This window comes from Plecotus auritus (assembly GCF_963455305.1).
Source record: "Plecotus auritus genome assembly, chromosome: 10".
Classification (NCBI taxonomy): Eukaryota; Metazoa; Chordata; class Mammalia; order Chiroptera; family Vespertilionidae; genus Plecotus; species Plecotus auritus.
The window spans coordinates 48,089,075-48,151,000 of record NC_137785.1 but is presented as its reverse complement, the minus strand read 5'-3'; the positions used below and the strand labels follow the sequence as shown (position 1 = coordinate 48,151,000).

Here is a 61,926-nt window from a genome sequence, read left to right as displayed (position 1 = left end):
AAAAAAAGAGAGGAAAGGAGAGGGAAAGAGAAACATCAGTGTGAGAGTGAAACTTCTATCGGCTGCTTCCTGTACGCCCCCTCACCAGGGATTGAACCCACAACCTGGGCATGTGCCCTGATTGGGAATTGAACCTGCACCGGACAATGCTCCAACCAACTGAGCTGTAGTGCCCAGGGCTATCTCTATGCTTTAAAGTCTTGTTTCCAGGACTGATAAACTCAAACTTGATGTGGAATAAAAATCAATAGTCTCGGGGTGGGGGGAGGGTAATGGGGGGATAAAGGACACATATGTAATACCTTAATCAATAAAGAAGAAAAAAACAATTCTTAGTTACCACCAACTGTTATTTTCAGAAAATATGTTTTGTCCATTAAGAATGTTTGAGAAGGAATGATTATTTGTTCTTTTTTTTTAATGAATAAATGATTATCATTGCTTGTGCAATGATCTTACATTTTCACACACACACACACACAAAATCAATAGTCTCAGAAATACAAGATGACTTCTCAACTCTTATCTGGAATAGGAGAACTTAGGGTCAAACAGAGATGGTAACCCAGAAATCAAGGTGGAGAATAATCCCGTGTATGCCCACAGGGAGAGAAGGCCGCAAGAGTCACAGAGGCAGACTCTGGGTCCATCTGCCTCCCAGGCACCTCTCCTGAATGTCCCGTGGGTATCTAGATGCAACACATCCCTACGTGCCCTCTTTGTCCTCGCCACAAACCTGTTTTTCCCCTTGGGCCCTCCAAAGGGCACTACCATCTACCCAGTCTCCTCCTAGTTCTTGCCCATCTAACCCCAACAGTTCCCAGGACCAGGAAGTCCTCCCTCTGAAGCATGTTCTGTGTTCATTCTTTCCACTCCATTCCTGCCTAGACCACCAGCATCTTCCTTAACTGTCTCGGCAGCAGCCTCTGGTCTGGCCTCCCTAACATCAGCCTGTCTGCTTCCAGACTTATCATTCTTTCTCTTAATTTGTTAAAGTGGGTATAATCCCACTTTAACAAATTAAGTCCCCAAAATAGCAGCCCCCAAAGATGTCCACATCCTAATATCTGGAACCTATGAATATGTTTCTTTATATGGCAAAGGGGACTTTGCAGATATGATTAAGGAAGGATCTTGAGAAGCAAGATTATCCACATATATTCTGTGTGATGACAAGAGCCCTTATAAGAGGGAGAAGGTCAGAGAGGGAGATGTGACGCTGAAAGCAAAAGTCAGATAAATTTGCCCTAGCTGGTTTAGCTCAGTGGATAGAGTGTCGGCTCACGGACTGAAGGGTCTCAGGTTCAATTCTGGTAAAGGGCATGTATCTTGGTTACAGGCTGGATCCCCAGCGCCGGTCAGGGCATGTGCGTGAGGTAACCAGTCGATGTGTCTCTCTCATTGATGTTTCTCTCTCTGTCTCTCCCCCTCCCTTCCAACCTCTCTAAAAATCAATGGAAAAAATAGCCTTGGGTGAGGATTAACAACAACAACAAAAAAGTTAGATAAATTTGAATATACTACACTGCTGGCTTTGAAGATGGAGGAAGAAGCCATACGCCAAGGAATGTAGGGGCCTCAGAAGCCAGGAAAGGCAATAAAACATATACTCTCCTAGAGCCTCCAGAAGGAACCCATCTGCTGACATCTTGACTTTAGCCCAGGGAGACCCATTTCAAACTCCTGACCTCCAAAACTACAAGATAATAAATTTGTGTTGTTTTAAGCCACTGAATTGTGGCGATTTGTTATAGCAGCAACAGGAAACTAGTACAGTAGGTTTCAGATAGGGTTAAGTACACATACATTAACCAATGAAAGCTGTTTCATTTGAAACAAAAATCCAATGACAGCTCAGACTCCCTTGATGGGTGTCTGAGTGACTCCAGGTCAGGCTGTCTGAGGACTCCCTGACAGCTTTTTCATTTTAAATTTGCTTAAGGTATGGGGAGTGTGATGGTATTCTTCTGAGTCTGTCATCATCATGTGGTCTCCAATCCAGAACCTGGCACTGCCCAGGGCATCACTTACTGAGGAAGGCCACACATTGCCTGCTCCCCGGCAGGCAGAGGGTAGAAATCTTCCTAACCTGAACACATCACCTAATCAGTCTTCTGTTTAAGATAATGCAGAGTTTCCTTTGTCTTTGGACAAAGCCACGCTCAGCAAGCTCCTGTTCATCTCCTCATCCCTGTGCCCAGTGAGGCTTGTGCAACTCCTGGAACCTGCAGCATTCACTCCCACCCCCAGGCCTTTTCCCACAGGGTTCCCATTACTTGAAGGATTGTTACAGCTCCTCCCACCCGCTTTGTACAATTTCTTTGAAAACGTGACACATTTTTTCTGGAACAGAAGTCAGTCAGCCTCTTGAGCAGGACTTGTTCCTGCCCATGACCTATAAGGCAGGTCTGCCCAAGGTTCACAGGGAGAAAAGCTCAACTGTAATTGGGAATGCTTATGCACACACACGTGTGAGAAGACCCTAAGCCAGCTTACGTGGCTCCAAAAATGCCAGAGGACATTCCTGGGCTGGAACCTGTGGCCTATCCTTAGGGCCAACGCATACTCAGGCTTCCTTAGGGCTGGTCAGTGGTTATCTGTTTCGATCCCAGTTCTGCCAGTCACCAGATGGGCAAATTCCTTACCCCCCTAAATCTCAGTTTGCTCCTATGTGAAATGGGGGTAACAATAGCTACTGCATAGGGCTGAAGGTGTGGTGAGGCCTATACACACATGGAGTATTCAGTTGGTAGTAGAGACTGATTCACATAATCGAAACCTTCTTTGTCTTTCTACCAGGAATGATGCTATCCATTTCATCAACTAAGAGAATTAAATGTTCATGATCAGATTAACCTGCGTGGGACGTGGTCGGCCACAGCTCTTGCTTGCTGAGTCCACTTCATCTGGGTCACGGTACCCTTTCCAATGGGCCCCGGATGACTCAGCCCATCCACTTGGCGCGTCCCCATGACCACCAGCAGCTCTTGCCCCAGCAAGCACCGCGGCCTCTGACTGGTCTTTCTGCTTCCATTGTGGGCTCCCACACTGTCAGTCCATTCTCCTCACAGCTTGTGGCTGTCTTTTTTTTTTTTTTTTAAGTCAAGCCGATTCTTTTACTTCCTGCTTACAACACTCAGTGACTCTCCCTGCTCCCCCAGGGAGTGGTATTTCTATATGCCATAAAATTAGAATCAAAACCTCCCCCACACAACAGCCTCCAAGACCTCCTTTGCTCCGAGGCTCTGGCTGACCCCTGCAGCGTCTATGGCCTCCCTTTCCTCAAAGGACCAGGCTCCCTCTCTATAGGGCCTTTGCACATGGTGACCTCCCTACCTGGAACATCACTCTCTCAGGGAAAGCTGTCTCTGGCCCTCAGAACAGAGGAAGCATTGCTGCCATGGCACCACAGGACGCTGCTTTCTAGTTCCTTCCGTCCATGACTCCTTGAGTGTGTAGTGATCTGATTAGGGGCTGTCCCTCCAGCCAGACAAAGAGCCCACAAGGGGAGGAATGATGTTTTTTCTAGCTCACCATGGCTTCCCTAGCACAGAGCCTGGAACAGAGTAAGGAAGGAGGAAAGGAAAGAACAAAGGAAAGGAGTGTGCTATTTATAGGAATTCTTTTGTGAGGCCCTTTGTAAAGTAAATACTACTCCTTGAATTATTTTTGGTGTAAAATGACTTTCCTATATTACCATCCCTTGGTAGTAAATCTGTTTTTTCCATGTCCCTCGTAAAGTTGTTTTTTATTTGCTACATTCAAGACATTTTCCTCTCATTAATTTTTCCTTGTTAAGTGGTTTTTATGACCGCTCTGTGCTTTAAGAAAGAACTGCCGCTCAGTGTTTAGAATATTCTCTCTGCTTCCTTGGTGGGAAGGCTCTGGCAGCTTTCCCACTGTTGACTATAACCAGTGCCGTTTGAACACCATGTCACCCCTCCAGAACTCTGGGATCTAGATAAAACCTTTTCTGTATCTCCAGTTGGGAACAAGGTGTTTGGAAACAGCACCTTATGCAACAGAGCTGCCACAGGGCCGGCCCTTGGAGGCAAACGAAAAAAAATCATGGCGTGTGGAAAATGTGTCTGCAGAGTCCTAGGGACCAAAGACTTGAAAGCTTGGCGGCCAGTAATTCAGTTTTTTTATTTTATGTTTCTTAGACAACCGAAGGCTTGTATTTACCACATGTGTCACCTAAGATGCAGCAAGGGTGGAAAAAGGTATCCTGGGCAGGTGAGGTCAAAGCTGCCCTTTTTGCAAACGACCTCCACCTGGCCCTGCACATGCTCCTGCAGGAGGGGTGTTCCCACTCACCACCGCTTGCTCATTTCTAGGGGGAAGGGTACATGCATCCAAGTTGTTGGCTGTTTCTACTTTATCTCAAAAATGTACAGGGCTGAGACACCTGCATTTTTCCTCGAATACTTTAAAGCAAATTATATGCGGGAACTTCTCAGGCCTGCTCCCTGTGGAATTTCCTTTGTTCCTAGCTCGAAACCTTATGTAACCTGACACAATTATCTGAAAAGGCTCGGAATCCAAAAGAACAGTGCTCTGAGCTGGGAATGAAGGTCGGAGCTGGAATAGAAATGCTCTCCACTGTCTGGGGACTGGGTCAGACTTTCACTACGACAATGCCCAATTCACGTTCCAAAGAAAAAGGCGAGGCCCCTGGCGCTGTGACCAGTGGGCACACTTGCTTCATCTCTCTGAACAAGGAACCTCTTAACGAGGTGTTCGAGGGACCTTACAAAGCCCTCGGCCTGGCTGGCAGTTAAAAATATTTCGATAACCACCTTGAACAACTGGCCCATTTCAGGGGGGTGGGGGCAGTAACCCCTTCCACTGACTCAAAAATCAACCCATTCTGAGAGCTGGAGTCTCCTGCCGGCAGTTAGTGCTGCAAATGGCTGTATAGGTGGGGGGTCTGGAATCCACATTTTCACCAAGTGGTTGGTCCAGGTGATTCTGACTCAAGCCACAGCCCAGGACACAAATCAGGAGATGACCCCGTTCCCCGAGAGCCCCTGGGCCTAGAAGCTTCTTTCTCTCCTTTTGTTTTCACTTTAGAAATCCCAGCCCTGCTCACTATTCATCTCAGTATCAAGGGACCTCCAAGGAGAATAGGCACCACTCAGAGGTGGCTGGCTTTTCAAGGAATTTGCTGGAGAAAATTTTAGGCCAGGCTGTGAACAAAAACCGCCTTCCATCTGGTTTCAGTTTATTTAAAAAAACAACACACACAGGCCTCCCCACCAGCAATCAGAAAACAGCCACAGCTTCCCCGGGCCTGGTATTAGCCACCAGGGGTGGGGCTGAATTATGTATATGCAAATAAATTAAACCAGTCAGCCAACAGCAACTAATTGTTGTATCTTTTGCAGTTGTTCTGCCAAGAAAAGGCCTGGATTGGGGGTGATAGAAGCTGTAAGGAAGCAAGTTTTGGAATTAGTTTGAACCACTTGCCTTAATTCCACTGTTGGGAGACATGTTTCTAATCCAGAAGCAAATTTTAAAAGGTTGGTGGGCTTTTGCCTGGGTATTGCCCGCTGCACAATACCAACCTTTTAGGCTGAAGGCCAGGGGGTAGTGCTGCCTGTGGTTAGGAACGTAGTGTCTGGAGGGCTGTGTGACGCAGGGCGTGTCATTTAACCTCTCTGAGTTTGTTTTCTTCTTTATAGGAAGGGGATTTCCAGGTGCGCAGCCCAGATGGGGAGCCTTGGAAAATGTGGAGAGTGTTCAGTTCATGCCCAGGGCACGAGGAGGTGAGTCAGCTATCTCCCAGGCTCCCAGGCCATGTAAGTGATGTGCTAGTACCTGCTTCATAGTGATGATGTGAGAATAGCATAAGTAAATATGCGAGCTGGACACAAGGACTGGCATACAGCAAACACAGTAAATATAACAGAGGATTATGAATAGCTCAAAGTCACACGGCAAGATCCAAGAAGGCCGGTGAGTCACCCAAGCTCTCCCTGCAAATGTTCCCAGCTGAGGCTTGCCTTTCCCTGGGGCTGGTCCAGAAAACACTTTGGGACACTTTATCTTAGTTCTTCCCAACTTGAGGGCCCTAATATCCAAACACCTGCCTTCAATTCTGGAGGCAAAATAAACATTCAGAGGAGGGTACCAGACACTGTTTGAAAACACAAGTGATGCTCCTGCGTCTCACTCTCCCCTCTCCCAGGTAACCAAAGGGCCTGGTTTCCAGGTGCACAGCCTAGATGGGCTATCTCGGAAAACAGGGAGAGGGTTCAGTTCCTGCCCAGGGCACAAGGAGTCCCAGGCCATGTGAGTGATGTGCTAGGAACCACACACTTCCAGCTACTCTGGGCAGAACCCTTGCAGGTCTGCAAGCACCTCGGGCTCGGTTTTTTAAAATAGACCTTGCTTCTGTCCCCTCATCTGCATGCAGCAACAGGACTCCCAGCCTCCACTATTCCCCTGTCCCCAAATCCATTCCCTGGCCAACTGGAACAGGGATCTCATTTGCTCAAGATCATCACCAGTTCTTTCCCTCATCGTGAAGTCTAGGAGGCCCTGCAAACATGGCCCTGCACTAACACAGTTCTCAAGAGCCTGGACTTTGGACTCCGGAATACCTGAATTTGAATCTTGCCGCCGGTCCAAGATTCAAACTCAAGTGCACCTGAGCTTGAGACCTTGAGCCATTTTCTTAGCCTCAGGAAGCCTCAGATTCGTTGAAAGTAAAATTGTAATAATGCTACCTATTACAGAGGGCTAATATGAAGCCTTTGCACCCAAGCAAGGGCTGGGACAGAGCAAGAGGTTTGGAGGCCAGTGCCTGGAATGCAGAGTAAGGGTAATTGGGCGGCGGCGGCGGGGGGGGCGGGGGGGGCTGTCAGAACTAGGGAAGATGATGAGACCATCTTCGGGCATGCTGAGCGTAAGGGGCCTATGGGTATCCAAGGGAGGCCTCTAGGGGCAGCTGGACTTTGGGCCTGGAGTCAAGAGTGAGGAGGCCTTGCCTGGAAAGGAGTGTGGGAGTCACCAGCATGTGAGTGGGAAGATGAGCTCATACTGAGGGAGGGGTCCCCACAGCCAGAGGTTCACCCAAAGAAAGAGAAGCTCCAGAAGGGGAGTCAGAGGGGTAGGGGGGCACCCAAGGGAGAAAGCGGCTGGGCATGAGGACTGGCCACAGGGCAGAGGCTTCAAGGAAGCCAAGTTAACCGAAAGCAGAGATGTGTCGAGGGTATTTGGGGACTAAAATGGCGTTCACTGGTGACCTTTGGTGAGGTCAGGAGGGGAAGCTGACTCGGAGCTAGACTGGGGGAGGAAAGAATGGGGATGGTGATTGCAGGCAATTTTAGAGAAACGTGGCTGAGAATGGGGGAGGGGTGTGTGTGAGAACAATGCTTGAGGAAAGGGATAGAGGATTGGGGTGAAAGTAGTTCTTTTTTTTTTTAATTCTCGCCCGAGGATATTTTTCCATTGATTTTTATTATTTATTTATTTATTTATTTTTTAAAAACCAAAAAAACTTTATTTACAGTTGAAAAACATGGAAAATCCTGGGTTCTGAATTGTGATACTTCCAAGGTTTCTTGATCAAACAGGGCAACAGCAGGCCAGGAAGCAAACACAGGGGCCAATCCAGATTTTCCTACTCATGAGCATCACCCAGAGCAAGGGCAGGCCTACAATGGCAGATACATGGAGGTCTGATTCCGTCTTGCTCTGGATTACATCTCCCCACATTGTGAGATCACCACAGGCAACTTGGGCTTATTGTTGGGGCCTGTGGGAACAGTCTCAATCTTTCTCATCACTAGAAGTCCATCAATGATTTTTCCTGTAGGAAGAGTATAAAAATATGGAACGCTTCACGAATTTGCGTGTCATCCTTGCACAGGGGCCATGCTAATCTTCTCTGTATCATTCCAATTTTAGTATGTGTGCTGCCGAAGCGAGCACTCCATTGATTTTTAGAGAGTTCAGAAGGAAGGGGGGTGGGAGAGAGATAGAGAGAGAAACATCGATGGGAGAGAGACACATCGATTGTTGCCTCCCACATGCACCCAGACCTGGGCAAGGGATCTAGCCTACAACCTAGGTACATGCCCTTGACCAGGAATCGAACCTGTCTAACCACCGAGCCAAACTGGCCAGGATGAAAGAAATTCTTTATTGTAGTTGGTTACCAGTGGGAGAGGCCAGAGCCCTAGTGTGCATGCTGCTGGGAAGGGGCCAGTTGTTAGTGCTTATATCCATGGTGCCCAGCACAGGGCCTAACACACAGTAGGAACTCAATGAAAGAGTGCTGCCTTTGAGGATGAGATTCAGAACCAGGTGGAGAGACTGACCATTGGGGCCCCTCTGCTTTATGCCAGGAGGGAAGGGTGATGGGGTGCCAGGGGTGAGCAGAGTGCAGGGCAGGGCCTTCCCGGGGCTCTGCTGCCTCCTCCAAGCTGGCCACAGAGGGAGTGTTTAACTTCAGGAATCCTGCTGTGTAATCAGGGGACAGAGCCTGAGCTCTTGAAGACTGCCACCTGGCACCCCACACCCAGCACTTTGGTTCCCCATCCTCAAATCCAGCAGTCACCTTCACTTTATCCCCTTCAGAGCCACGCCCTCCCCCCAAGGCCAGCAGATGGTGCCAGCGAGCTGCTGGATTCAGCTGGAGCCAACTGGAGCCAGTCCCGACCGCCCCCGCCCCCGCCCCCCCTCCCCCCCATCTGTGGCCCTCCAGAGCCTGGGGCATGCTAAGCATTAGGCTCACCAGGTTTCTGACTGAGGGTGAGGTGGGGGGCAGGACTAAGAATGAAGGGAGGCTATGGGCTGAGGGCTGAGGGGTGGAGTGGCTCAGGGGCTCTTCTCCTTCTGGTTGCCCTTCATTCCTTTGCCCCTGCCTTATCTGCTGGGGCTCCTGCCCCCTTCCCTTCTCTTCCCTGGAGGCCCCTGCCAACCCAGACTCCTGGGTCTGGCAGAGGCTGGTTCTCCGCCCCTGGGCAGGCACAACCTGGCACCAGTCCTCAGACAGGGCGGGGCCAGCCACTCCCAGCCATGACTGCCCAAACCACCTTCATTCTACTTCTAGAGCATCTCCACCTCATGAGGGGTAAGGGGTCAGTTTACCCCCTGAGGAGGTCACAGGGGGCTTGAAGCATAAATCCTGGGAAGGAGGCATGGCCTCCTGGCCTAAGAAGTGGGAGAAAGTATGTCAAAGGGGCATATATATATATAACAAATGTGGCAGATCATCTAGTCCAGGCGTCCTCAAACTACGGCCCGCGGGCCACATGCGGCCCGCCGAGGACATTTATCCGGCCCGCCGGGTGCCGCTGCCTGTCCTGCATAACAGCCGACTCGTCCTGGGCCCGCAGTACACATAGGAATTTGTTCATAGTTTTTTTTTAAAACTATAGTCCGGCCCTCCAACGGTCTGAGGGACAGTGAACTGGCCCCCTGTTTAAAAAGTTTGAGGACCCCTGATAGTCCCACAAGACCCAAGCCACACAAGATTAATAGTTCTGTCTAAGGTGGCAGTGTCCCAGAAGCTGAGCCAGAAACACCCCCTCCCCGTCCTAGACCTAGCCAATTTCTACTTTACAGTGAAAGACAATTCCCCACACCCCCTCTCAGCAGGTCCTTTGCCCCATTCCAGGCTTCCCAGTGAGTCAGGATCTTTCTTGGTTCCTTCCCAGGACAGCGTAGGATCCTGTTTCTTAGAATCTGTTTCCCACTTCCACCTCCCTATCCATCAACTCCTGCTCTTGGCAAATGTTGGTACTACTTATTATGTGGCTTTGACCTTAAAGGTTGCCTGGGATCCACCTCAGCCTCTCCTCCATTCCCTCTCTCCAACCCTAAAGGGAAGCCTTTAATGGACTGAAGCTGAAGAAACTGCAGCCAGGCTCAGTAGGGTGACTAGAACTGGGGTGTGTGTGTGTGTGTGTGTGTGTGTGTGTGTGTGTGTGTAGGGGGGGGGTGTCCCACCAATCCAGGTGTACAGCTTAGATCAGGGAGCCAGGCCAAGGGTGCTGTGCCTACCTCTGGGTCTGGGCCATAGATTCAGGGTAACAGGAGTCAGCAGGTTTGGGGCGGGGCAGGGGGTAGGAATGTTTCCCTGAGTTTCCAAAGGATGACCCAGACCAAGGAAGAAAGAGTTACTGGAAACACACACAATATATACAAATGTCCTCACAGAGTCAGGGCACAGGGAGAGACAGTCCATATGTGCATAGACAAGCCATGGAGCCCATGAACTTGAGTGTATATAAATACAGGCACACAAGAAGGTCATGTACCCAAGGTCAGGCACCACACCCTCTCCAAGCAAGTCCTGCCTTACAGGGCCAGGGTTGATCTGTCATCTGTACTTATAGGAGAAATAGGTGGGGGCACTGGACTGCTCTGGGCAGGAAATTGATCCTCTATCCAAAGCCTGTCCTGTCCCCTTAGGTGGGTCTGGCTCCCAGCCCCTCACTGAGATTCCCCTGGCCCACCATGGGTCATGCCTGGGTGGCAGAAAGGCTTTGGAGGAGGCATATCTTGGCACAGCCTGGGCACCTAAAATATAGAATGGGCAACAGAGCTAAGAGGGGTCCATGACCTTCCAGGACCTAGTGTGGGCATGGATGAGACACTGGGCAAGCCCAGAAGCCCACAGGAAGCAGGGAGCGTCTCTGCCATGGGCTGCACCTACTGCCTTCAGCATAGGGCCTGGCAGCCAAGTACTGGCACCAACACCTAATGCCTGGCAGAGCCCTGGCATGAATGCCAAACACAAGGTGCCAGACTCGGGGGTGGGCAGGGTGGGGGGCCGCCAGGCCACACACAAACACAAACCTTCATACACACAGGAAGGGAAATGCACCCACATTCACATCACTTATTTTATTCCCTGGGGAATCATGGGAACAGGGCAGGCATCACCCTGTCCTAGAGGCTGCCCTCACTGACTCCCCAGGTGTCCCCATTGGCCTGGCTCTTGGAGTCTCTGGGTAGGAGGGTGGGCTGGAGGTAATAGGAGGCCTAGTCGCTCCCTATGACTCCTATTCTTCTCCCCCGCTCTGTCCCACCAGCACCCCCCTCACATGTAAACGTGTGTGGCAGGAGGAGGTGGAGATGGTGCATCCCCAGGGCTGGGAGGGGGAAGGCAGAGCAAGGGCTCCCAAGAACCGGGTGGTTATCCTGCTTTCCCCAGCCCCCGCCCCAAGCCGGTTTTGTGGCCCCAAGCAGCTTAGGAGTGAGTGCGCGTCAGGGCGTGTGCGATGGCCCTGAGACCGCGCACGGCGTGGGAGTGCGGCGCGTGTGCCGCCGGCGGAGGCAGCGGCAGCGGCAGCGGCAGCGGCAGCGGCAGCGGCAGCGGCAGCGGCAGCGGCAGCGGCAGCGGCGGGCAGAGCGGGGCGGATTCCCCGTGGTGATCCGGCCCCGGCGGCGACTGCGGCGTGCTGTCAGTGTTGGGCGCTTGGAAGAGAGGTTGTGCGTGTCCTCAGGTGTCCCAAGCAAGTGTGAGCTGGCTGTGTTCACCTGGGAGCGGCGGCTCAGAGTCCGGGGAGCGCGTGTGGGGCTCAGGCGTGAGCGGATGCGGACCACTGGGGCTGGGCTAGACGGACCACTGGGGCTAGCGGACCGGCCCGCTCCCGGACACTGGCCCGCGGCGAGGCGTCTCCTTCTCCAGCAGCAACTTTGGGACTTTGTTCCGGCTTCTTCGAAAGCAGTTCTGGCTGCGGGGGCGGGGCGGAGGCGGGGGCACCTGCCCGGCGCGGGGTGCCAGGAGCGATGGAGAGGCCCCGCCCCCGCCCCGCCTTCTCCCCGCCCCCCCAGGGCTCTTTATATGCTCGGCCCGAGGGCGAACCAAGAAAGCGAGTATTCCTCCCGTCTGTGGTCGGTTTTCTGCTGCACCCTGCACCCCGCACCCCGCACCCCTAGCCCGGGCCCCAAGTTCCTACCCTCGACCCCCAGCTCAGCCACCGACCCGGCCCGCCCCAGCCCAGCCGGCAGCCATGGAGCGTTGGCCTTGGCCGTCGGGCGGTGCCTGGCTGCTCGTAGCTGCCCGAGCGCTGCTGCAGCTACTGCGCGCAGACCTGCGTCTGGGCCGCCCGCTGTTGGCGGCGCTGGCGCTCTTGGCCGCGCTCGACTGGCTGTGCCAGCGCCTGCTGCCCCCGCTGGCTGCACTCGCCGTGCTGGCCGCTGCCGGCTGGATCGCATTGTCCTGCCTGGCGCGCCCGCCACGCCTGCCCGTGGCCACTCGCGCGGTGCTCATCACCGGTGAGTGCGCGGGGCGCGGAGCGTGGGGATTCCAGGCTCTAGGGCGGGACCGGACACCCAGAGGGCTCCCGTGGGCACGCCAAGGCAAGGAGGGCACCCTGCGCAGGAGTAGGAGAGTCCCCTTCCCCCGGGTGCAGGGAGCGAACCAAGTAGGAAGCAAAGCACCTCCTGAAGTCTTGGTTAACTACCTGCAGCTGCGGGTGTGTTGGAGAGGAAATGAGGCAGGGAGTGGGCAGGTGCGCTGGGGAAACTGATGGCTGAGAAAGATAGACTCCTGGAGTTTGGGGTTTATGCAGTCTCTGAGGAGCTTACGTGGATGGTCATTCCTTGAGCTCTGCCTAACATCCCCACGTGGGATGCCCCATCTTTTCCCTGAGGCCTGAGGCTTAGATGGGCCGTTGGGACCCTCACCACTGAATTGGCTGGTGCCCTTGGAATCCAGAAAAGCTTGAGGTCATCATGAGAAACAGCTGGGCATTCAGGCGCCTCTCAGGTCCAGCTGACCACCCTCAAACTACTGAGAGAGAGTCTCGTCTGCACCCCAACCCTCATTCCTCCTGGTCCTTTGTGCCCAGGCATGAGGCCTTAGAGAGTTGGGCTCAGGTGCCTCTGGCCGCCTGGCTGAGCTCCCTTTGTCTGGAGCAGGGAATAAATCTGTCACCAGATCTAGGGAAGGAAAAGGAGGGCTGAGGCCCAGCCGGAAGTGAGGAGGGGGAGAAAGGCCAGGGGGCACTGGCTCCATTGTAGGGGGGGTGGGCAGCCTAGTCTCTCTCCCACTCCCATGGCTTTGGACAGGTGCTCAGGGCTCTGCCTTTACATTGGACTTTGGTTGGGGGCAGTCACCAGACTGCGTTCTCAGAGACCTCAGTCCAGTAGGGGGCCCTGCATGATCAGATGGAGTTTGGAGAACTTCTCAGAGGAGGCCATCCTTGAGCTGGGCCTCAGAGGATGGGTGGAGATAGGTGGAGTAAGGAGGTGTTTTGTATGAGACAAAGGGTGTGGAACAAAGGCTTAAGGCAGGAATGAGCATGGTCTGGATAGGGGACAATCCATAATCAGTTTGGCTGCTGGGAAGTGGTGGGATGTGAGCTTGTTTCCTCAGGTGGGGCCTTGAATGCTGAGCAAGAATCCAGACTGTGCTGAGATGGGGTGAGGGTGGCACCAGGACTTTGGGCTTCAAGCAAAGAGAGTAGAGATAGAGCAGGGCTTGGGCTAGATGGGGGACACCTGAGTTTAGGGTGCAGTGTAAAGACTTAGGGGATCCTACTTTCAGTTGTTTGAGGAAGAAAGATGACAGACCCTCCTGGTATGAAGTAGGGACTGTGATCTGCCCCCAGAGACGGGCCAGCTCCCCTCCTGCCTTCTAATTTTTGAGCTGTCTCAACAGAACCCACGCTATCTGCAAGTACTGGGTCTTTCCTGAGATCTCACCTCAGGCTTTGCTTACTTCTAGCCTTGAGTATGAGAGGCAGGTGTGAGGAGGGATGCCTTCTGTGACTTGGGATCCCCCCTCTCTGGTTGCAAAGCCCCACAATGGGGGAGGGGAAGAGGACTGCCCATCCCTCCCATCTAAGCATCGGATATAAGCCTCCAAGTTTCCCAATGCCCCAAAACTCTGGAGGTCCTTCATCTCCTTACCGTGAGATCAGTAGGGGACCAGGTCCTGCCCCATTTGCCAGAGCTGCCACCTACCCCTCCCTGAGAATGCCCCTGAGAACCACTGGCCAAGGCTACTGAGCAGCTCAGCCCTGGGGTTAGGGTTTGGGCTGAGTGGCTGGGTACCTTGAGTGCATATCTGTGCACAGATGTGTGGCAGGGGTCTCATGGGAGTGAGCCAATGTGTTGCTCACAGCTCACTGCAGGTAGGTTGGAGGTATGTATAGGAATGTGTGTGCAGGTGAGTAAGACGGGGTGCAAGGTGTCATTAACTGTGCTGGGAGGCCCAGTTTTCTTGTGAAGGACCTGTCTGCTCTGGGGTGGGGGTGTTGCTTAGGCAAAAATGGACACACACGTGCTCACTCCCCTGCCCCAGCTAGACTTGCCCAGGAAGGACCCCTCCTCCCCTGGCCCCAGCCTGGACGGGCTGGCAGGCCCCCAGCCACACAAAGCCCAGCTCAAAGCCCCTTGCCCAGCTGTGTTGTCTGCCTCGCGGCAGGGAGGGGGTGCAGAGCTGTCCTGAAACAGGAAAGCAGAGCAGCTTTGCAGCTTCTGCTCAGGGGGAAGGCCAATGAGGAACCTGGATCGGAATGGGAACAATCAAGGAAGCAGGGGCTTATCGGACCGCCACGCTGGCTCTGCCTGGTGGTTTTTCTCTACATACCAAAGACAGGAAGTTATGTCTCCAAGAGTGGTAACTGACCTCAGGTCACACTTGGTGGGCTTGGGAAGGTTTTAAAATGCAGGTCTGTTCTCTCCATCCATCATTGTCCCTGTCCTGGGGGCAAGTGGTCTGGAGCTCAGAGAATGCCTCACTGTTGCCACTGATTGAAATTCCAAGGGTGGGGGTCGGGTGAGTTGGGGATGGGCCTCCCGCTTGCCTGGAACAACAGTAGGGGGTGTTGAGGTTGAGAAGGCAGGTTGGGCAGAGCCTGGAAGATGGGAGCAGGGGGCTTGGGCTTCATCCCACTCACTGTGGGAGCCTTGGGAAGGTTTTTGCAGCAGAGTTATATTGTCATTTTTGGAAAGACCTTTCTGGCTGCTTAGGGATTAAGATGGGACAGGACTAAAGAGGGGGCTGCTTCAGTGTCCAGGTAGGAGTAAGAAGCCTGGGCAAGGGCAGCCAGAAAGAAAGGGAGGCTGTGCAGTAACACTGACCATTTGAGCAGAAACTTGGTATCAAGCAGGCAGAAGGACACGAGGACTGGGACTGGGTCTCAGGCTGACCTGGAATAGAGTCCCCACCTTACTCTTTGCTGGCTGAGTGACTTTGGGAAGCAACTTAGCAATACTAGGTCTGTTTCCTCATCTGTAAAGTGGGGCTTATAAGCCATGATTGATGGGGTTGCTACGGGGAGTCAGGGAGATGACAGCTGTGAAAGAGTTGATGCTCAAGTGCTCAGCCAGGGGGCAAAGCCTGCCAGAAATGGGCCTAAGAGAGGAGGGAGGGCTGCTGACTGCTGGTAGGTTGGGTGTCAGGCCTGGATCCCATCTGGTCCCGGTGATCCTGGGGTTGTCTCAGGCTGGACTAGGCCACAGTGGGAGTTCACTGGCTGCCCTGCCCTGGCCAGGCTGTGACTCTGGTTTTGGCAAGGAGGCGGCCAAGAAGCTAGATGCCATGGGCTTCAAGGTGCTGGCCACTGTGTTGGACTTGGATAGCCCCGGCGCCCTAGAGCTGCGTGCCTGCTGTTCCCCTCACCTAAGGCTGCTGCAGATGGACCTGACCAAGCCAGGTGACATTAGCCGTGCACTGGAGTTCACCAAGGCCCATACCACCAGCACAGGTCAGTGGGCACGGCTCCCGGAGAAGTGTGGCAGGGTGGATATGAAGGGGCAGGGATTGTAGGTTTGCTGCTGGGCTGACCCATCATTTCCCTCCCTGCTCCATGCCCTCAGGCCTGTGGGGCCTGGTCAACAATGCAGGCCTCAATGACATAGTGGCCGATGCGGAGCTGTCTCCATTGGCCACGTTCCGCAGCTGCATGGAGGTGAACTTCTTTGGCACACTGCAGCTCACCAAGGGCCTCTTGCCACTTTTGCGCCGTTCTAGGGGTCGTATTGTGACCCTGGGCAGCCCGGCAGGTGAGTGCATTCCCATGCTGCAGCAAAAAAAGGAGCCCCTCCATGGGGAAGGATGTGGGAGCCACCAGCCCAGGCTGAGCTGACCACCCCCAATCCATCCCCAGGAGACATGCCATATCCATGCTTGGGGGCCTATGGGACTTCCAAAGCAGCTGTGGTGCTGCTCATGGACACGTTCAACTGTGAACTTCTGCCCTGGGGGGTCAAGGTCAGCGTCATCCAGCCTGGCTGCTTCAAGACAGGTGAGGGTCAGGGTTAGGGGGTAGGTCACAGTCTGGGGCTGGAAAAGAGGGGTGACTGTGGGGGCAGGGACTGGTTGGAATGGGCGTGGCTTTGGCAGGAAGTGGGTCGCTGATGAGTTGGCTTCCCTAGCTGACCCCTCACTTATCACTTTTTCTCCAGAGTCAGTGAAAAATGTGAGCAACTGGGAGCGGCGCAAACGGCTGCTGCTGAGCAGCCTGCCCCAAGAGCTGCTGCAGGCCTATGGCGAGGACTACATTGAGCATGCGCACGGGCAGTTCCTGCATTCGCTGAGCCTGGCACTGCCTGACCTCAGCCCGGTTGTAGATGCCATCATCGATGCACTGCTGGCAGCTCAGCCGCAAAGCCGCTATTACCCGGGCCGTGGCGTGGGACTCATGTACTTCATCCACTACTACCTGCCCGAGGGCCTGCGGCGCCGCTTCCTGCAAGCCTTCTTCATCAGCCCCTGTCTGCCAAGTGCACTGCGGCCTGGCAAGCCTGGCTCTACCCCCACCCAGAATGCTACCCAAGTCCCAGACCCAAACCCAGGCCCTTCCCCCACGGTGGCCCAATGAGCAGTGTGCATCTCTGGTCTCGGCTATTCCAGCAGAGGATGTCCCATGAGCCCTGGGGCCTCCCCTGGGCATTGTGACCCGAGTCTGTCCTAGAGCCTGGCCTAAAGGACCCTAGCCCCACCCACTGCCGATACTCCAGGTCAGGCCTGGTGAGGCTAAGGCTTCCCAATGAAACTCTGGGCCTCTCTACTGCTTCATGAGCCCAAACGGGGGCACATGGCTCACCCTGCAGCTTGGAGAACCCAGCTGGATGGGGAGTTCAGTGCAAGACGTAGCTGTAGCCTTTGACAGGTTCCCATAGTCAGTGCCTCTGCAAACTAAGTGACAGGGTAGGTTGGGGACCCCCTCAGGTTATTTCTCAGCACTAGTGCCTCAGTGCTGCGATTCAAAGGGTAAATCCCAACTGTTTCTTGACTGGCTCAAGAATTAGGGCCCTGACCACCCACCCTAAGCCTCCAAGCCACAGGGAGGCTGCACATCCTACTTGCCTGATTGCCATTTTTAAATAAATGTCTATTTCTCCTAGAATGGGGGAGACCCTGTGTTTGGAGGGATGATAGGCTGTGTGACATATTGGGAACTGCCTGGGGAACCTCTGGGGCTCAGCATGGGGGACGAGGCTCTGGGTACAGACTCTGGTTCTCACCTTCCCTCTTCACTGACCTTGACAGATCATTTATCCATAGGTTTGAGTTTCCTCCTAGTGAAATGGGGGTGATAATCTTGACCTGGGGTATGGGGGAGCTCAATGAAGCCAATAGGGAAGCCTGGGGGCTCTCCAGGGCCAGGACCCAGGCCTCCGACAGAGGATGGAGCTCTCCCGCAGTGGTGCCCCCGCCCTGAGGAATCAGGCTGCTCTATAGAGGGCCAGCCTAAGAATGCCACTGCCAGCGACTGAAGGAGGCAGAAGGCTTAGGCAGGCGGGGGTGGGCTCAGTAAGGGTGAACCAAAGGGGAGCTGGGAGCCCCAAAGGAGACAGTGGACACAGGGCTTAGGGCAGTTTATTGTTCAGAGAAGCAGGGCTGAGGGAGAGGGATGAACAGCTGCTTCCCCCACGCCCCAAGGACACACACACACACAGTTTCCCCTGGGCCATGATTCTGGGAGTGACCCACAGAGGGGTGAGGAGGCTCACGCTGCTACTAGGGGTTCTCATTCTGGAGGGGCACAAAAGTGGCCACATGCTTCTTAGACATGTGGGTGGTTGTAAACAGGGCTTGATCTGGAGGGGAACTTGGTCTATCCTTGGTCAGGGGAGCAGGTACCCAGGCCCAAGAGCAGTCTCAGAAGATCAGGGACGCTGGGCAGCCGCTAGGACAATGTGCTACACCCCCAGGGCAGGCAGGTGAGCCGTGGCCTTGGTCACATCACACACAGACACACACTCTGGGGAGCCTTGGGCCAGGGCGTTAGAAGATGGGGATGTAGTTGTCAATCTTGGCGCGGTGGCGCTGGGCGATGCATTCAGCAATCCACACAATGTTGCGACACTCCTGTTCCTTGAGCTTCACGAAGGCGTAGAAAACACCAAAGTGGAACTGGTTGAGGAAGGCCAGCTTGTTCAGTTTCACCTGCGGACAGAGGCAGGCGTGGTGTGCAGGTGGCCATGACCAGAGTCAGGCCTGAGCCACCAAACCCTCCCTGTGACGGGCAGGCCTGGCACCCACCTCATGCTCAAAGAAGCGGTCCTCCAGGGTCTTGTCTCCAGGGTTGCTGCCTGCACCCTCAAAAAGCAGCTTGTACTCCTGGCCCAGGAGAGTGGTGGGAAGCGAGAGCATGAGGGCACTGTTGGGTGTGGGGTGGGGATGCAAGTGTCAATATGCCCACCCCTTGGTCCTGCAGCCAGGGCACTCACCGGGTAGTAGTCGGCCACGTTCTTAACCTGCTCATAGTCATCAGCCCGAGCTAGCTGCGCTAGGCCCTCCGGATAGAGCCGCCCACAGTGCGGAAAGAGCTTGGCACGGTCCTCCTTGGACAGCTCTGTGCCGAAGGAATTGATGGTGATAATGAAGGCGCGGCGGTCTGCTTCAAACTGTGGGGCCAGAGCAGAGGCGAGGAGAGAGGAGGGAGGAAGGCAGTAGCCAGTCAGTTGGCAGGGCTTCCCGTAGGCCTGTCTTTCCCAGGGGACCAGCAGAAAGGAGGGAGGGCGCTTACCTCCAGGATGGGGCACATGGCATCGGCCGTGGTCCCGCCCAGCAGGGTGCAGAACTTGTAGAAGGACTCCAGGTAGGCCTGCACAGAGCATGGGGCTTGTTCAGCTCAAGCAGGGAGACCGGGGGGGTTGGGAGGGGGGGAGGCTTCCCAGGCCTCCTACTCATAGTTCGTGCTTCCCTCCCCAGTCCTTGGATTGTCCATGGCAGCCCCACGTCAGAGCCCTGTAAGAGCCACAAACTCCAACTGTTAACCAACCAAGCAGCAATAGCCTGCTGCCTTGTCCCCAACCCAGGAGTGACAGCAATTTCTGGCCAAATGTCTGCTTCATGGTGCAATGCCCCCCACACCCTCATCCCACAGAAGGCCAGGCTAAGAGGGAGACTGTCTTTCTCTATTATTCTGTCTGCCTTTCCCCCAGATCTCTCCTCAGTCCCAGAAAACTACCTGCCGATGGGCTAGTGAGGAAAGGTTACTCCTGAGAGTTCATGGAGATGGCCTGGCCTGGGTGCCCGGGCCCTTACTGGTCTCCACCTTACAGAATACTTCCTCCTCCTCCCACCCCCCAGGCATCACACAGTAGGAACCAAACTGTCAACCCGATTCCTGCTGAGAGATGATTATTGCCCCCTTGGATGTCAGCCCTGCAGAGCAATGGCCATGGCCGAGCAAGCACTTCCTGCCCAGGCAAATTGGATCTGCTGGGCATGAGGAGAAGACAGGTCAGCCCAGGCCCCAGGCCCCCCAGCACTCACTCTTAAAAGCAGCCACACAGGCTTCCTTCCCCACACCTCTCTATGTCAAGGAAGGGGATGGTCTTGCAGCCTCCCTGGAGAGCTCCCTGCACTCAGATCCTCCCGAGCCTGATCTGGTGGCCAGTCACAGGGACTCTGGCTTCACAGGCTAGAGACTACTCGGGGGCGAGGGCTGGGAGGCATGGAAGCTTCCCATGCCAAGGTCTGCCCTCCAAGGTGCAGAGACCTTTGCACCCACCACCAGCTGACCTGGGCCACCAGCTGTGCTGCCCCAGGAGGAGGTGAGATGAGGCCTGGGAGTCAGTAAGCCCAGCCCAACCTGGCCAGCTGCACTGGGCAAGCTGGGCTCAGAGAAAGGCCTGAGGTGACCACTGGGTCACAGAAAACAAAAGTCCAGGGCAGGGCAGGGAGTGAGAAACTGTAAGGGGAAAGGGGTCATAGCACAGCAGATCCCCAGGAATGAGAGAGTGGCAGAAACAGCTGCCCATCCTACCATGGCATGGGGTACCTTTCAGTCCTTCTAGCACTGTCCCCAGCTCCTTCCTTCCCTGTGGCCAGCCACACTGGCTGCACCCAGGCCTGCTCCATCCAGTGGGGTTTGCAGTTCTTCCCTATGGGGGATGCTAATGCAGATAGGCTGACCTTAAGGTGAAGGAGGCTGGTGGACAGACCCAGACTCTCTTCTGGAGGCCAGGGCAGCTGAAGAAACTGGCAGGACCCCAAAAGCCCAGGTACCAAGGTCATAACCCCACCCCCACCCTGTGCCCTGGAGGAGTCTGCTAGCTCATGGCTTTGCCAGCTAACTACAGTTCCCACCCGGTAGACGGCTGAGGGTCCGCCTAATCTCCCATCTGTGGCCACTGGGCTGGGACATTGCCTGCTGGGCGGGCGGTCCTGGCATGGTGCCTGCAGCATTGGATCAATGTTTACAAGCTGGTGCCCAGGCAGCCCTCACCAGTGACTCCAGGTAGAACCAGTCAGGCCCGGTGAGGGTGTGGGTAAGGCTGGGGGGACAGCCGCACCCCTCACCCTGTGTCAGGGCAGGGATCCCGGCAACAGGCCAGCTGGGCGCGCAGGAGTACACACACACACTCTCTCTCTACTAATTGCTAGCCTGCCTCCCTACTAGCGGGTGGATGAGAGAGCTTACTTTGCAATCAGGCTGAGCCAGATGTGATCCCCAATGCTCTCAGTGTCTCGCAAGTGGCTTCAGGCAACCCATTCTACTTCTGAGCCCTCGGTTTCCTCATCTTACAAATGAAAACACTGATAAGACAGTCCTGAGGATGAAATAAGTTGAGTCTCCCTCCCTCTGGTATTGTCCCCTCTACCCTGTCCTCCACATTGCAGAGGGGTTTTCTGATGATACTCTGATCTGTGGGAAACCTTTATTGCTGGCCCTGCACACAGGATAAAGTTCAAACTTCTGACCAGACATTCACGGCCCTGGGTGACTTGATCCTGTGCCTGCTTCTTTTTCCAGACCTATCTGCTGCTGTTCACCTGGAACCTGCACTTCTACAAACGGCTTGCCACTGGCCCATGCTCCATGCTTGCTCTGCATGTGCTATTCCCCTGCCACACCACTACACCCCAGGTAGGTCCTTCACTATCACCAGGCTCTCCCTCACTCTGGCCCGACCCCTGCAGGGCGACTGGAGGGCCTGGGCTTAGGATGCAGCCAGGAGTCAGCCACCTAACTCCAACCAGGGCAGGAGAGGACCCTCGCTATAAAGAGCCACTAGACAGATGTTCTCAGGGTTAGGTCAGCAGGGCCCTTGGCCAGTGCTAACCTCAGCCCCGCTCAAGGCCTTACCTACTGCTGACCCATGTTCCTGGCTGCAGCCCCTCAGGGGTCCTGGTACCACAATTATAGTCCAGTCTATCCCAAATGTCCCTCACTGTTCCCTGGCCAGCTCTGCCCTTCACCTCTTTAAGCCAGGACAATGCTGACCTAGGAATCCCAAGCCCACTCTTCCTCCAGGGGTCACCACCCATGGCACAGCCTGGGGGGAAGCAGAAGGTAGGTGGGGGATGAGGATGATGGGACGTGGCACTGGCTCTGGGAACCTAACAGGGGGACCTGGCTATACCTGGCTGGGTCCCTCTCACCGTAACTGAGCACACTGTTGCTCTGCTCACATGCCTGTGCTTGCTGGCAACAGTCCAGGTGGGAGAGCTGAGAGCTAAGGCCTGGGTGGTAGCCCGTGACCCTGTGGGTTCGGGGAGAGCAGTCACCCAGGAGCCAGCTCTGACAAGCCAAGCCGCGGAGCACCCGCCACGCCTGCTGATCTTATCTAGGCTGCCGTGGGCATCTGGGGATGGAGAACCTGTTCCATGCAGTCTTGTGCCCATCACGGGAGCCAGAAAGTGAGCGGATAAGCCCCCAGGGTGAGAGCCTGGTGCAGCTGCGCCCTGCCCCAGCACCCCACATAAATCACAGGCCGCCACGCCCACAGCCTGTCGGCCTGCAAGCCAACCCCCCCCCCCCCCACTATTCACGGAGGGGTGGTGCAGAGGGGGAGGAGGCGGGGGCACTACCTTGTAGAGCGTGTTGCGGATGATCTCGATGTTCATCTCATCGAGGTCCTGCTCTGAGATGCAGTCCTGGAAAAAAGCCGCTGGGGAGAAAAGATGGGTGTGAGGGCTGGGTGTGTGCACTTAGGTAAGGATCCTAGGGCCCCTGCCATAAGGTCCATCTGGCTGGGTATTGGGGGCCCCCACCCTGGTTATTGCCTTGGAAGTGGCAGAAGCAATCCTCCGGACTATGTACACTGACCTGAACCTTCTTGCTCCTAAAACTGACTTAGAAAGCAGGCCGCCAGCCATAACATGACCTAATCGCTGCTGGGGCAGACCCAAGCTCCGCCATGCCAAAGACAGCCTTGCATAAGAGGCCACAACATCCTCTCTTCTGGGAGGGCCAACTGTGGATTTGGGGCCTGACTCCCACTTCTTCGCATCCCCCACATTTGGAAAACCAGCCTCCTTCTCCTTAGGACAAGGAACAAGTTCAGCATCTGGGTAGGCACAGGCCAGACCAAGGGGCCACTGCCGGGCTGGAAGTAGTGGCAGCGCAGGATAAAGCCACCCCACCCAAAGGGGAACCTGTGGGCTCACTGGTCTGCCTCTTCTTTAAAGATGAAGAAACTGAAAAGGCCACAAACAGCTCCGAACTACTGGGAGTGGGAGATTCTTTGACAGGTGAGGCCAGCAGGTAGGGCTCAGGCCTCTTTGTGTAGCCCCTCCGGGGTGCTGGTACCACAATTATAGCCCAGTCTATCCCAGTGGTTCAACCCCAGGAGCTTCCTGGAGGTGGTGCCAGGGGACTAGGACTCTGGCTCTGAGGACACTAGCTGGGGACAGCCTTAGTGCCTTCTACCCAGACAACCCGGCAGGCAGGAGCCAGCACTGCCTAGGCGGGGCCCTGCAGGAAGCTCTCAGTTCCCTTTCGTGGCCTCCAACATGAACCTTGTATCCTGCTGGACACTGCCTGTCCTGGCCCCTGGGACCTGCTCAGTAGAGGCGAGTGAAGCTATTGGCTTCCCTTCCCTGCTCACGGGCAGCCCGCCACCCCCGCCCTGCTTGAGGCCACAGTCTGACAGTACTCCGAGGGACCCGGGCCTCTCAACCCTCTCCCTGAGCTTAGCCTCCTCTGCATTCTGAGAAATCATCCAATTCCATGAAGTTAGGTGGTCTGAGTCGGGCCCTGGGTGCAGCCTGCCTGACCAAGCAAAAGCTATGGCAAAGTAGGCCGGGTGAGGAGGAAGGAATGGGAGGGGAAGCCAAGTGGGATCATAAAGGTAAGCCAGTAGGCAGGCCTCAATTCTGAGTCAGGGTCACCCCCAGAGGTCCGCAAACCGCACACTGAGGCACTGACACTGATGCGCCCCCCTCCCTCCACCACAGTGGCTCACCCAGGGGCGTGTCCACCAGGATGGCATTGTAGAGCTCGGCAGGTGTCTGAGCAATGTTCACGGCCTCCATCTGCTCAAAGCTGCCTAGTGGGTGGCATTTGGGCACCAGCTCGGCGATAGAGCGCTGGTGCAGCGTGCCCGTGATGAGCAGGATCACGTTGTCAATCATGTAGCTGTAACTACAGGAGGCACAAGAGTAGGCAGCCTGTCAGGGGGCCTGGAAGTCCTGACACCACGCCCCTGCCCGCACCCTGCACAGGTGCCCAGCCCCTGGACAATGAATGCCGCCTCCTTTCCCTGCCCAAGCGTGCCCCCTACTCCAGTACCAGGCACACAGGACAGGCATGGCCCCTCCCTTGGTGGAGGGAGGATGGAATCCATGCCCCTCGAGTGATTGGGAAACAGGTGTGAACAGTGTTCTGGCAGGACAGGGGAACTGTGGGCACATGGATGTGAGGCCACTGGCCAGCCTCGGGGATGAAAGAACTGGGAGATGAAAGAGTGTTCTGGGAAGAGGGAACAATGTGTGCGAAAACCTGGAGGCATTCACTGAGTGACGGATGCATTCGAGGAACCCAGCACAGCCAGGGTTGGCAGAGGGAAGGGAACCAGGGCAGTGCTGCCAGCAGCCCCGGAGCCTGGAGGCTGGTCCTGCAGACTGGGCTGAGGGTCCTGCTTTCATTTTGAGCTCGAGGGCTCCACAAGCAGGATATAAGCAGGGGTATCCAGTCCAGTTAGGGTCCCTTTGGCTGCTGGGTGGGAACAGAGCGAGAGGGGAAGACGGTGGGGGAGGAAAGTGAGGAGTGGGGTGGGGAGAGCTTCTCTAGGGAAGGCTGGAGGGGAGGCTGGAGGGGAGCCGGTGGGAAGGCCCCTCTGGAGTAAGGACCCAGGTCAAGCAGCGACGAGCAGGCAGACAGCTGCCCTGCGCAGCCCACTCCAAAGACCGAGCACTGCCTCCTCCATTAGGGCCTGAGGCCAGGGCAGGCGTCTGTCCAGGATGCCTGGAGAAGACCCAGAGACCTGGACAGGATTGCTGGGCTCAGGTCAGTCCCAGGCAGAGGCCTCCCCCCGCCCCGCCCTCCTGCTGAGGCTCTGGATACATGGGCACCAGAGAGGGCTGTGGAGCTGGAGAGGGTGGGGCTGCCCAGGTCTTCATGCCAAGGCCAGGGGCAAGCTCTGCCTCCAACAGTGAAGACAATACCTCAAAAGGACTGGAGCTAGTTCTGCGCAGTCACCTATGTGGGGATGAGGTGAAAGGGGGGGCGGGGGGCGGCCACAGTCAGACTGCAGTAGCCACAACATTCCTCCAGCCTGGCACCAGCGAGGAATTCAAGGCACAAGGGAGCTGGCTGAGGCCTAGAGGGCAGACATACTCCAAGGCCGAAGTGGGGTTCCCATTGGAGGGTGAGGCTGGGGTGGAGGCTGCTGCCCTGAGCTTGTGTGTGGGCTACAGCCAGGCCCCTGTCCTGAGGTAATAACTGCGCACCAGTGCCGATGCTATCCAAGGAAGCAGGCCCCAATACCAAGGGAAGGAGGCTGATGGCCCAGGCTTCAGCTCAGAGGGCTGGCCGTTGGGGGAACTCCCACAGGGCCCTCCAGGAAGGCGGCAGAAAGAAGAAGCCACAGCTCCTGTCCTGGCCTGACCCCCACTCTCCGCCTGCTTGCTGCTCCCCCAGCTCCCACCCGGCCCAGCGCCCTGCTACAACCTCTGCTCTCCTGGGCTTGGGGCCAGGCAACTGCCCTCTCCCCGCCCCGTCTGGCTGGGTCAGCTGCAGGATGTGTGCTGAGAAGAGACAGGTCCCCTTCCCAAACTGAGGGCTTCAGGCAAAGCCCATTTGCAGGTACAAGCCAGAGGCCCCAATGCCAGCCTTCTGACCCTGACCTGACAGCTGGCAAAGTGGAAGCACCTCAGAGAGAGCTTTGTGCCTTGGTCTCTGGTCCCAGCCTGCATCTTCTCTACCCTGAACAGCACATCCCTCTCATCATACCAACTGCCAAGCCTCAGTTTCCCTGAACAGCCTCCCCTCATGCTTCCAGAACCTCATGTACCCCAGAACCATGCTACACACCACACCGCCGCCCGCCTGCACCTCATCCAGCCCCACTCTAGCCATCATGTTCCCCGAACCTAATGTTGCTCTTTACGCTCCCACAACACTCTGGGCAGGGAGGGAAAAACGAGTACTATCCAACTGATCCCACAACCACCTGCATCATCAGCTGTCAGAGGAAATAAGGCACAGAGAGTGCAGGCACCAGGCCCCATCAATGCATAAGGCAGAGGAGCTCTCTGTCCCCATGGCCAATGTCCACACACCTCCACCCATGTCCAGGGTTCCCATGCCCTAGGGCTCTCTATTCCCCATCAAGCCTTATCTTCTCAGAGGGATCCACATAAGTCAGCCTTTATTTTCTAAACCTCCCCACTCCTTGTCCCCCATCTGGGGGCATTAGTTTATGTTGGGAGTGGGGCTGGGGTCAGGGCCCAAGGGAGGTGCCTCTGGGTCCAGGCCCTTCCCCCAAGAGGAGAACCCTGTGGGAAGACTCTGCCATTTGGCTTTGCTGCTATCCCTCCAGTGATGGGGAACAGGCCAGTTATGACTCACTTTTCAGCCCTGACAGCAGATGTGGGGGCCGGAGGTAGTATCCCCTGGCTGCCCCCAGCCTCTCCTGCTAGAAGATCTAGCTGGGCACCAAGGAAAACGCTGAGCCAAGTGAGGGTCACTTGCGATCACACCCCAGCCCCTTCCAAGGCCCTCTTCCAACTCAGGCTAAGCAGCGTGATGATCCTGTACCAGGTCCACCCTTCCTCCCCTTGAGTCAACCACAAGGTTAGAATAGCGGCAGCCCCGATATTCTCCCCTGCCCAATGACAGCCAGAATCTTCTTTCCTGGGAGAAAGGAGATGACACTGGCCCAGCTGTCCGTTTCTCTCCCAAAGACTTGAGCAGCCAGGGAAATCCTCCTCCTCCTTGCCTGGCTTCAGCAGCTGCCTCCCAGCCCCCAGAAAGCTGCTCTACCAGTCCTCCCTTCATTTGGCCTCAACAGAGAGAATGAGGTTCCAGCTGGTCAGCGTCTCCCTCCAGAGGAAGACAGCTGGGGAGTGGACAGACGGCTGCCCGCCAGGCCAAAGAGGCCCTCGTGGGATGGGAGAGGGGCAGCCTGTAATCCTCTGCCCAAAGGCCCTCCCTCGCCCTGTGTCCCGCAGATTCGTAGATTAAGCGCAGGCCCACAGAAAGCTCGGGTTGGAGTATAGGAAGACACTTCCTCCAAGAAGTCCTCAAGAGTCCCCAGGGAAGCCCTATCCCTCTGCTGTGCCCTTTGGCGCCACCTGCTGGAACACCATGGCTTACTTCCCGTTCTTACCACCCAGCCCTGGGGGCCAGCCTGGCACTGGTGAGAAGGCCATGATGACTAGGTATCCCTGCCGGTCTATCCATCCAAATCTCTCATCATACCAACTGCCAAGCCTCAGTTTCCCTCCTGCAATCAGAATGACTGTAGTGTGGCCTATAGCAGAACTAGAGAGGCCCTGACCTTCTCGTTGAAATCGTGCCCCGACCCCAGAGGCGCAGTTGGGTCCTCCCACTTGACCTGAGCCTTCTGGGCCTTGAAGGGCTCCTGTGTGCTCTTCCCTGAGCTCAGGAAACAGTGTGGGTACTGGCTTTCCCTCAAGGCAGGAACGACGTCTAGCCCAGGACCCAGAAACCCCAGAAGGTCTAGATCCATAACCCATGGAGACTGCCATCAACCCAGAAATACTGGTTGTGGACAGCAAAGGCTGGAGGGCCAGGACAGGGAGGAAGCCTATCTGGAAACCTGAAGCAGCAGGGCACACGGTTGCAACAACGTGTCCTAGGGAGAATGGCCAGTGTGCTAACAGGCCCACTGGGCACTTGAGGCCATTGTCCTGGGACAAAGCTTCCTTCCAGCTGCCCACTCCAGGCTGGTAACACTGAGGCTCCTGGTCCAACAGAAAGATGGATGCCATGCCAATGGGTACCTGCCTCAACCCCTTTCAACAACACCACTCCTCATTCCCGGGTTGAGCCAGAGTAGAAGAGGTGGAGTGGAGAAGAGCAGCCAGGGAGGTAGGAGTTAAATCTGAGAGACACCATGAGAGAAAGGAGACTCCAGGATCAGGTGGGGTTAGCGAGGCCACTAGGGAGAGCAGGTGGCCAGAGCGGAGGCAGTGGCCTGGAGTGGGGCAGACAGACCCTAAGTGAGAGAGGTTCCTCTGAAGCAGGCTGTCATCAGCCATATGGTCTTGAGATGATTCAGCTCAGTCTCCTGCAGTAACATGTACTAGTACCAAGGGCTGCTTCCAGGCCCAGCTATTAATTTGCTGTGAGACTTGGGATAGAGCCTCTAACCCCATCTGATCCTGGAGTCCTCTCAATGCGGAGAAGCCTTCTGTGACCCCTAGTTCTATTTGTGGCAGCTGCTCACAGGCCTCTCCAGGAGCTATCTACACCACCACTGGCACCCACCCACTGCATCCATGCACCCCCCTGCCTCCTGGCACTGGGCCTGGCCCAGAGCTGATACTGGTCATCTGTGGTTGCTGAAGGCTGGGTGGGACACTGTCTCTCACCAGGAGAGGGCAGGGGAAGCTTCTGCTTGCACACCTGCAGTGACAAGGAACTCACTGCCTCCTGGAGAGCCTATTCCTGTCATCTTGAGGCAGCTCCGAAGGCAACGAAGAGATTCTGAGGGATGGAGATAAGGTGACCTCTGAGTGAGGCTCCTAATTAGGCCTGGAGACCTTGGCCACATGAAAGGCAGTGGTGACTTTAGCCAGGGCCTTGTGGTGGAGTGATGAGTCTGCTGGAAGCGGACTGGAGGCTCGAAGAGTGGGGGAAGGTGAGAGAACAGACATTGAATGCATAAGTTTAGGCCAGCCCTGGCCGGGTAGCTCTGTTGGTTAGAGCATCATCTCAATACACCAAGGTTGCAGGTTTGATACCCAATCAAGGCACCTACAAGTATCAACCAATGAATGCATAAGTGGAACAAAAATAGATGGTTCTCTCTCTCTCTCTCTCTCTCTCTCTCTCTCTCTCTCAAATCAATAAATAAAAATGTAAAAATAAATAAAAAAATGTAAGTTTAGACCCTAAGAGATGGGTTTTTTAGATGCTAATGGGAAGTATCCAGAAAGGAAAGTGGCTGCACAGACAGAAGTGCAGATGATTGACCACTTGGGGTCCAGAGAGTGGGGTGAGGGGACAGAGGACATTGGCAGTAGGACCCCAAAAAAAGAGGAGAGTGCCTCAGCCACTGGATTGGGGTTGGAGGTACAGATGCAGCGATGGAAGGTAGACTGGCCTCTGTTATCCCTGTGGAGCAGGAGGTAGGTGAGAGAGAAGGTTGGGGGACCGGAAGAGGGATGGTGTTTAAGATAGGGAGGTGGTCTTCCCACCCTTGAGGGGGATGCTGCAGGGGCTGAGTAGGGAGAGCAAGCGACTGGCTGGGCAGGGACAAGTCAAGGCCAACTGAGCTGGTCTGTGTGCATGTCTGGCAGCTGGGTTCACCCGCCCAGTGCTGCTGCCGGCTTCCCCAACTTTGCTCCTAGCAGCGGAGGTGGGGGAGGGTGCCTCCGGGCTGGAGGCTGCTGGGATTCCTCCAGGGCTGGGGGGCTGCCAGCCGGGTGGGACCATGAGATGGGCAGCCAAGAGAGCTGCGGATGTTGGCAGAAGAGTGCTCGAATGATGGACCAGGGAACCTCAGCTGGGGAGGGAGGAAAATGAAGAAAGAGGGGCAGCATGGGAGGAAGCAGGGCCTCGTGTCCTGCTGAGTCCGGAACCCGCGTCCCACAAGGGACTAAGAGTGGGCTGGAGGGCCTGAAGGCTGTGGGTAGAGAGGGGGTGCCTGACTCAGCGATTTCAAGGGTGGAGCAGTTCCAGGGGGATGACATGGCCTTGGGCAGCCATCGATGGGGGCGGCTGAAGCGGAGAGCAGAGGAGCAGAGAGATGACAAGGTCATATTCTGAGCAACCACAGGTTCAGACAGGATGACTCGTGGCTGCTGAACTCTTCCCGAGTGAGGGAAAGAGTAAGGGGATGGGAAGACCGTAAGCCACAATCACCCGTGAATGGAAGGGGCGGGAAGTGACAGCCTGCCACAGAATAGTGCTTGGCTGCTCTAAGCATACTTGGTGCTTACAGCCAACCTCCAGCAAAGAGCTGGCGGCTGTGTGGCCTCAGTCACGCTCAGAGCTCTCTCCAGTTTCATGGCCTGGCAGGCAGAGACCAAGCCTCTAAGGGCACCAAGACAGGCTGGGGGCGAGCTACACAGGCAGGTGGCCAAGAGGGATGCAGGATATCTGCCCTCTGACCACTGGCATGGGGTTGGGTCAGGCCTCCTCTGGCCAGCCCAGCAAGAAAGACCAGAACATTCATCAGGAAACTGGAGGAACCTTGTGCAAACAAGATGAAGGCCAGGCTCTGGCAATAAACACACAGTTTCCTTGTATGTCCTCAGCTCTGGCCTTGAGGCAAGGGATACACAGGCCCAGGGTAGGGGTTGATTGACAGATGGGGTTCTGTGGCATGATTCCCCAATGCTACAGCACAAGACACACCTCACCTCTGAACTCCTGCCCCAGGAGGACCATGTCAGTTGTACCTTTTTTATTTTTCAGTTGTACCTTGACCGGGGCTAGGGCAGTGATTATAGGCCAAGTCAGGACAGCAGAGGGCCCCTGGGCACCAGCTGGGCACAAACTTTTTTTTTTTTTTTTTTTAATAAGTAGAAAGAGAACACTCTAACGGCCCTGGCTGGGTAGCTCAGTTAGTTAGAGCGTCATCCCAATACACCAAGGTTGTGGGCTCAATCTCCAGGCAGAGCACATACGAGAAGTAACCAATGAATGCACAAATAACAACAAATTGATGTTTCATTCCTCTGTGGAGAGAGCCTGCTTCCCAGCCTGGGCAGGTTTCCTGAGCCCTTTGGTTGTCCCAGCCTGTGGCCCCCACCTGAGGTTGGTGCTCTTATAGCTGCTGACACCACTTGACCTAGTGGATCGTAAGTGGCTGCTCCTGGGGGTGGGGAGTGGGGGGAATTAGGCCAGGCAGAAGGAATCTAGCCCTGTCCCTGCAAGGACAGCAGGGCAGGTATGTCAGGTCTCAAGGAAGAGGGTGAGGACACCGCAATCAGGGAATGGTCAAAGCAAGGTGGTACCCAGGAGAGTGCCTGGAAACCTTCCTTCCCCACAATTCACACACACTCCACCAACTCAGGGCACACTGCTATAAACCAGCCACTGACCATGCCTCTGCTCACCACGTGGACAAGCAGAGGCCATCTGTTTGCCCATCAGGCCCTGGCTCATGGTTCCTGGGCTGTCACTGCACAGGGGCTCCTCTGCTTTCCTGTTTCCAGAAGTACACCCGGCGAGCACAGGTTGCCTTGTCCAAGTGCCCTCCCTCCCCTAGCCTGCAGGTCACAAGGCCTTTCCTCTCTCAGCATTGCCAGGAGCTTAGTAGAGGCAGGGCTACACCCAAGGGTTAGACAATGGGGAAACTGGGCAGTCAAGGGTCATAAGCATGGGGGCCTGGCCAGAACTGGGAAAGGCAACCAGGTATTCAGCCTCCACTCCCAACCCCACCATCCCTTCTCCCTGAAACCCAGAGCCATGGTCAGAAAGCCTGAATGGTCCATCCCATGAACCTGGCTCTTCAGAGCTCTGCCCATCCCTGACCCCTGATCCCTGACCCTGACATGGGGGTCAGGGACCCAGTGAGTGTTCATTGTGGGTGCTGTGAGGAAAGGGTTCCCCACCCCAATCTCTGTCACACCAGTGGTGCAGGGAAAGGGGCTTCATCCAGCACTACAACATGGGATACGTGCCTGCCCACCAGTATTCTAGCCGGAAGTGAAGTGGCTGGTGACCCTACTCTATGGGTAGTGGCCTGGAGGTCCAGTGTTGTTGTATGACCAGCCCAGCCATATAGCCCAGGAGGACTCTATAGGCAGCTGACCTAAGCCATGCTGGGCCAGGTCCATCAGATGCAGCCGTCCTGCCCAGCTGGGGAGAAGGCGAGGCACTACAGGACACACTCACGTAATGAAATCCAGGAAGCTGGCGAGTGGCTCATAGGCGTGGTTCCTCATGTGGCGGAACTCCACCACCATCTTCTCCTTGAGCCGGTCATCAATGACTGACACTGTCAGTGGTGATGCCTCGTTGGCCAGGAAGTTGCCGTAGTCGGTGCTCTGCAGGTGCAGCTTCAGGTCTGAAACCCAAGGGTGGGGTGTGAGGGCTGGCCATGCTGAGTCTCCTCATCCCGACACTGATTCCTGGCCCTAGCCTCTCCCCTGGAGTTGAGTCCTGCTGCTACCCTAACTTCCTGTCTCCACCTCCACTGCCACCTCCCTGTTGGCTCAGGGCCTACTCCAAAGCAGTCAGCCAAGGCCCTGGAGATGCCCCAGACCCTTGGGCCATGAGCCAGTATACTGTCCAAGCACAGTACAGTCTAAGCACAAGTAGAACCATTGTTCCTCCAAATAACAAGGCCGGAAACTCCAACCTAAGGTGCCATTCACAAGCCTTTGAGGTCCTTCTGCGTGGCGGGCTCTGGGATCACCCTGACCAGGAGCAGAATAAGACACAGGCCCTGCCTTCCACGGCCTCCAGGCTAGTAGAGCAATCCAGCGTACCCCCAGGCAGAAATAATACAGATGAAATAAAGGACATGCTGTAGTGGAGGGGGGGCGGGGAGTGGAGAAGGCACCAAGATAGGATTGAGAAGGTGAGAGGGCATGCTAGGCTGGCCACAGCAGAGAGCAGGGACAGGAAAATACCAAGGTCAACAGCCAGGAGGATGGTGTAAGTCAGCGGCCACCAACTGGTGGTCCGCAGACCACTGGTCGTCCGTGAGGTCCGAAAGGTTAGCGACCGCTGGTGTAAGTGACAAGTGACCTAGAGAGCAAATGTGTTAGGGGAGAGGACGCTGGAGTGGCTGGGGCAGGCAAGCCAATCTTACAGGCTCTCCTGAGCTCTTAGGGATAGTGGTGAGAAAAGGGAGGAAAGGACTGAGGAAGGACAAGTGAGACCCAGGGGATCATGGCAACAGCCCCACAGTCTCCCGCTTTTGCCCCTTTTTCCCACTGCCCAGTCTATTCTCCACACACAGCCAGAGTGATCTTCTCAAAACACCAAACAGCCCACACCACTCATCCATGCATCCTCATCTCAGGGCCCTTCCCTGTCCCTTGCCTGGAAAGTGAGGCTTGCTCCTCAGACACCCCCTCTTCAGAGGCCTCTGCTGCAGCTCCGTCACCCTTCACTTGTGCCACTTTTCTTTGTAACACATACCCCCTTGCACATAGGACATATAAGCTCCATGACAGCTGGGTCTTTCACTGTGGCATCCTAGAGTCTAAAACAGGGTAGTTCTGGTGCACTTTGATGCTCAGTAAAGAACTGTTGAATGAATGTAAGACTGGGCAGAGGGTTGGTGAAGACAGCATAAGAGTCACTCCTGAAATTTGAAATGGGAACACTGTGGCAGTGATGGCACACCAAGGACAGTGGCTGAGACGGGTCCATGTGTGCATGTATGTGTGTATGAAGGCCCAACAGCTGGGGCTGCCTCTGTTGCAGGGACTGCATGCTTTCCTCCACTGGGAGGTTACCCAGAAGAGAGCAGGAAAGGTGAACATTTCCACCAGCGCCCCCCACCCGCCCGACCAAGGCCTTCCTGTGTGTCTGAGAGCCTAGGAGGCCATGCTATCCTGGTTGCTTAGAGAAGGAAGAGTAGCTCTAGCTGGTTTGGCTCAGTGGATAGAGCGTCGGCCTGCGGACTGAAGGGTCCCAGGTCCAATTCCAGTCAAGGGCATGTACCTTGGTTGCGGGCACATCCCCAGTAGGGGGTGTGCAGGAGGCAGCTGATCGATGTTTCTCTCTTATCGATGTTTCTAACTTTCTATCCCTCTCCCTTCCTGTCTGTAAAAATCAATAAAATATATTAAAAAAAAAAAAAAAGAAGGAAGAGTAGGGCTTAAGGGACCACCAACAGGCTTAAGGGACCCCTGTGATGCCCCTCCTCCTGTACCCCATCAGTGCTCCCAGCCTAGAGTCAGATGTGCTAAGGAGAGATGGGAGAGCATGTGGGAGGCGGTGGGAGGAGTACACCCCTTCCACCTGCATCTCTGAGTGGCACCCGGGAGCAGGCAGCACTCAAGTCCTATGTGGCTCCTGGGCACACGCAGAGTGAACTTTAAACTCAGGAGGCTGCAGGAGGCCTTCACCTTCTGCTGCCTTCACCATCACTCTACTATTCACACCTACTTTTCTCCCATGGCCAAGCTACAGGAGAACAGAAGTAAGGGCAAGGTACAGCAGGGAAAAGCCGACAGTCTCCTGCTCTGCCACATGGATCCTGCTGCCTTTTTGCCCAAAGGATTGTGCACACTCGTATGTTCTCACCCCAGGCCGTCTGCCATGAGCCCCTGCCTGGGGCTCTACTTCTCCCCCTCCTCACCAGTCAGGCCATGGCCCACTTATGCCTAGAATAAGGCACAGGTGGGAGAAGGACAGGTGAGACCCAGTATTATTACTCAGTAATAATTCAGTTGTTACATTATTTGATTATTCATTTGGCTGTTACAGAAAAATCCTTAACTGTAACTAATGGTTGTTGATGTAATAGTGTATCACCTGTATTTCTACCTATAATGGGCTTTATGTGCTAGATGTTAATATCCTTGACCCTGGGCAAGGGCACAAGTTCTTTTAAAAGAAACATGGTTTACTTGAACAAAACTGATCAGTTTTGAGAGATTGTTAGTGTCCTTGAAGTGGTTTTTGTAGGTGTGAAACGAATGGTGAGAATATGAATTGGTCCCTCTTATTCTAATACTAGAGGCCTGGTGCACGAATTCATGCATGGGTGGGGTCTGGCCAGCAGGGAGGGGAGGGGATGCAGGAGGTTAGCTGACCGGCCCCGCCCCTGGTTGGGGTCGGGGGGCCAATTGGGGGCAGGGCCGGCTGGGGGGAGGGGTCTTGGGAGTTTGAGGGGGTGATTGGGGCCCCCATCAGGCTAGTTGGCTACTGCAGTGTGCATCATAGCAACCAGCCATTCCGGTTGTTCTATTGTTCCAGTCACTTGGCTTTTATATATATATATGTATATATATGTGTATATATACATATATATATATATATATATGTATATATATGTGTATATATACATATATATATGTATATATATATATATGTATATATGTATGTATATATATATATGTCAAGTGTATATATATATATATATATATATTGAAATTAAGTCTAATGAACTTATCAAGTCATGTTCATGCCCTGATTTTATATACTTTCATCTATAATAAGTATTGTGATACTTGAAGAGAAGTGGGTGGGTGTTCTGGCCTGGGCACAGCAGATGCTCAAATCACCACTAGGGGAGGCTGTGGAGCAGAGAGTAGCTGGAAGCCTAGCCTGGCCCAAACCTGTCCACTTCTCTCCCCTTCGCTTACTCAACAACTCCCCCACCGCCAATTACCCTCTCCCCTCTCCAACCCCCACTGACTCCATCCAACACCTGGCCCTGGCCAGGTGGGAGTCAGCACCCCCAACATAAGAGCACAGCAACACCCACTTTAATTGGAAACAGACAAGGCCCTGGTGAGTACCTAGCCCCTGCCAGGAGCAACGTGTGTGCTGGACCTCCCAGGCATGCCCATTTCACAGACTCAGAAAACAGAAATCAGAGGGAATATGAGAACTGACCAGAGTCCAACAGTCAAACACAGAGGGGCTGAGATGTGGATCAGGCCTCATGAATTCTGTCCATCCCAACTCTGGTCTCCTCTCCTCCCTTTGCATCCTCAACCACATTCTCCCATAGCCCTTGGCTCAGGATGGGCCTTCCAAATATACACCTACCTGCCCAGACAGACTTTAGTCCCACAAAAGCTAGCAGGTGGCAGAGAGGCCAGAGCTTCCACCTGCGTCTCTGGATGGCACCCCATGACCTCAGAGGCAGCCTGGACACTCACGTCCACCTGACAGAGGCCTGGGTCTGTCATGACTCATTGGAGAGCCTCTCTGGCATCACTTGTGGTATCAGCCATTCCTTGAGAAGCTAGGGACATGTGCATTTAACCTGGAGGAGTAAAACCGAGGGGTGGGCTCTCCTTTGCACACCTCCTCACCCCTGGGCTTAGCACGGGCCTTAAAGCAAACCCCCTATGCCTTGGCTGCTACATTTTGCTGACGCTGCATCTGGGGAAGCCACGGCTCCCAGCACTGCTGGAAGGCAGACAGCCGGGTGGTTTCTGCTGGCGTTTGTCAGATCAGAGCAAACCCGGGAGACTCTACCGAGAATCCTGCCCAAGGCCTGCGAGTCTTCCTTACCAGGAAACTCATTTTTAAAAGTCCCCAGGGACACTGTCAAAGGGCCGTTCCAGACCACTTTCCCTGGCCAAGCCTCGTGTCTCCCTGTGACCCAAGGAGAGGGGACAGCCTGCCAGCCAGGAAGGCGACTTGGATCCCTCAGCTCGGCCCACACAGGGCTTCTGAACCAGCTCTGACCCTATTCGAGAAGCTGGCGGCTGGGCCGTGGCTGGCAGCCTCAAGCCCTTTACACAGGCCTCAGGGCTGGACAAGGCCCGTTAGAAATCTCCCCACCCCACCCCCCACCCTCAGCTTCCTGCTCCCTCTGAGGGACGTGAGGAGGAGGGGGTGTGACTGGGGGGTGGGATCTGAGCACAGGAGGAGAGGCCTGGAACTTGCTGAGAGCTTCGTGGGAGACCTGGCCACCCAGCCCTGGCCCAGCCCCCGAGGGCAGCCGAGGACGCCAGGGGCTCTGGGAAGGCAGGGGCTAGTTCTGCTCTGCGCCTTGAGCTCAGCAGCCTGACAGCCCAAGTGACGGCCCCAGAGAGCCCCATACATGCCTGGGCTGAAGCTGAGCAGTGTTCTGGTTAGCACAGACTCGGGGTACCGCACAGGTCTACCCACATGCCCAGCTGTCTACCCCAAATCCTCCCATCCGTGGCCTAGCACCAAGAATGTCTGGTCAGCTTGGAATCTCACGGTAAAAGGCTTCCTCAGAGGACGATTTCTCATGTCCAAGAAGATGCTGCTGCCATCAGGAAGTTCACTCTGCATTCTGACCTACATCCCTCCACAAAGGAAGCCAACCAACACAGCTTCCCAGTGCTGCCGGCCTCACCTGAGGGCCGTGGGCCTGCTCCTCCGCACTCCTCACCCTACCCAGGACCTTCTCGTACCTCTTCCACTCCCCAGCGTTGCCTGTCCTGACGTTCCCCCAACTCCATTTCCTGGCGCAACCCAGGCAACCTCACCACCACCACAGGGCCCTTTTGCTGGGCTCCTGCCCCACATCTTGGCTCCTGCTCCCAAGTCCATTCTCTTCACCATTATAAGAGTGAAGTCCTCAAACGTGTTACTGTCACCTTTACCCAGCAGCCCCTGTGGTCCCAGAGCTAGAGCCCTGACTCCTCCCCACAGCGTGAGGCCCCATGCCCTCAGTCTTAGCACTGCTTTAGTCTCAGCCCTGGACTCCTGGGCCCTACCAGTGCTATTCTCCACCTAGGGTGGCCTGCCGGTGACCTCTGCCCCCAGCAAGGGCTCCAGGGAAGTCCACAGGATGCCCTAGAACAGTGGTCGGCAAACTCATTAGTCAACAGAGCCAAATATCAACAGTACAACGACTGAAGTTTCTTTTGAGAGCCAAATTTTTTAAACTTAAACTTCTTTTAACACCACTTCTTCAAAATAGACTCGCCCAGGCCGTGGTATTTTGTGGAAGAGCCACACTCAAGGGGCCAAAGAGCCGCATGTGGCTCGCGAGCCGCAGTTTGCCAACCACTGCCCTAGAAAGAAGCCCTTGAAGTGCAGGAAACGGGGCGGCTGCTTCCTCAGGCCCAGCCAGAGCAGCTGAGTTGGAGGACACACCCCCAGCCTGGAAAGTGAGAGCCCCTGCCCTCCCTCTTCCACAGGCACCGCTGTCCACCCTGCGGTTGCCTGTGTCAGAGACCATGGCTGAGGCTCCAGCAGGACCCAGCTGAGCTCTCTGAAGGTGCCTGGGCAGGCTATAGCCCAACACCACCTGGCGTGGCTCTTCCTCCCAGGGCTCCTAGTTAGAACCACACCAGATTCAAGCTGGCCCCGCAGCTTCCATCTGTCCTTCCACCTCCTGTCTCCTCCTCAACCCAGGTCTTCTGGTCCAGGACCCCTTAGTGGTAAAGCCCTGACCCCAGCTGGCACTTCTGATTACCACTCCAGCCCCTGATTAAGAGGGGACATGGGGACCCCTAGCCTGATCTGCACTCTCTGCAGGACAAAGTGTGGGCTTGGCAGCCAGCCCTAGCCAGGCCTTGAGAGGTGGCAGCTGGGCAGCCCTGCTCTCCATCCACTTTTTGAAAGCTTTCCCAGATCCTGCCAGCCCTGAAAGTGATCTTTCAGCCCCTCCAGAGCTCCCAAGGGCAGGAGATCTTGCCAGCTCCTCGCTAGCCCCCACACCTCTGCAGCCCCTTCCTAAGGGCCCTAGGAAGACAGGAAGGGAGGGTCTTGGCCCCACGCAGTCCAGGGGCCCAGCAGGCATAGAGGCAACCCCTGGCACAGTATCCTAGGTGGGGCAGCCCCCTGCTCTAGACTCACCCATGGCCTCATGGCTCACGGAGGGACCCTGCTGGCCAGCTGGCCACGGCAGAGTGTGAGAGGACAGCGTGTTCCCAAGACTTCACTTCTGCTTTTCCAGAGGTCACTCAGCAACACTCTCCTGGGGAGCTCAGGGGTTTTCAGGAATTGCGGCCCGCTGAGTGAAACCAGATGTGCAGACATGCTCCCTAGAATCTAGTGTGCCCATCCTGCCATTCCCTGTGAGGGCGCAGGACACTGTAGCTGGTTATACCTCTCCCCTGGCTCAGGTGAGGGGTCTGCTTTGAAGGGACCGGACCTGGGCTCTGGCTCCAACACTCACTCTGCCCCAGAGGCTCTCTGATGCTGCAACTTTGGGGCTCAAAGCAGGGAAGCTCAAACAGATGCACAGATGTGACCAGATAGCCAGGCTGGTGGCCCGATGGAGCCAGAGCGCCCCCCCGCCCTCAGTGAATGTGCTGTGCCTGAGTCTCCTCCTCAGGCTCTGGGGGTGGGTGAAACCTCTTCTTCATATCAGCTCCAAAGCAGATGTGTACACTGGCGGCCTGGCTTGCAGGGTCAGAGCACTACATCTGGAGCTCCCAGTGTGGGAGCCGCAGCATGGAAACCATTAACCCTGGCTTTACCCGGGGCCTGCAGCACAGACTAAGCAGCCTCTTCGCCTCCAGGCCTCTGCCAGAGCACATCACAGACTCCTTGCAAACCTCATGCAATACCAACTAACCGAGTTCCAACTCTTCCTGTCAAATGCAGTTCCTCTTACCCTCTCTCGGGTGCCACCTGCCATTCCCCATCCAGAGCTTTGGCACTGCCCCTGCCTCCAACTAAGATGTCCATGGCCTCTTGCCCCGGCCAGTGCAAGGCCCATCCATCATCCCTGCTGGTCGCTACAGGCCGAGGCTTCCTCTGGAGTCCCATTTTGCTGGATCACTGGTCTCAGGATATTACTTCTTAGGTGGCTGAGTGGGGCAGGGGAGAGAACCTGGGCTTTGGAGCCAGTCTCCTGGGTTTGAATCCTATCCCACAGCTTGGCCCTGAGCAGCCTGTGGAACTCTCTGAACCCAGGCTACAAGCTGGTCACCTATAGTGAAAGTCCCTATAGTACCTGCCTCCCAGGGCACCCACCACAGACCCTGAACAGAGGCAGTGTTAGACAGAGAGGACTGAGCCCAGCCCCCCACAGTCCATCTCTCCTGGCAGAAAGGATCCCACCCAGAGCTTCCCAGCTAATACCCTCAGCAGCTGGCAGGTGCTAGGTGCTTGACTGCAGGCTGTTGCTCAGGCTGTCCTACTCAGGGCTCCACAGAATGCCCCTGCCCTTCCTTCCCATGGTCTGTCCCTTTCTTCCCCACGGGCTCAAGCATGTTCTCCTCCCTGCCATGAAGGCTGTGGGGGCCTCGTGCAGCCTGGGCATGCAAACACATAGCTCCTACTCTGCTCTCTTCTGGCAAAGGAGCAACAGAGCTGGCTCAAAATTTGGGACTCCTGTCCCCAAGCCCACGTCTCACCTCACCTACCAGCAAGATCACAAAGAGCTATGGGCAGCCCCAGGGACTCGGTCAGCGGCTAGGACCTAACTCTGCACCACCTGTTACCCCTGGAGCTGCTGCCCTGGGGGCCACAGGAGCAAGCAGGAGGTACAAGGCAACCTTTGCTCCATGGGAAGCCCCCGGGCTGGCGGGCCAGCAGTCTTGGGAAGAACCTGGAGTCTACTGCTGGCACAGCCGCATGCAAGCTACTGGGTTTCAGCTGGTGCAGGGCAGAGCTCCTGCAGGGAGAGGCCAGGGAGCACTCCTTCCTCGGTCCCTGAACCAGCATTTTATTTCGTGCTGGAGGCCTTTCAGTGAGGTGAAGCATCTGCAGAAGGGGATGGGACTGATCTGCAGAGGTGGCCCAGCTGATATCTGGGGCCAGTGGCACCACCCACCAGCATATCAGATACAGGGATCGAATGGGAGTGTCACGCCCCATGTCCAGGAGGCAGCAGGATGTCTGACCCAGGTTCACCACCCTTCTCCCTGCTCTGAGACAGGTGGCAAGTGATGGCAGAGCCACATTTAATTACCCTCATGCTCTCAAGAACACCTCGTCCCTGTGGCTGGAAGAATGAAAGCATCTCTCATATCCCATGAGGAAATCAACCTATCCAACAGTCAGGAGGGTGCCAGGTAGGGAACAGTCTCATGTGCCAAAGGGAGGGGCAGAACTGGTTACAGCTGCACCCAGGGCAAGTTCCAAGAAGTTCTCTGACTGAGCGGAGATCCAGAGATCCGTCAAATAGCCCCTCACCAGGACACCCCACCCACCCTGGCTCCACAGGACATGTCTCAGGACACAGGGCTGGAAGGGCAGCTTCCCTGCCTGTTGCTCTGCCACAGCCCCGCCTGGGAATCAGGAGACCCAGCCTCGCCCTGGAAGGCAGGGGCCACACCTCTGCAGCTGCCACGTACTTTAACCTTGAACGAGCTCTTTCCTCTCCATGTCTGCCACTGCAGTTATAGAACCTTGAGGCTGCAAGGAAGAGCTTTTTTTCATTTTCCCAAAGATGGAAGTTGGCCTGAGTGGGAGTGAGAGAGGTAAAGTGGTCCGGAGTGGCCAGGTGCCAGGCCGCCCAGGGAAGGCCAGCGGTGGCAGTGAGCTTACTCAAAAGCTGGCCCATGCCATGTGTGGCTCCTGGGTCTGCTGGCCCACAGCGCCTGAGCAGCCCTGCCAGCCTGGATGCTGGGCTTCTGTTCTACGCTAAGGAAAGATACTGAAGAAAGCTGCAGCTCCCTTGGATGGGGGCAGGGCAGTTTTATGGCTCCCAGAGGCTGCTCACAGTGAGATTAAGCCAGGTCAGGCTGGATCCTGGCTGGAGCATCCTGCCAGCTCCACGGTGCCTAGAGCCAAAGCTATGGAAATATTCATTTTGCTTAGACTTAGGCCTCATGGATGGGCTTACAGGATCGAGCCTCATCTGGGGCTGCGAGCCATGCTGCTCTCAGCACGAAGCCTCATCCCCTGCAGCTCACAGAAACTGGTCTGTGCAGCCCAGGCCAGGAGCAGAGTTGATCCATTCCATACCTGTGCCCAGCAGAGCCAAGAGACTTGAGCCAGGTAGGAAGTGGCAGGAGCAGTAGGCATCCAAGCTGGTCCTGAATAGGACCCCAGACCCCCTCACTGCACATGTTCTGCCATCCCCATGTGCACACAGGTGATCCTGAGGAGTGGCAGGCAGGATTGTGCAGGGGAAGCAGTAATATGCCACATTAAGCGTGGTCAGCACTGCGAACCCAGACCAGCCCCTGGGAGAGGGGTGGTCACCTGCTTAGGCTGCCTCCTAGAAGCAGCTAGGTCTGAATGCTGTAAGCAATGGAGGAATGGCAATGACATGGAGCCTGGGCCAGGCCTGAAAGATATCCTCCAGGACCCTCATTTCCCCCGGGGCTTAAAGGTTTGAGGGTCGGGGAAAATGGGGAAGCCACAACCCATTTTCTGGACTTAGGGCCCTGTGTGCCAGGTCACAGGTTGTGGCTCACCCATATTCTTTGACTCCCAACCCTTTAATCTCCAAGCTAGACACCATGTAGCAAAGCCTGGGGTAACTACAAGGGCCCCAGAAGCAGGGCCTCTCTCACCTAACTACCCACTCCTGGATTGGGGGCCGAGCACACAGAGGCCTAATCCTTCAGTGAACAGATGAAGGATTACATCCGAGAATGTAGGGATTGCATAGGAGGGGCCAAGACCGGTGTCAGAAGATCATGAGATCATACATGGGCCTCACCTGGACCCAGTTTCCCAGGTAAAATAAGAGGGTTGAGTACGGTTATCTCCAGGGGCCTGGCCAGCTCTGATCTTTACCTTGTCAGGCCCGGATCACACTGACTCTCTGCAACCCCAGCCCCTGAGGGTAACTCAGGGGCTCAAGATGAGCCCAGAGACCTGGGTACCTACGGGGCAGCCCTGGCAAGACTGCCAGCAGGTGCAGGAGAAGCCCAGGGCTGGGGAGCCTCTGAGCAGCCACCAGAGCAGGAGCCCGCAGAAAAGAGCAAGCTGCAGCAGCGAGGATACCACAGATGACTCCTCAGAGGGGAAAGCCCCATCCGCCAACCAAACACGAAGCCTCAGCTGAGGTCAAGGCCTGGAAACCATTGCCTGAGTGGCCAAGGTCTGGGCAAATGCCAAGGACCAGAAAAGCAGTGCCCAACACCGAGTCAGAGCTGTTCCTCCATACACTCCCTTCCCCTGCCACAATCCTGCCTGCCACTCCTCGGGACCACCTGTGTGCACAGAGCTCAGCCCCTCATGCTGCAGGGTGAGCTGCAAGGTGCTAGGTGCAGACAGGCAGAGTGGGCATCAGGCTATGCAATAGCAGCCTGGCCTACTAAGTGGCCCTTCAGGCCCTTGATTTTCATACTCTAATAGAGGAGGAAGGCCAATATTCCAGTAAAGAATCAATTTTTTTTCTTAAAAAATCATCCAAGCAGTAGGTGCTGAATGAGGCAGGAGCCAGGGAGGCCAATGGAAAGCCTCCCCACAAACTTGGGGTGCAGGAGAATTGTCATTCACCTGATAACAACCCCACCGCAGCATGATGTGTGTACCTAGAGTACCTATAGAGAGTTTGGGGTACCTGGTTTGGACCTCTTTCCAAGTCACCTTACATGCATGTACCTGCCACATACACTCCACATGTCTCCCAGAGAGCTGAAGGAGGTTGGGGGGAGTCTGTCTTGAGGATGGATTTTCCCTCTCCTGGAGGGAGCACAGTGGGAGGACCAGAGTGGAGTGGTGCCTCTGGGAGCCTAAAAAGAATAGCCCTGACCTCCTGACAGCCTCAAGCTCCTACTTGGTGCCCCCCACACCCCTGGCTCATGGCTAGCAAGCACAGTGCTGTAGCTGCTGCTCTGACTGAGAACTGCCAGCATGACCCAGGTGAGGGAAGTGAGGACAGCTTGAGGTCAAGGCTGGAGCAACTGCACTGGACACCAAGGCAGAGTGCATTAGGGAACTGTCCCCTGGCCTTCCCCTTCCCAACCCAGGAAGCTGGGGCACAGGGAGATGAGGATAAGAAGGGACGGACAGACAGAAAGACACCATGCCACGAGCCCTACTTAATCTAAGAAGGTCAATTGGAACTTGGGTGAAGGAAGTAGGGTTCAGGAAAGAGACCTGGGGGACAGCGACCATAGGCAGGTGCTGTGCAGAAAAGCAGAGGAGACTTAGCTTGGCTGACTCACAGCTTGGTTGTTCCAGCCACAACCACTAACCCAGCTCTCTGGCAGCTGAGTGGTCCTGGTGCACCATCTTGTGGCCAAATGGAGGATGTCATTGTCAACCTCTAATTCTAGCTCCCTCTCAACACACCTCTCCAATTGAATCACTGCCTCAGCCTCCTGGTCTGCATCTCCCCCAGACAACAATCCCCGAGGAAGTAGACTACAGGCACCCACAGAGGCAAGTAGGAATGTGACATAAAGAAGAGGGAATAGGACATGAGTCTGGAAAAGCCAAAATGGAGATGAGGTGGGCTTGAGTCTGGTCAGGAGGGATTGGTCTGCCTTGTATTGGTGGAGACAGAGGCTTCTGGGACACAAGAGTGAAGCGGACGAAGAGGAAGCTTGTGTCTCCTCAGCCCTCTACACTCTTGTTCTCCAGCTTGGCCAGACCCTCCCAAGTTTCCAAGTCTCTTTATCTAGCTCCCTACACCTGGTTTCTATTGCCCAAAACTGCATCTAAAAAAATCAAGAGCTGCCTGGCCAGAGTGGATCAGTTGGTTGAGCATCACCCAGTGCACCAAAAGGTTGCTGGTTTGATTCTCAGTCAGGGTACATGCCTGGATTGCAGGTTTTGCTCCCCAGTTGGGAGGCAACACTGATGGGTGTCTCTCTCTCTCTCTCTCTCTAAGCATGACCTCAGGTGAGGATAATAAATAACACACACACACACACACACACACACAGTGCTTAGTCACCCAGAAACAGGACAACTGAAGACATGACACACCCCTCTAAAATGGGAGTCTCATGGTCACTCATCCAATCATACTAATATCTATTGAGCATTCACTAGGCACTGTGCTGTTGAATCCTAACAACTGCAAGTAGTTTGTTTCATTTTACAGGGGAGCAAATAAACTTCAAGGCTTAAACCACATGCTTAGCATCAGGCAGCTGGCCAGAAAGGGAGCCATGGTCTGCCTGATGCCTGGCCTCACACAGAACTTAAGAAAGGCAACTCAGAGAGGCCCTAGGGCCCTAAGCAGGCACCGATGATTCACAAGAGAGACAATTACATCATGTTCATTCTTTTTAAAAAATATATATTTTATTGATTTTTTACAGAGAGGAAAGGGGAGGGATAGAGAGTCAGAAACATCAATGGGAGAGAAACATCGATCAGCTGCCTCCTGCACACCTCCCACTGGGGATGTGCCTGCAATCAAGGTAGATGCCCTTGACCAGAATCGAACCTGGGACCTTTCAGTCCACAGGCTGACACTCAATCCACTAAGTCAAACCAGTTAGAGCACATCATGTTCATTCTTCATGTAGACCCTCCTAACAAACTAGAGTGTGTCTGGCAGCTGAGCCCAAAGCACGATAACAGCCACAAGTTAGGAAAAGGGTCTGGGGTGCTGTATCAGGCACTCTGACCACGGCGGGAAGGGAGAGGGGGTAGCCTGACAGGGGGCCCAAGTACAAAACTATTGGAAGCAGAACTGGGCCCTCAGGGACAGTTCTGTTCCATCTCACTACAAGTCTACTAGTAACAGCCCTCATGTGGAACAGCTCCACTATGTTCAGTGTGTGCCGCTAAGAAAAGAGAAAAGAAAAACTAATACATTCTAGAAGTGTTTTATGCAGAATGTTTAAAATAAAGTGTTGGGCCCTAGTTGGTTTGTCTCAGTGGATAGAGCATTGGCCTGCAAACTGAAGGTCCCAGGTTCAATTCTGGTCAAGGGCACATGCCCAGGTTTCGGGCTTGATCCCCAGTAGGGGTCTTGCAGGAGGCAGCCGATCAATGATGCTCTCTCATCATTGATGTTTCTCTCTCTCCCTCTCCCTTCCTCTCTGAAATCAATAAAAATATATAAAATGCCCCTTTAAAAAGTAAAATAAAGTCCTAGCTGGTTTGGCTCAGTGGATAGTGTCAACCCAAAGGGTCCCAGGTTCAATTCCAGTCAAGGGCATGTACCTCAGTTGCAGGCTCCCTGGCCAAGGCCCTGGTCGGGAATGTGCAGGAGGCAACCAATCGATGTATTTCTCTCACATCGATACTTCTCTCTGTCTTTCCCTCTCCCACTCTCTCTGAAAATCAATGGAAAAATATCCTCGGGAGAGGATTAAAACAATAAAGTCACACAAAATTAATCTCATTTAAATAATAATAAAATAAAATGTTGGGGGCCTTTCCTTCTCTTCCATCCAGAAACCCTGGTTTATCCAGAAAGTCTTATCTTCAAAAGTCCTGATGGCTGACATTTGCCCATGCTGAGGCCTATTCCAAAGGCCCTAGGCCCCCTAGTTGGTTTGGCTCAGTGACTAAAGGGCCCCAGGTTCAATTAGAGTCAAGGGCACTTACCTTAGTTGCAGTCTCGATCAGCTCCCCCACCACGGGCAACAAATAGATGTGTTTCTCTCACAAGGATATTTCTCTTTATCTCTCCCCCTCCCTTCAACTCTCTCTGAAAGTCAATGGAAAAAATATCCTCGGGTGAGGATTAACAACACAAAATAAAGGCCCTAGGCAGGAGTTCAGACACTGGCTCCATCTCAGAAACTAGGCCCAAGAAATCACTGAAAAAGCATGTTACCACCCACCAGAGCAAGTTCTGACACAACCTCCTGGGTGAAATGGGGGTTATCAGTTCCCATGTGGACTGTTACTGTCTTGACCATAAACAGCTTCCCAGATAACATCAACTAAATTATATACCAGTGCAAGATGTAATCTTGCAAAGGGAATGCAAGAGGTGGAGATGGGGAGGAGGAGACAAAGGAAAGAGAAAAATGGCCAGGTGAGAGGTGAGCAGGGGAACTGTACCTGAATAGGGGCCCTGGGGCTCTGGCCTGGGTGATATAAAGGTCCAGCCCTGGCCTGGGCCCTCAGGCACCATCCCCTGAATCTTCAAGTGTCAAGAGAAGGGGCTTGATGAAGGTTCCCTAAGACTCAGACAGCTCTGTAATGTAATGCGAAGTCAAATCCTCATCCAAACGATGGAAGGGTACATAAAGTAGAAATTGAAATATTCCCCTCCAGCCTCCCCGTCCTTCTCCCCAGAGGCTGCCACTCTAGACAACTTGGTATCTATGCTTCCAATACTCTTCCATGTGCATTCACCTAGTATTCTACTAAAATGAGAATATATTATAACAATGCTTTGCGCCCTAGCCGGTTTGGCTCAGTGGATAGAGCATTGGCCTGCAGATTGAAGGGTCCTGGGTTCAATTCCAATCAAGGGCACGTGCCTGGGTTGTAGGCTCAATCACGAGTGGGGGGCATGCAGGAGACAGCCGAGCAATGATTTTCTCTCATCACTGATGTTTCTATCTCTCTCTCCCTCTCCTTTCCTCTCTGAAGTCAATAAAAATATATATATATATTTTAAATATATTTTATTGATTTTTTACAGAGAGGAAGAAAGAGGTATAGAGAGTTAGAAACATCGATGAGAGAGAAACATCGATCAGCTGCCTCTTGCACGTCCCCTACCGGGGATGTGCCCGCAACCAAAGTACATGCCCTTGACCAAAATCGAACCTGGGACCCTTGAGTCCGCAGGCTGACACTCTATCCACTGAGCCAAACCAGTTTTGGCAATAAAAATATATTTTTAAAAATGCTTTGCAACTTCTCACCTAACAGTGTATTTCTAAATCGGTTCTTATGGAACTTCAGACTTTGAGTACTAGTAAGTATTCCCTTGTAAGCATAGATGATGGTTTATTTAACCACACTCCTGTCGATGGATATCCCATTGGTTCTAACAGGTTACTGATACCTACAAGGCTGGCGTGAACACCTCTATACATGCCATCTGGTGCTAATCTAGGGCAGTGGTCGGCAAACTCATTAGTCAACAGAGCCAAATATCAACAGTACAACGATTGAAATTTCTTTTGAGAGCCAAATTTTTTAAATTTAAACTTCTTCTAACGCCACTTCTTCTAAATAGACTCACCCAGGACGTGGTATTTTGTGGAAGAGCCACACTCAAGGGGCCAAAGAGCCGCATGTGGCTCGCAAGCCGCAGTTTGCCGACCACGGATCTAGGGGATATAATTCTGTAAGTGGGGCTATAAAGTAACAGTGTGTCCCAAAAAATGTATACACACAATGTGAATAATTATAAAGGCAGTGTTTATTAAAATACATTTCATTTTCAAAATTGAGCTATCAGTTGTTAAAGTGTGTATGTATACCTTTTTGGGGGGACGCTTTATATATATCAATGTTAATAAGGTAGTGAAAATTTGTCCCCCAAAGTATCCACATCGAGTTACCCTTCCACCAACTTTCATAATTTAAAGATATATATGTTTAGTTAAAAAGAAAACACAAATCACCATGGCCAGTCATGCAGGAGGCGGCACAGCAGGCATCGGGAGGGGGAATCCCTGGCTGTTGCTCTCCCCACTCCACTTGCCAAATTAAGCTCCATGCCAGGTGTCCTCATCAGGCACGCTTGTGTCCACTTGTGTTCACTTGGCCCACTGTGGAGGCTGCTCTCCAGCCTCCTGGCAGGACTAGGCTTCTGAAAGAGGCCTGCCCTGACAGTGAGCCAACAGATGGCCGGGCGTGGGCTGAACTGCCGCCAGCCAGCGTGCTGATGACTTCCAGATTGGTATCTTGAGAGCTACTTCCCCTAAGCTCCAGGCCCACACAGCCACCTCCCTCATACACTCCCATTCAGCACATCTGAGACAGAACACCTCCTCCTCCACCACCTCGTCCAAGTCCCAAACCTACTCTTCTGGTGGTCCCTATCTCAGAAACAGTTCCAGTCACTGATGACTCAGAAGTCTGACTTCTAACCTCTCACACCCTCATATCTAATCAAAACTGGCCCAATCCTGTGTGCCTCATCCCCTAAGCTGGTCTGTGACCCAGTGCTTCATCTCCCCGCATGCCACGCCTGCCCCAGTTCAGCCTACGTCCTCTCACCTGGAGAGCTGGAATAGCTGCCTGCCTCCAGCCTGCCTCCTTCTAAGTCCATCCTCCCAAGCCCCAGACCAAATTTCTAATTGCATCACACTCCCAGTCTCCACCCCCACAAATCCTCCCTTCTCCATCCACAGAAGGATCAAACCCAAGCTGGCTCATGGCAGCAAGACCTCCCTCCTGCCTATCCCTAGCCTCCTCCCTGCTCTGGGGCCTCACCCTCTTGCAGCAAAACTTCGTTCCAGTTATCGCCTTTGACACACCCTCCCCTCCCCCGCCCCCCCCCCTCAACTCTTTCCTCCTGCGGTGGTCACTGGATGGTCAGGACTGTGTTATCTCTTCCTTTGGACCAGATCTGACTCTGAGAGAATTTGGATTGAGCTAAACTAGTGTTCTGTCCCAGCTGTAGTCATCTAAGCTCACTAATTCAATATAGTCTCCTTTGACCAGCAAAACAGAACATAAAATATTTCCAGGCAAGAACATAAACAGATCATCTTAGGCAACATTTCCCACACATTACCTTTGACCTAAACAAAGAATGTGTGTCTCTCTCTTTTTTAAAATCATAACCTCATCCCTCCTGAGCTGCATGTCCTTTCAAGATACCCAAGCCTTTCCATGCAGCAGCCGAGGTACCTATCCTCACTCAGCCCTGCACATCCCTGACCTGTGCTCTACACTTTCTTCCCACTTTCTCAAGCTCCTCTGACACTCCATGCAGTTTCACATTTCTGAGAGCACTAATGCCATTCCTTCTTCCTGCCTCCTTGGCCTGGCTAATTTTTTTTTGGTAACAGTTTTACTGAGATATAATTCATATACCATACAATTTGCCCATTCAAGTGTACAATTCAGTGGTTTTAGGATGTTTATATAGCTGTGCAACCATCACCACAAGCAATTTTAGAACATTTCATCACCCCAAAAAGTAACCATATACCCTCTGTCACTCCTCACATGCTCCATTGCCCCAAAATGTACCCTGCACCTACTGTACATCAATACTGTTTTTGTTGTTGTTGTTAATCCTCACCCAAGGACATTTTTCCATTGACTTTTAGAGAGAGTGGAAGAGAGGGGAAAGACAGATGAGAGAAACATCAATGTGAGAGAGACACATCGATTGGTTGCCACCTGCACCTGTGATCGAGCCAGTTTTCTCAGTGAATAGGTCCTATTCACTGAGAAAACTGGCTAGGGCTCAATGCTGCTTTTTAAAATATGTTTTTATTGATTTTCAGAGAGAGGAAAGGAGAGGGAGAGAGAGAAACATCAATGATGAGCGAGAATCATCGATCAGCTGCCTCCTGCACACCCCCAATGGGGGATGGAGCCCACAACATGGGCATGTGCCCTGACCAGGAATTGAACCATAATCTCCTAGTTCATGGGTCAATGCTCAACCACTGAGCCACACCAGCTAGGCATCAATGCTGTTTTGATGTCCATCAGTCTGCTCATTAGACAGGCACACTTGCCCCCAAGCAAGGCCTGTGTGACATGTTTGCATTACCCACTCCAGGCCCAGCATGGCGCCTGCTTCCTAGGTGTGACAGGAGGGAACGACCACGGTGGGAGCAGCTGGCTTCGCTGACTGCTCACTCTGCCCCAGGCTCCGTGCTTACACTTCACCAATACTCACAGAGCTCTCATTAACATTCCCCTTGTACAGCTGAGGATAAGTGACTTGCCCAAAGTCACAAAGCCACTAAGTGGCTGAGCTGAGCTCATCAGTGATTTCTGCTGTGTATACACTGTCTCTGCCCATCCACTCCATGCACTGTCGTCAGGTTCTTTCTAGCCCCTCTCTCCTCTATTCTCGTTAAAGTCACCAATGACCTCTAAATGGCAAAACTAAATAGAAGGCTGCCTGGCATTCTCTTTCAAGTACTCTCCGGTGGCTACCCGCCTCTCAGGGGCTGTCTCTGGCCTTCTGGCAGGACTGTCATTTTCCCCATCCTTGCTTAATTGAAGCCCTTCCTGGGGGAGGGTCTCATCTTGGGCCTCTACTCTTCTGACTCTATACTCTCTCTTGGGGACAATGGCCACACTTCTATCTTGATTCCCCAAGCTGTCTCCCAAGCCTCCACAGCTCCACTCAAATGGCTCACAGATCCATCAATCCCATTTTCTCACTCTTTCTCCAACCTGTTCCTTCTACATTCCATCATAATTTCACTCTGCCACCTACACAACTGCCTAAGCCAGAGATGAGGACATTAGCCTTGACTCATTCTTCCTCAGCCTCCTTATCTAACCTTTAAGTCCTATCAATTCCTCTTCCTAAACTTTCCCCACAGTGCTCCCTGCCAATGCCTGAGAACAGACTGCCATCATCGCCGTCCTAGATTACTGTAAGACCCTGCAAAATGTTCTCCCCACCTCCAATGCTGCCCCTTCCTCCAATTCACTTTTCTTTTTTTTCCTTTTTTTTATTTAAAAGTTATTTTTTTCCAGATTTGCTTTAAACTTACAAATTAAGTATGGTGTACATAAATATCAACTTAGATAACCACATATTATAAGGAAAGCAGATATATGGACCACTGCAGAAAAATTATAAATTTTTTAGAAAAGAAAAAAACAAAACATGTAATGTAAAATATGAACATGAAGCCATATCACATAAAAATAAAATTACTCTATCAGAAGTGATTTAAAATTAAATCTTTGGGGAAGTATTCTGACTAATTCAATGAATTCAAATGACCTTTGACTTCCCGTATTACACAGAAACAAACCACAAAATCATCTAAAGTTTATATGCATTATCAGTTCCTAATGCAACCTCAAACATTTTACTAGCAAGTTTGATTTCCTTTTGAAATAGGCTTCTGTACATATGCATTTATATATCACTTTTCTTTTTTTAGTGGACAAGTTTCCAGATGTTTATTGCCAGGACCTTCTGCTCAGAGTGAAAAGAATGTCATGTTCCTCTCCTGCATCTGCCATCTTGACCAGAAGACTCTCCAATCTGCTTTAAAAACTACAAATATATTCTCAAGTACAAGACCAATGGTTTTGCCCTCACATCAGCTGCGCTCAGGGAAAAGCACTTCCTACAGCTTTTGCAACCCTCCACGAGCTGATATCTGTCTAACTTTCCAGTCACACCATAATTAGTACTGAATGACTTGCCACTCCTGGAAGACACCAACCACATTTGCATCTGTACTTTCATGTGACTGGTGACTGGGCAAGCCCAGCTTGGAGTCTCGTTTTCTTCTTCCCATATGAGACTGTCTCTTGTGAAATAATGTTGAAATGCAGAAGGAGGTGGTGTAATGAATAGAAGACAAGTGACTCGGACATAGAGGGATAAAGTGTTCTGAAAGACAGCCAGCATATCATACATGGGAGCTCTTCAATAAAGGTCCCCAACTGCCTAGCTCATTGGCTCTTCCCATGAATGTTAATCATGTTTCTTTACAACAGGAAGGAGATGTCCTCACCGGCCCAAGTGTCAGGTAGTGCCTCCACTCCAAATTAGGAAGGTGGCATCTGGAACCATCACCTGAGTTGTGGCTGCATAATCCAGCAAGCTATAGGCTTTTCTGTATTTCCAAATTTCTGAGTAATAAAAGAGCTAATCCATAGAAAAATCCTAGAAATAATGACCAACCCAGTAGCAGTGAGAACGCTCTGGACTCAAATTATGGACTCTAAATATCAGTTTTCAATAAAAAGAGCCAGGTCCCCTAAGAGAAATGATGACTCTAGGTCTGGTTCAGGAAATGTACAAAATAAGATTAGAACATATTGTCATCCAGAAATAGGGAAACTCTCAAAGTCTACAATAAGCACGTCAAACTCGCGGCTGGCAGGCCACAAGTTTGACATGCTTGGTCTACAAGGTTGTATCCAAAAGACTTGGCAGGCTGTTGAATAAGCTCCCACTGGCCAAGGGACAGTTTGAATACCACAACAAATATATTAACATCCATACTGTGTTATGATACTAAAACAAAAAAAGAACAAGTAAACCTCATAAGTCTTCTTTGGAGAATGTTAGAAAACCAACTCATTATTTTGAAAGCTGGTAAATATGAGAAACAATCAAGCACTTATCCTGCCTCTCCTAACTAGATTGAATTTCAGAGTAACCACGTAGTTGATTACTGGAAGTTTCCAGGTATAAAGGTATTCAAACTAGCAAAATGCAGAAGGAAACACAGAATATCACCATTTTGCAAGTCCTACTGAAATAATTATTCTAGGAGATAAATATCAATGATTCCTTACGTCACAAAAAGAGAAAAAACTAGATATCATGTGCCTCCCAATGAAGTACAAATATTACTTCTTAAAGATTCTTTTTAAAATCAAATATATTGCTCTGACTGGTTTGGCTCAGTAGCCAGAGCGATGGCCTGCACAATGAAGGGTCCCTGGTTTGATTCCAGTCAAAGGCACTTGCCCAGGCTGCGGGCTCCATCCCCAGTAGGGGGCGTGCAGGAAGCAGCCGATCAATGAATCTCTATCATTGATCTTTCTATCTCTCCCTTTCCCCTTCCTCTCTGAAATCAATAAAAATAAAAAATACTTTTTAAAAAGAAGCGCTTTCCCTGATTCATGTTTAAAAATGCTACATTTTAAAAAATTTAAATTAGCCCTAGCCAGTTTGGCTCAGTATCAGACTGGGGACTCAAGGGTCATAGGTTTGATTCCGGTCAAGGGCACATGCCCCGGTTGCAGGCTCGGTCCCCAGTAGGGGGCGTGCAGGAGGCAGCTAATCAATGATTCCCTTTCATCATTGATGTTTCTATCTCTCTCTTCCTCTCCCTTCCTCTCTGAAATCAATAAAAATATATTTTAAAATTTTTTTAATTAAATATAATTAAACCTCTGTATCTAACCACCAATTTACAGGAAAAACAAGGGACAGGGGAACCTATTAAACTAGATAACAGGGATGTAATCAGCAAAACTGAGATGGAGGAAAAATCTACAAATTAAATAACCAGGCTTCTTCAATAAATAAAAGAAAAACTAAGCGAGACAGAGAACCTACATATTTAAAGACTTGACTTTGAGACAGTATGGAGGGACCTGGAGAATATTATGCTAAGCAAAATAAGCCAGGTAAAGAAAGACAAACAAATATCACCTTATCTCACTCATATGTGGGATCTAATTAACACCTCGGGACACTGCTACAGACCTCACTATGCACCACAGGCTTCCTTGGTGTCCCCTTCCCACCTTCCTCCCCTTTCCCCTGGGGATAGGGAGGCAAAACATCCAGCAACAAAGACCTGGAGGCCAGGCCTCTGCTGTCACCTTCAGAAGCAGAGGAGGCCTTTCTGTAGAGGACAAATTGGGGTTTATGATCACTTCTTCCTGCTTCTGGTTATCCCCAGCCTTTGAAAGTCCTGAGCACCTCCATCATAGAAGGTCCCTAAAATCCCAAACTCTATTTCAAGAAACATCTAGGAAAGCAGTACAAACAGGAGCTGTAACTGGGTAAAGGGAACATCATTCTAGGCTAGCAAGGCCACAGAGAAGTTCTACGATGGGGTGCTACTGGGGTTGGGCCTTAAAAGGTGGGAGTCACAGGGCTTCATAGGGACAAGAAGGAAGCAGAGCCCAGTCCATGTGGCTCAGTGGTTAAGCATTGGCCCATGAACCAGAAGGTCACAGTCCAATTCTCGGTCAGGGCACATGCCCGGGTTGTGAGCTCAATCCCCAGTAGGGGTGTGCAGGAGGCAGCTGATCAATGTTTCTGTCATTGATGTTCTCTATATCTCTATCCCTCTCCATTCCTCTCTCTCTAAAAATCAATGAAAATATATTTTTGTTTTAAAAAGAAGGAAGCAGAGGGATGGCAGATGCAAACAGTACTGAAATGAACTGCCATTTACCCAGCACTTACTCTGTGCTTAGTGCTGGGCTAAGTATTACACACATAATAGTTTGTTGACACTTCACAACCTTCTGAGATAGGTACTGTTAATATATTAGATGAAGAACCCGAGGCCCAGAGGAGTTAAATAACTTGTCTAAAGTAATCCAGTAATTGGCAGAGCTGGGATTCAAACTCAGGTTTGTCTAACTCCGAATTCTACCACACTATGTGCACCAAGAGTTGGGGGCATGGCTTGTGTGAAGGTAAGTAATACGTGTGAAAGAGCAAGGGAATCCCTGAATGTCATGCTTAAAGTCTGTATTGTGGTCCACAAGAGGGCTATGTCCCAAGCAGTATTATAGGAAGAATGGCCTAACATGTTTGTGGAGGATGGCATAGGGTCTTGCTGGGAAGATGGGAACCCTGTGGGGGACAGGTAAGGTTAGGGAGGAGTCAGCAGCAAGAATGAGGAAAGCCTAGAGAGAAACAAGTTTCCCAAATGTCAATTAGTAATCAATAGAGTTCACCTTCAGATTTAAGCAAAGATCTTCCTCCAGTCCCAGTCAGTCCACAAAACTCACATTAAGTATCAGCTGTGTGTCAGACCCTGCCCCAAAGAGGCCCCCCTACCCCGTTTCTCCTTTTCCGACAGTGAGGATAATTAGGTTGCTGGTAGGCTCCTACAACTCAGCACCCTAAATGCTCTCCTCTCCTTCCTCACTTCCACTCCCATAAGGGAAGTGAACAACCTTTTTGTACACTTATGCTAAAACCACAAAGTCCACAATTGTATTTTAACTTCAGTAAGTTTTTAAAATTAAAGGTATGTTTTTACATTATTGCAAGATAAACAAAACTTTTTTTTAATTGAGCTCACTTTTAACCTCAATACATTTTTTTTATTTGTAATTTTAGCAAAGGGTGAATCACCTGGTCATCTTCCCCCTCTAGCTACCATGAGACTAGCTCAACAGTAAACTTGGGGGTCTGGGATGGGGATTCCATCCCAGCCACCGTGTCCTTCACTGCCACCTGGGAGGAGGGAGAAGAGGCAAAGACTGGAATCAGGGGCATCTCTAATTCAATAAATTGGACGGAAATGTGCCTCGGGGGTCCATCCCACTTTGAAGCAGTGTGGGCTGAAAGGAAAAAGGAACTCAGCCTCTCTCGCAATTTTTGTGCTAGGAAAACCCTATCTCAACAAGCATCCTTTTCGCTGAAGATTTTGGACTTATTGGCCAAATACATGCGTATGAACTTCCCTGACTTGCAGGGCCACACCTTGCTCTCTCAAACACTGCCTTCTGAAGACTGCCCAGCCAGTGGTTCCGCGATGGGGGGAAACTCTAAGCAGGTTCAGCAATTCCCCAGGAAGGTTCACCCCTCGGACAAGGAGAAGACACAATGATCCCCAAAGCCTTGGTGTATGTGTGAGGAGGGAAGTGGGGTGCTTTTTCGTTGCCAAGGGACAGCTCGCTCTGGCTACGTCAGGGTAAAGAGACTTGTATGGGCACATCTCGCACCGACCAACCACTCCCTAGAGACCCTCTCTTCCAAACTACATGGTGGGCATAACCGAGAAAGAGACGGCCCCAGCAGAGGCGAACCACTGAGGTTTTAAAGCGTTGTTTGCGTTTAGGCCTGAGCCGATCCGCAGCTGGAGGTAGATCCCCTTCCAGCGACCCCGCCATCAGCCCCCGATTCCAAACCAAGCCTCTCAGGCGCTTCTAGAACCCCCGCCTTCGGCTTCCCCGCACAGAACTCGGAACCCTCAGGCCCTGGCCAGCCTCCTTGCCGGCCTTTCAAGGCCGGGCATCCCAGCCCGCGGCTCACCCTCGAGCGTCTCGCACTGCACCAGGTTGAGGTAGTCCGCCTGGCTGAGCACCCCAGCCTTCAGGCCGCGCACCAGTCCCTCCAAGTAGCCATTGTCCACATTGAAATATAGCTCCGGGAAGTACGACATGGCTGCGGCGGGACCGGAGAAGCCCGACCCGCAGGCACGCAGCGCTACTCCAAGATCAGCTGACTCGGCGTCCGCAGCGTCCTGTCAGGCGCGTCAGGTGACACGCAAAGAGTGTCACGTGACCACTGCGGGGCGGGTTCTGAGTGGTGCCCTTCTTCCGGATGGCTTCTAGTGGAAGCATTACGCAGGTGCGGGCTGGGACAGCCCGCTGGCGCCTGCTCGCAGAGGGAAAGAGAGCCTCTGGCTCCTGGCTGGAACAGCTAGGAGTGTCTAAGACCGGCCGCGCGGTGGTGCCCGTGCCGTGGAAATTGAATTGGGTACCCTAGCTTTCCTGGGTCTGGTGTATCTGGCACTATGAAGGCGAGCAGAGTAAAGATGAGAGCTATTTATGCTTGGAAATATTCCAGACTGTTGGGTCAGCCTTCCCCCGAGGGGTACAGGTATGGCAAGGGCGGCCTTCGCTGGGGGTCACACATCGAGGTAGCTGTAAGCAGGCCCTGGAACCTAATGCTTGCTTGTTCGCCAGCCAGAAGTTACAGCCCCTGTCCCGCGCTATGCCCCCTGCCCCTCTTCCCCTCTTTTACTGTAAAAGATTCTCGAGGGCTGAAGAGCGGCTCTCCTCTGCTTCCCCAAACGGCGCCTGGTGCCCTAAGAGTGTGCGTATAAGTAACTCAGATGATGGCCCTGGAGTAAGTATGAGGTTTCTAGACTTGGTGCCTGTCATGACCTACCCCCTCCAAAGGCCACGTTCGAAATAATGTCACAGCCTTGGGGTTGGTCCCAAACTTTATTCACGCCCCCCACCCTGTCACAGCCCCGACACTGACGTTGACCAGTTAGGTGCGGCTGCAGGGGTTCATGGCAGTACCCAGCTTGCGGCAGTAGCAGAAGGCGTTGAAGAACCGGCAGTAGCACGTGGCGCATGGGTCACAGCACGGTACTTGGTGTCCCAGACAGGACTCGTGCAGCCGCACGCAGCGACGCAGGGAGCGTGGCTCCCGTTCTTCTGGATCTAGCGCCTGCAGAGATGCGGGAGCATGAGCCTCCGAAGGCAAGTCCAGGAACCTCACCTGTCCCGTGCAAGTGGGATGGCAGTGGCGCATGGGGGTCTGCAGGGTTGCTCCAGGTAAGGGTGGGGGGTGGGTGGTCAGGTAATGGAGAGTGGGAACGGTGCCCGATGTGCCCTCCCAAGGCCTGTAGCCTCACCCCTTGCCCTGAACAGTTAGTTACCTCTACCAAGTCCTTGGCCTCCTGCAGCAGAGCCTCTTCTGCCTGTTCTGCAGCTGTCCTCTTCAGCTCAGGCCTCAGGCCCAGGTCTGTGACAGATTATGTGAGAGCAAAATCCCCCCACCCCCCAGCCCCTGCCATGCACAAAACATCCACTTCCCAGGCCTGGGATTGGGAAGAGAGAAGGAGGACTCATACCAGGCTGAATAGTTTGTGACCAGAGAGTGTCCAGGCCCCACCCAGACCCACCCCTGCCCACACTGACCTGACAGCTCTGAGAACAGGGCCTCGTCAGGCCTTCTGATGCCCTCCAGGGCTGCCAAGCTCATCTGGGCCCCCTCCATGGCAGGCAGTGCCAGCAGCAGGGCACAGCTCAGTATTGCAGTCAGCATGGCCTGGCTCAGCAGGAAGACCCAACACTTAGTCCCTCCTCATCCCTGGATGCACCCTCTAAGTGTCCTACCCCCAAGAGAGGCCCCCAGAGAATAGGAATCTCTGCCCAACCTGAGGACTTACTTCTGCTTGCTGGATCCTTGCCCCAAGCATTCCTGGCCATCTGGTGCCCTCAGCTTATATAGCAGAGTCTAATGAAGGGCCCACACGTGACTATTCCCTGAAGCCAGGATATGAGGGGCCTTCCCCAGAAGAGGGGACGTACAGTTTAAGCCTCTCTCCCTGAAACCTGAGTTTTTGGGTGCTCTATAAGAGGGTGAACATCTCCAATTATGTGTGAGGTCTCCAGGAGCCAATTAAAGTTTGGAAACATGACAGGGTGCCCAGGGCCCCCAAATTTTGACAGGACAGGGACCCGTTGGGGGCAGGCTGGAGCCATTAGCAGTAACAAGGCAGGCAGCCCTGAGAGCTTAATTTAATTTGTGGGCCCGGAGATGCTCAATCAGACACTATAGGGCATGTTGTTTGCTTTGCTTCCAGGAACTTGGGTCAAAGGCATTGAAGGGGGTGATGGGCCAGTGGCCAGAGTGAGGCAGAGGTGGGTGCAGATCTAGAGTCCTAGGGTTTTTTTGGGGGGAAATGAAAGAGAGAAACCCACCTAGCCAACACCAGCCCCTCCTGCTTCCATCCCTGACTCTTCCTCTCTCCTTCTCCCTCCAGGCCTTTTCAAGACCCCCACCCCTTCTCCTGTCCCCAAACTCCTTTCTGCCTGGGGTTCCTGGAAGCCAAGGAAGCAGAACGGTCTGTTCCCTGGGTGGGCGAGCAGCTTCAAAGTAAAAAGCTTTCAAGCCGCCTGCCTCATTAGTGCTAATGGTTGCTCCCTTCCTCCCTACATGGTTAGGGCTCTGCCCACGTCTGGTCTCAGCAACACGAGGCTGTGGTGAGGACTGCCCTTTTGTGGAGATGGTAGGACACACAGGACCCCTGCCGCCCCTCACCTCTCTGGAGGGCAGTGTATCACACATTTGCCCATCAGGGAAAGGGATGCAATCTGAATCAGCTTCAAGGCCTCAGTGTACAAAATGGCCCAAGGCAGCGGGAGGAGGATGAAGGGGCTATTTGTGGTCCAGGTTCACACAGGCAGTTCTGACCAGGCAAAGGCCTGAGGAAGTTCCCTCAGCAGCGGGTGGAAATCATAGGTTGTCATCTGGGGGCCCTTGGCCTGGTGTCAACACCAACAATTGGTGTTGGAGTATGGGTTGCATGGGGAAGAGATGCTCCACAGAGGGTGGCCCTGTGGCAGTTTCTTTCACTGATGTCTGGTCTAGGATCAAGTTGGCATTGGACTTACTTGTGTTTGGCTCAGGGTAACAGCCCTATGAGCTCAGAGGGTCACACTACTGCTGGGGGTGGGGGAGGAGGCTGGGGACTCAGGGAAAGCCTCTCTGAGGAAGTGGTCCCTGAATAATCCAGCAAAGGGCCGGTCCCTCTTTCTCCCCTGGCTATTTTGGTGACTCTGCCACAAAGCCAACGTGGTGTCAAGGCCTCCTTGGACACTGAGATTTCTCTACAAGAGACTGCTGGGCTTTCTCTTCTCAGAGTGGTGCAGAGTGAAGGTATCTGGCACCCATACGTGACGATGTTCTGTTGGGGGCCATTTGGGCAATACATCAAATATTCATATACCCGAGGCATGTCCCCCAAATTCTTGTGCATTGGCCCCATCCTTGGAGATTCTGGCTGAAGAGATAGTGGTGGGAAGCAGGGACTGCGTGTATATTCTAGAAAGGTGCCCTGGCTGAGTTGAGATGAGCCTGGTCAGCACACGTGCTAAGGACAGGTCTTCATATTCTAGGGTGAGGCCTCCTCCCACTCAGGCACTCAGGGTCTTGACTCACCTACGAAGCAGTGACTGTCATCATCTGGGTGTGTGCACACAGGTCTCTCAGCCCCATGAACAGTGATAGACAAGGACTGAGGCACTCACACAGTCAGCCCGGGTCCCTGATCAGGTCCAGTGGGAGAGACAGTCAAGAAAACCATCAAAACATACTGGGATGATCAGAGATATAAACATTGGATATTTGATGACACTAAGGAATAATTGTGAAATTTTTTTAGTGGTGATAATGGTGATATGGTTATGTTTTCTTTTCTTTTCTTTTCTTTTTTCTTTTTTTTTTTTTTTTTTAAAGAACTCATCTTTTAGCCCTAACTGGTTTGGCTTAGTGGATAGAGCATAGGACTGCGGACTGAAGGGTCCCAGGTTCAATTCTGGTCAAGGGCATGTACCTTGGTTGTGGGCACATCCCCAGTAGGGAGTGTGCAGGAGGCAGCTGAGTTGATGTTTCTCGCTCATCGATGTTTCTAACTCTATCCCTTCCTCTCTGTAAAAAATCAATAAAAAATATCTTTAAAAAAAAGGACTCATCTTTTAGAGAAACATAATGAAGTATTTACTGATAAAATGATAGGAAGTCTGGGTTTTGCTTCAAAATAATCCAAGATAGGGGGGATAGTGGAGATGATATAGAAGAAACAGAATTGTTCATGAGTTGGTAATTGTTGAAACTGGGTGATGGGTACATAGGCTACATTATCCTATTATGCTGCTTTTGTTTAAGTTAGAAATTTGCCATTATGAAAATTTAAAAGAAAAGAAAAATTTAAAAATGCAGTGGGATAAGTGCTTTCATAAAAGAATGCCCCAGGGGCAGGATGGCACCCACTCTCGCTCAGCGAGGGGGAAGGAAGTTAGCTAGGGAAAGCTTCCTTTTCGAGGAGACCTTTACTCAGTCATGAAGCCTGAGTAGGAATTGGGGAAATTCCAGGCAAGGGACATTGTAAGTTTCCTGGGCCCATAACTGGCACATGGTTTATCAAGCTGCTGAATTATACAGCTTAACACTGGCATAGGCTCTGTCCCAATCCTGGTTCCCTGCTGAAGGGCCCCAGCCTGGTAAACAGTCAGTAGACTTTTTTCCCATCTGGGATCAGCTACCCCTAGAGTTGATTCAGTCAGTCCATGAGCCAGTCAGCAAACTGCCACTTTCCACTGTCCAACTGCTGTGAGTGTGCACAGGCTCAGAACATAGCAGCACTCATGCCACCCACAAACCCAAGTGGAGTCCACAGAAGGAAATCAACATTTGTTCATGCCCTTTCCCACCCCACCCTCCTCTGCCCTCCAGCATGTGTCATCTACCTCCCACCACCAGTGAATTGGCCCAAAACACGGCCTATGGGTTTCTTGTTATAGCTCTCTCACTATGTCTATCTGTATCTATACATGTAAGTGAATTTTCTATTGGATTATCAAATTTTATTAGTTTTTGCAAATAACCAGTCTTTGGCTTGATTTATCAAACATTGTTACAATTAAGTTTCTATCATTTTCTATTTTCTTTGGTTTTGCCAATCCTTACCTTTACCTTTCCTCCTGACAAACATAGGAGTCTCTAAAAGACCCCTCCTTGGGAGCCCATTTCCTTCGCTAATATATAAGTGGTCTTACTGGTCAGAAATTGACCCAATGTTCCCAGGACAATTCTTGTTGGTAAAGGACTTTCAGAAATGGGTGGAATGTTCTGGGTGGGAGATCTTGGATACCTGGGGGATGCAGAACCTATTCGTGAGGCTGGGAACTCCGAACATAGGGATCCCTGCTTCAGGGAGGAGAAAGGGGAGAGTGTGGATGCTCTGTGCCTCCTGCGAAATAGAGCGTGTTTCCTGATTGGTCCAGCGGGGGGCAGCAGAGCCCTAAACACCCACTGGCTCTCCCAGTCCAGCTTCATTCTGAAACCCAGGTCCCCAACCCAGTGCACTGGCCCTGCCCCTGCCCCTGTGGCTCATCTATAAGATTTCCAAAAGGCAGAGGTTGCCTGGAGAGGTATGGTCCCCTCATCATCTGGTGGGGAGCTCCATGTTTGTTGCACGAATGCCAGCACTTGCCATTCTCCCTTTCATTCGAGGACTATTTATTGAGGGGGTGCTGAGTGACCAGCACTGTGCCAAGGCATCTAAACATGGTCAAGGCCATGGTGACCTGAAGCTTCTGATTCTGGGGTCAGCTAGGCTTTGTG

General features: G+C 53.1%; 3 protein-coding genes across 4 annotated transcripts; 1 reads left to right on the top strand and 2 right to left on the bottom strand.

The window, feature by feature from the left end:
* The first annotated feature begins 5,327 nt into the window (after window positions 1–5,327).
* On the top strand, window positions 5,328–17,349 carry HSD11B2 (hydroxysteroid 11-beta dehydrogenase 2). 2 transcript variants are annotated; one of them, XM_080645317.1, is made up of 6 exons: window positions 5,328–5,522; window positions 5,685–5,768; window positions 15,465–15,677; window positions 15,790–15,975; window positions 16,080–16,217; window positions 16,378–17,343. In XM_080645317.1, exons 1-6 carry the CDS (start codon window positions 5,492–5,494, stop codon window positions 16,791–16,793), a joined length of 1,068 nt encoding a protein of 355 aa, XP_080501443.1. In that variant the 5' UTR covers window positions 5,328–5,491; the 3' UTR covers window positions 16,794–17,343. The 2 variants fall into 2 exon arrangements, with proteins under 2 accessions (XP_080501443.1, XP_080501442.1); XM_080645316.1 differs by lacking the exons at window positions 5,328–5,522; window positions 5,685–5,768 and adding an exon at window positions 11,832–12,237 and having other exon boundaries at window positions 16,378–17,349.
* Window positions 17,350–17,776: 427 nt separating this feature from the next.
* On the bottom strand, window positions 17,777–56,339 carry ATP6V0D1 (ATPase H+ transporting V0 subunit d1). The gene is made up of 8 exons (XM_080646083.1): window positions 56,095–56,339; window positions 31,686–31,857; window positions 23,617–23,795; window positions 22,241–22,320; window positions 18,948–19,025; window positions 18,649–18,825; window positions 18,461–18,538; window positions 17,777–18,364 (listed from the first exon to the last, which is right to left on the bottom strand). Exons 1-8 carry the CDS (start codon window positions 56,222–56,224, stop codon window positions 18,203–18,205), a joined length of 1,056 nt encoding a protein of 351 aa, XP_080502209.1. The 5' UTR covers window positions 56,225–56,339; the 3' UTR covers window positions 17,777–18,202.
* A 721-nt stretch (window positions 56,340–57,060) lies between these two features.
* AGRP (agouti related neuropeptide) lies at window positions 57,061–57,997 on the bottom strand (the record flags this gene model as incomplete). Its single annotated transcript, XM_080643790.1, has 4 exons — window positions 57,061–57,243; window positions 57,455–57,540; window positions 57,717–57,846; window positions 57,968–57,997. The coding sequence occupies 4 exons, from the start codon at window positions 57,995–57,997 to the stop codon at window positions 57,061–57,063; spliced, it is 429 nt and encodes a 142-aa protein (XP_080499916.1).
* Window positions 57,998–61,926: the final 3,929 nt, after the last annotated feature.

Coding starts and splice junctions, on each gene's coding strand:
- HSD11B2 (XM_080645316.1), top strand. CDS start 11,973: ATGGAGCGTTGGCCTTGGCCGTCGGGCGGTGCCTGGCTGCTCGTAGCT. Junction 15,976..16,079: donor GACCCTGGGCAGCCCGGCAG/GTGAGTGCATTC, acceptor ATCCATCCCCAG/GAGACATGCCATATCCATGC. Junction 16,218..16,377: donor GCCTGGCTGCTTCAAGACAG/GTGAGGGTCAGG, acceptor CTTTTTCTCCAG/AGTCAGTGAAAAATGTGAGC.
- ATP6V0D1 (XM_080646083.1), bottom strand. CDS start 56,224: ATGTCGTACTTCCCGGAGCTATATTTCAATGTGGACAATGGCTACTTG. Junction 23,796..31,685: donor AGCTTCCTGGATTTCATTAC/GTGAGTGTGTCC, acceptor TGCCTCCTGTAG/TTACAGCTACATGATTGACA. Junction 18,826..18,947: donor CCATGTGCCCCATCCTGGAG/GTAAGCGCCCTC, acceptor CTGGCCCCACAG/TTTGAAGCAGACCGCCGCGC.